A 72089-nucleotide genomic window follows, 5' to 3' on the forward strand; every position below is an offset into this window, starting at 1 on the left:
TGCCAAGCCATGTCTTCCCTGGACCGGAATCAAGGTTCCCAGGACCGGTTTCTGGCATTACAGCCGTCTTCAGCCGGGCTTGCTTGACTCCAGTGGCAAAGTGAGCAAGGGACTCACGTCTGAGCATACCCTGCCAACTTAGGGCGAACAAAGAAAAACCAAAGGTGGTGATGGACGGAGCGTTGACAATACAAACACTCACCCCCAGTCAACTGATCTGGGTGTAATCCATCACAGTTCTTTAACTCACTCCGCCACCCCAGTTCAGACATGGCCATATGCAAATCAGTCTGACCCTGTGCCTCATGGGAACAGTCCAGCCCGAACTGCCAAGCCATGTCTTCCCTGGACCGGAATCAAGCTTCCCAGGACCGGTTTCTGGCATTACAGCCGTCTTCAGCCGGGCTTGCTTGACTCCAGTGGCAAAGTGAGCAAGGGACTCACGTCTGAGCATACCCTGCCAACTTAGGGCGAACAAAGAAAAACCAAAGGTGGTGATGGACGGAGCGTTGACAATACAAACACTCACCCCCAGTCAACTGATCTGGGTTTAATCCATCACAGTTCTTTAGCTCACTCCGCCACGCCAGTTCAGACATGGCCATATGCAAATCAGTCTGACCCTGTGCCTCATGGGAACAGTCCAGCCCGAACTGCCAAGCCATGTCTTCCCTGGACCGGAATCAAGCTTCCCAGGACCGGTTTCTGGCATTACAGCCGTCTTCAGCCGGGCTTGCTTGACTCCAGTGGCAAAGTGAGCAAGGGACTCACGTCTGAGCATACCCTGCCAACTTAGGGCGAACAAAGAAAAACCAAAGGTGGTGATGGACGGAGCGTTGACAATACAAACACTCACCCCCAGTCAACTGATCTGGGTTTAATCCATCACAGTTCTTTAGCTCACTCCGCCACCCCAGTTCAGACATGGCCATATGCAAATCAGTCTGACCCTGTGCCTCATGGGAACAATCCAGCCCGAACTGCCAAGCCATGTCTTCCCTGGACCGGAATCAAGCTTCCCAGGACCGGTTTCTGGCATTACAGCCGTCTTCAGCCGGGCTTGCTTGACTCCAGTGGCAAAGTGAGCAAGGGACTCACGTCTGAGCATACCCTGCCAACTTAGGGCGAACAAAGAAAAACCAAAGGTGGTGATGGACGGAGCGTTGACAATACAAACACTCACCCCCAGTCAACTGATCTGGGTGTAATCCATCACAGTTCTTTAACTCACTCCGCCACCCCAGTTCAGACATGGCCATATGCAAATCAGTCTGACCCTGTGCCTCATGGGAACAGTCCAGCCCGAACTGCCAAGCCATGTCTTCCCTGGACCGGAATCAAGCTTCCCAGGACCGGTTTCTGGCATTACAGCCGTCTTCAGCCGGGCTTGCTTGACTCCAGTGGCAAAGTGAGCAAGGGACTCACGTCTGAGCATACCCTGCCAACTTAGGGCGAACAAAGAAAAACCAAAGGTGGTGATGGACGGAGCGTTGACAATACAAACACTCACCCCCAGTCAACTGATCTGGGTTTAATCCATCACAGTTCTTTAGCTCACTCCGCCACCCCAGTTCAGACATGGCCATATGCAAATCAGTCTGACCCTGTGCCTCATGGGAACAGTCCAGCCCGAACTGCCAAGCCATGTCTTCCCTGGACCGGAATCAAGCTTCCCAGGACCGGTTTCTGGCATTACAGCCGTCTTCAGCCGGGCTTGCTTGACTCCATAGGCAAAGTGAGCAAGGGACTCACGTCTGAGCATACCCTGCCAACTTAGGGCGAACAAAGAAAAACCAAAGGTGGTGATGGACGGAGCGTTGACAATACAAACACTCACCCCCAGTCAACTGATCTGGGTTTAGTCCATCACAGTTCCTTAGCTCACTCCGCCACCCCAGTTCAGACATGGCCATATGCAAATCAGTCTGACCCTGTGCCTCATGGGAACAGTCCAGCCCGAACTGACAAGCCATGTCTTCCCTGGACCGGAATCAAGCTTCCCAGGACCGGTTTCTGGCATTACAGCCGTCTTCAGCCGGGCTTGCTTGACTCCAGTGGCAAAGTGAGCAAGGGACTCACGTCTGAGCATACCCTGCCAACTTAGGGCGAACAAAGAAAAACCAAAGGTGGTGATGGACGGAGCGTTGACAATAAAAAAACTCACCACCAGTCAACTGATCTGGGTTTAATCCATCACAGTTCTTTAGCTCACTCCGCCACGCCAGTTCAGACATGGCCATATGCAAATCAGTCTGACCCTGTGCCTCATGGGAACAGTCCAGCCCGAACTGCCAAGCCATGTCTTCCCTGGACCGGAATCAAGCTTCCCAGGACCGGTTTCTGGCATTACAGCCGTCTTCAGCCGGGCTTGCTTGACTCCAGTGGCAAAGTGAGCAAGGGACTCACGTCTGAGCATACCCTGCCAACTTAGGGCGAACAAAGAAAAGCCAAAGGTGGTGATGGACGGAGCGTTGACAATACAAACACTCACCCCCAGTCAACTGATCTGGGTTTAATCCATCACAGTTCTTTAGCTCACTCCGCCACCCCAGTTCAGACATGGCCATATGCAAATCAGTCTGACCCTGTGCCTCATGGGAACAGTCCAGCCCGAACTGCCAAGCCATGTCTTCCCTGGACCGGAATCAAGCTTCCCAGGACCGGTTTCTGGCATTACAGCCGTCTTCAGCCGGGCGTGCTTGACTCCAGTGGCAAAGTGAGCAAGGGACTCACGTCTGAGCATACCCTGCCAACTTAGGGCGAACAAAGAAAAACCAAAGGTGGTGATGGACGGAGCGTTGACAATACAAACACTCACCCCCAGTCAACTGATCTGGGTTTAATCCATCACAGTTCTTTAGCTCACTCCGCCACCCCAGTTCAGACATGGCCATATGCAAATCAGTCTGACCCTGTGCCTCATGGGAACAGTCCAGCCCGAACTGCCAAGCCATGTCTTCCCTGGACCGGAATCAAGCTTCCCAGGACCGGTTTCTGGCAGTACAGCCGTCTTCAGCCGGGCTTGCTTGACTCCAGTGGCAAAGTGAGCAAGGGACTCACGTCTGAGCATACCCTGCCAACTTAGGGCGAACAAAGAAAAACCAAAGGTGGTGATGGACGGAGCGTTGACAATACAAACACTCACCCCCAGTCAACTGATCTGGGTTTAATCCATCACAGTTCTTTAGCTCACTACGCCACCCCAGTTCAGACATGGCCATATGCAAATCAGTCTGATCCTGTGCCTCATGGGAACAGTCCAGCCCGAACTGCCAAGCCATGTCTTCCCTGGACTGGAATCAAGCTTCCCAGGACCGGTTTCTGGCATTACAGCCGTCTTCAGCCGGGCTTGCTTGACTCCAGTGGCAAAGTGAGCAAGGGACTCACGTCTGAGCATACCCTGCCAACTTAGGGCGAACAAAGAAAAACCAAAGGTGGTGATGGACGGAGCGTTGACAATACAAACACTCACCCCCAGTCAACTGATCTGGGTTTAATCCATCACAGTTCTTTAGCTCACTCCGCCACCCCAGTTCAGACATGGCCATATGCAAATCAGTCTGACCCTGTGCCTCATGGGAACAGTCCAGCCCGAACTGCCAAGCCATGTCTTCCCTGGACCGGAATCAAGCTTCCCAGGACCGGTTTCTGGCATTACAGCTGCCTTCAGCCGGGCTTGCTTGACTCCAGTGGCAAAGTGAGCAAGGGACTCACGTCTGAGCATACCCTGCCAACTTAGGGCGAACAAAGAAAAACCAAAGGTGGTGATGGACGGAGGGTTGACAATACAAACACTCACCCCCAGTCAACTGATCTGGGTTTAATCCATCACAGTTCTTTAGCTCACTCCGCCACCCCAGTTCAGACATGGCCATATGCAAATCAGTCTGACCCTGTGCCTCATGGGAACAGTCCAGCCCGAACTGCCAAGCCATGTCTTCCCTGGACCGGAATCAAGCTTCCCAGGACCGGTTTCTGGCATTACAGCCGTCTTCAGCTGGGCTTGCTTGACTCCAGTGGCAAAGTGAGCAAGGGACTCACGTCTGAGCATACCCTGCCAACTTAGGGCGAACAAAGAAAAACCAAAGGTGGTGATGGACGGAGCGTTGACAATACAAACACTCACCCCCAGTCAACTGATCTGGGTTTAATCCATCACAGTTCTTTAGCTCACTCCGCCACCCCAGTTCAGACATGGCCATATGCAAATCAGTCTGATCCTGTGCCTCATGGGAACAGTCCAGCCCGAACTGCCAAGCCATGTCTTCCCTGGACTGGAATCAAGCTTCCCAGGACCGGTTTCTGGCATTACAGCCGTCTTCAGCCGGGCTTGCTTGACTCCAGTGGCAAAGTGAGCAAGGGACTCACGTCTGAGCATACCCTGCCAACTTAGGGCGAACAAAGAAAAACCAAAGGTGGTGATGGACGGAGCGTTGACAATACAAACACTCACCCCCAGTCAACTGATCTGGGTTTAATCCATCACAGTTCTTTAGCTCACTCCGCCACCCCAGTTCAGACATGGCCATATGCAAATCAGTCTGACCCTGTGCCTCATGGGAACAGTCCAGCCCGAACTGCCAAGCCATGTCTTCCCTGGACCGGAATCAAGCTTCCCAGGACCGGTTTCTGGCATTACAGCTGTCTTCAGCCGGGCTTGCTTGACTCCAGTGGCAAAGTGAGCAAGGGACTCACGTCTGAGCATACCCTGCCAACTTAGGGCGAACAAAGAAAAACCTAAGGTGGTGATGGACGGAGCGTTGACAATACAAACACTCACCCCCAGTCAACTGATCTGGGTTTAATCCATCACAGTTCTTTAGCTCACTCCGCCACCCCAGTTCAGACATGGCCATATGCAAATCAGTCTGACCCTGTGCCTTATGGGAACAGTCCAGCCCGAACTGCCAAGCCATGTCTTCCCTGGACCGGAATCAAGCTTCCCAGGACCGGTTTCTGGCATTACAGCCGTCTTCAGCCGGGCTTGCTTGACTCCAGTGGCAAAGTGAGCAAGGGACTCACGTCTGAGCATACCCTGCCAACTTAGGGCGAACAAAGAAAAACCAAAGGTGGTGATGGACGGAGCGTTGACAATACAAACACTCACCCCCAGTCAACTGATCTGGGTTTAATCCATCACAGTTCTTTAGCTCACTCCGCCACCCCAGTTCAGACATGGCCATATGCAAATCAGTCTGACCCTGTGCCTCATGGGAACAGTCCAGCCCGAACTGCCAAGCCATGTCTTCCCTGGACCGGAATCAAGCTTCCCAGGACCGGTTTCTGGCATTACAGCCGTCTTCAGCCGGGCTTGCTTGACTCCAGTGGCAAAGTGAGCAAGGGACTCACGTCTGAGCATACCCTGCCAACTTAGGGCGAACAAAGAAAAACCAAAGGTGGTGATGGACGGAGCGTTGACAATACAAACACTCACCCCCAGTCAACTGATCTGGGTTTAATCCATCACAGTTCTTTAGCTCACTCCGCCACCCCAGTTCAGAAATGGCCATATGCAAATCAGTCTGACCCTGTGCCTCATGGGAACAGTCCAGCCCGAACTGCCAAGCCATGTCTTCCCTGGACCGGAATCAAGCTTCCCAGGACCGGTTTCTGGCATTACAGCCGTCTTCAGCCGGGCTTGCTTGACTCCAGTGGCAAAGTGAGCAAGGGACTCACGTCTGAGCATACCCTGCCAACTTAGGGCGAACAAAGAAAAACCAAAGGTGGTGATGGACGGAGCGTTGACAATACAAACACTCACCCCCAGTCAACTGATCTGGGTTTAATCCATCACAGTTCTTTAGCTCACTCCGCCACCCCAGTTCAGACATGGCCATATGCAAATCAGTCTGACCCTGTGCCTCATGGGAACAGTCCAGCCTGAACTGCCAAGCCATGTCTTCCCTGGACCGGAATCAAGCTTCCCAGGACCGGTTTCTGGCATTACAGCCATCTTCAGCCGGGCTTGCTTGACTCCAGTGGCAAAGTGAGCAAGGGACTCACGTCTGAGCATACCCTGCCAACTTAGGGCGAACAAAGAAAAACCAAAGGTGGTGATGGACGGAGCGTTGACAATACAAACACTCACCCCCAGTCAACTGAGCAGGGTTTAATCCATCACAGTTCTTTAGCTCACTCCTCCACCCCAGTTCAGACATGGCCATATGCAAATCAGTCTGACCCTGTGCCTCATGGGAACTGTCCACCCCGAACTGCCAAGCCATGTCTTCCCTGGACCGGAATCAAGCTTCCCAGGACCGGTTTCTGGCATTACAGCCGTCTTCAGCCGGGCTTGCTTGACTCCAGTGGCAAAGTGAGCAAGGGACTCACGTCTGAGCATACCCTGCCAACTTAGGGCGAACAAAGAAAAACCAAAGGTGGTGATGGACGGAGCGTTGACAATACAAACACTCACCCCCAGTCAACTGATCTGGGTTTAATCCATCACAGTTCTTTAGCTCACTCCGCCACCCCAGTTCAGACATGGCCATATGCAAATCAGTCTGATCCTGTGCCTCATGGGAACAGTCCAGCCCGAACTGCCAAGCCATGTCTTCCCTGGACTAGAATCAAGCTTCCCAGGACCGGTTTCTGGCATTACAGCCGTCTTCAGCCGGGCTTGCTTGACTCCAGTGGCAAAGTGAGCAAGGGACTCACGTCTGAGCATACCCTGCCAACTTAGGGCGAACAAAGAAAAACCAAAGGTGGTGATGGACGGAGCGTTGACAATACAAACACTCACCCCCAGTCAACTGATCTGGGTTTAATCCATCACAGTTCTTTAGCTCACTCCGCCACCCCAGTTCAGACATGGCCATATGCAAATCAGTCTGACCCTGTGCCTCATGGGAACAGTCCAGCCCGAACTGCCAAGCCATGTCTTCCCTGGACCGGAATCAAGCTTCCTACCAGCATTGCCAACACCGATGCCAATGTACAACTTAATTAATGATACCCAAGTGGGTTATATGTGTTGACCGTGTGACTGTGTGCCATTCACCTTCTCTTTCATGATTATTTCAAAACTATTTACAATGGGGTAAGGAATCCCCAACTAAAGAACCACCAATTTAAATGCCATACAATTATAAAAGTGTGTAGAAAGCAAAGGGTGTACATATGAAAAATCGTGATATAAAAAAAACCCTCTATTTACAAATTAATTCAGGGTATAATTTCATAATTTCATAACTCCTGACCACCATGAAATAACCGTCACAACGAGCATGAGTGGAATTTGCAGTTAGAAACTCTCAAATTGTGACAAGTGTCCCAGCCTTAATATATCTAAGCACAGGAGTTCATTGGGAGGGAGACATTACAAGTGTGTATAAAAGTCAACACTTGTGTTGAGACCCATGGGGGACCTGGTATCTAGATCCAGAATGTATCTGGTCTCCAGGGCTCCTAACATTGCTTCCCTATTCCCACCCCTACGTAAGGGTGGAATTGCATCAATGGCAAAATATTTTAGAAAGTGACTCTGTTTGCCATGAGCTTCTTTAAAGTGACGCGCCACCGGGTAGGAGGCATCCTTGATGTTGATTGCCCTTATGTGCTGGAGAATCCTTTTGTGCACCTGCAACTTGGAACTACCCACATATCGCAGGGCACAGGGACACTCCAGCACATAGACTGTGTACTCCGACTTGCATGTAAGCTGTTTGGTAATTAGCCGGGGAACATCAGAAAACGGAGTCAGATTTTGTGTTTTGTTAACACCATGTTGGCAGGCTTTGCATGATGAGCACTTCTTGAAGCCTTTAATAGCCTTAAACCAAGGAGTCACAGTAGTTACTTCAGGGCTGGATTTAACATTCCACTGTTTCCGTTCACCTCCATGATTCGGTTTCCAGGAACAAATCTGCACCCATCACTCATACCTGATCTCTCTGAACCTGTGCTACAAAGTAACTCGCTCCCAGATACTTTCATTCATTTTTTGGGTATCGCTCTCGAGACCTATTGTTGTCAAAATGCCTCTCAAGGGAGACAGACCGGGGCACGCGCGGCGATTCGGGACCTTGGACGCGCACGTACAGACACACGCGCGCGCACATCTACTGTCCCGCAGGCAAACCAGCATTCAGTTTCACTGCTTACAGTGAGACAAGAGATGGCATGCTGTTCACACACACACACAGACGCGCGCGTGCACACAACCACACACAAATACACAACCACACAAACCACAACCACACATAGAACCACACACACAACCACACACACAACCACACACACAACACACACACAACCACACCATCAGTGCACACTTTCACCAGACACCATCAGTCGTCAGTTCACGTTTTCACCGGGTACAAACACCACCAGCCGTCAGTGCACGCTTCCTCCAGGCACACACCACCAGACGTCAGTGCACGCTTTCACCAACCACACACACACACCACCAGCAGTCAGTGCACGCTTTCGCCAGGCACACACACACACACCACCAGCCTTCAGTGCACGCTTTCACTAGGCACACACACACCACCATCCATCAGTGCATGCTGTCACCAGGTACACACACCACCAGCCGTCAGTGTACGCTTCCACCAGGCACACACACCCCAAGCCGGCAGTGCACACTTCCATTAGGCACACACACCACCAGCCACCAGTGCACAATTTCTACAGGCACACACACCACCAGCCATCAGTGCACACATCAATTGTTAATGTATCCACAGTTACCTATTGTAGCAATCGCAGTATGGCACACTTTACTTTTAAACATATTCCTCTAAAGCGCAGCATGCCACCATTACTACAAAATAAATACACAATTTTTTTGCCTACAATTTAAAGACTTTTGTTGCAATTGGTGTTGCAATATTTAGCAATGCCAATAGCTCAAACGTAATTAATGTGAGACCTATTGCATTGCAAATGCTTGTCATGATCTGTATTTAACCTGCTGATTGATGTACTATACCTCTCTGTAAAGCAATCCTCCTCCCTCCAGTCCAGTGTCCAGATTCTCGATGTGCTTTGTTAAAAAACAATATATATAAATAAATAAGTTGTGCTTCCTCTTTCTGCCAACAGTGCTGCACAGCTCAGTGCCTGCTCTCCCTAAAGCTAATGGACGTTTTCTTCCCTTCCAAGATTAGGGTGTGGTGCATTTTCCTCTTTCTATGTGTGCTCCAGAAGCACACAAAAAAAGACAAAGTAACAAGTAAGAAATAAAGATATGTCTCCTTGTTATGCCTCCCCTGGGAAGACGTAGCATTCTGATACACCCCCTGGTATAGCAGTACTGGTAAATCTGAAAATGCTGCAGAATCCAGGGGTGTATGCGTGCCAGCACCCACACCCGACCCATGGAACGCCCTCCCAGGGCAGAGTAATGCAAGGCATCAATTTTCGTTGGTTTGTGTAAGTCTGGATTTTTCAAGCCACTCAGGACCATGCAAGGTGGCCTTGCTCGGCTTGATAAATCAAAAGTAAGTGTTGCATTAGAGGCTAAAGTGAAGGGCCACAGGTGCAGGAGATGGATGGGGGCAGCTTGGTAAACAGGGGTGGATTCAGTGTTCCTGTGAGGTCTTTAAAGTCATATATGAGGGGCCAACTATGTAGGTAGGTGCAGCTTCCAGACTTAAAGCAGGCTCATGGGATGCACAAAAGAGTCTAGGTTCTTCATATGGGTGGGAGAAGGTGTCTTAGAATTGGCAATGACCGAAAGGGTTAAGAATGTGTTGCATTAGTAAATGAGCTGTTGCACAGACTGAAACTCTCCGTCTGCATTACAGCTCAGGCAGGGGCTAATGTACAGGATGGACAATTTAATTGGATCACATGATGGCTGGTTGAGAACGCAGAGGTGTGGAGGGTACACTTTAATCAAATGCAGCATGGAGCAATATATTTGTAGCGTAGGTGGTGTGTGTGAATCTGTGACAAGCACTTCTCTAACTTCACATCCAACAGCATATTTTTTTTTTTAAATGCCCTGCTCCATTAACTTCTAAAACTGGCAAACTCTGAATGCTTCATCCTTTCATTTTCTAAAGGATGTGGATCACGCTTTTCCAATCTCTCTCTCTCAATCAATAAATAAGTGATCACTATACAAAACAAGCATTTGCAATGCAATATGTCTCCAATTTACAGGAGACCTATTGCATTACAAATGGTTGGCAACTTGGCATTATGGACAATGGGAGGGAGGGAGGGAGGGTGGGAGAAGGCACGGACATCAGTAGGGAGAACGGGGGAAAAGGCACGGACAGCGGGAGGGTGGGCTGGGGGGGTGAGGGAGGTAAGGAGAATACACAGACAATGGGAGGGAGGGCGAGCAGGGGTAAAGAAGGCACGGACAACGGGAGCATTTACCTGGTCCATCTCCTGCAGCGGGCTCTGGCTCCAAAAGGAAATAGTACGCCCCAAGGAGCAACCAAGTAAAGGGGCCAGTAGGCATAGGATACAAATGACGACATGGCCGTACAAAGGAGGGACTAACAAGCCTCATAATGAATCAGAAGACCGCATTTACAAAGCACAAACACACAAGCCAATGAAAAATAAGAGTGCGGGAGTGGGCGAAGCTTCTCTCCATACTCAACTACCTCAGCTCTTCGCAGAGCAGCGCTTGTGCGCTGGCTCACGCTTGACCTAAAAAATGGAAGCTGTTCTTAATGGCTGAAGTAATTCACGTCAGATGTGCAGACCATCAAACCAGACACCTTGAGTTGCTGTCGCTGAAAGGAAATTGATATCACAATCCCAAGTTGTTTTTGGGACAGATCATGACCGTATGACCCTCTGGTCACAAATGAAATTTCAAATTCAGACAGATAGGGGTGATCCTTCACCTTGTACTTCAATGTTAGTCGAACAAACACTTTCTTGTGCTCAACATCAGTGAACTTTAATAGATAATTATTTTTGAAACAGTTGAAAGGAGTTTTGGCACACTATACAGCGTTCTTTGCAAAATATTTTTCATTTGAATACTAACTACTGTATGGGCCACGTGGAAGATTAAAAGGAAGCTTGACCACCTGAGGTTGGGTCACTTGTGCTATTAGGGGAAAGATTATTAGTTATATTACAGACTATATATTAATACTAAAATTGACCTGGCAGACAAAAACTTTCCAGTGATTTTTCATTATTATCCTTAATATCTATTTACCCCAGCCTGTGCTGCCCATGATTAGGTTCACTGGTTCTTAATAGAGTGATTGCATTTTCATTTGGCCGGCAAGACCTCAATGTTTTTGACGATGGACTGTAATTCTAACTTACTGGATCAATCTTTAGTTGTTCCTGACCTAGCTATCTGCACTGACTCCTTAATCATCCAACTGTAATTAGTAATACTGCCAAAGGTAATGACTGAGTGATTGATTGCCAAAAGTAACTTAAGGGATAGCTAATTATGGGGCAGTTTTCTGCTGCAGAATATAGAACTTTAAATGGTAGTCTTAAGGACAATCAGCCTGAACAAATTGCCCACTTCTCTATGATTGATCAGAATGCTACCTTACTCATTTCTCTAATTAAACTCATCATTGTGATTGTATGAAGCATTGGAAAGTCTGTCTTTGGTTAGTAGTGCTTACCTTTAAAAAATGATGTAGAGTCACTCTTCAATAGCAAAGGGCATAATAGTCCCAGGTCTTGCTACATTAGCAATGTAAATTGAAATTAACATAATAAAATCAACAATTGGGAAGAAGTACACATTCAGAGATTGGTGTCTAGCATTCTAAATAGATGACCCGTTAATCATAATTAGGGCTCCCGGTTTTCAGTTTTTACGGATTTTTACATATAAATACAGACGGAAAACAAGTTTTCCTTTATCTGTATTTATATATAAAAACGGGAAAATACTACTACATTGTGCTGTGCTGCCATCTGGTGTCTCCCCCTCCTTAGAGGGTTAAGAGGTGACAGCTTCCCGTGCGCACACACAGAGCTGCCAGCTGCACCCGAGTACTTCACAGGTCTTTGAAAGACCATTTACTTGTTACTGAGGCTTTATTGTTATTTCACACCTTTTAGAGCCCCTGACAGAGTCAGATTAGGAGCCTGTATTCACACCATTGTTGTGTGAGTTGTCTCTTGCACCATGTTGTGAGCACAATTACAGCAAGGGGATGTCACGCGCCTTGCAAATGTTTGTGTGATGAGCTCGTCGAGGATGCAGAAGTGCCACGGCAATTTTTTTGTTAGTGTAGGATTTCTACATTTTTATAGTGCTTGGAGATCGGAACGTCTTGCCCAAGAGCTTCTGCCAGGAAAAGACATTCCCAGCAAGCAGGTCGGATCAGACTGTAACATCCCACTCACTCTCTCATGTGCTACTCATGCACAGCAGCGATAAACCACAGAGATTGCATGAGAATCCAGAACTGCTCTGCATCACAGACTCGCTGTGAGACCATAGTCGCTAACCTCGTGCTCTTCAAGCTGATGACGAAAAGCTGCACTTCCTCCTGCGTTAACGACAATCAGAATTTGATTGTTGCAAACACCACTGAAGAGTGCTGCTCCTCAGACCTGTGCAACACCTACAGCATCGGCAACGACAACACCATCTTTGGCTTTACCTCCAGCGCTTCCAGTGCCAAAATCAGCTTTTTGGCGGAGGCTGCCTCGGCAGCGGCGTCCTGTTGAAGCTGGCGCTGTAATGTCTGACGAAAGAAGAACCTGGGCTGTACTGGCGCTGTGCAGTACAAAGAGCATGTTTTATGTGTCTGTAGTGCGTAAAGTCGATACATTTAACTAGTGCTTCATTTGTAAAAAGAAAATGAAGTGTCGGGCCCTTCTCAGAAGGACACCAAACCCTACCAGCGCTGCCAATGACAGCACCAACATAACTCCTGACCATCACACTTCTCCAATTGTGACAATTCACACTATTTTAGGCCCCACAAAGCTATAAATAATGTCATAAATGTCTAATATTATTCATTACAATAATATTGATTTAACCAACACAATTGTTGTGCTCATCTCGAAATTAAAAATACAGTACCCCTATAAAGTGGACTGTCACTAGAGCCGGTTCTGACAAGTGCCGGTCCTGAGTACCAGTAACCACAAGTACTAATTAAGCACTTCATTTAATCCCATATTTCTTAGAGTTAGAGCTTTATTTTCAGATAGCAGAGCTCGGGAATGGTGGATAAAAAAGAATATATAAAGATTGGAGCAGAGGAATACCCTTTATGCCCTGCAGTCAGTGCTTTAAATGGGAAAAAATAAGTGCAGGTACTCATTTAAATAAGTTAGAGGTGTGTCAAATGGGCGGGGCTAGGGGCGGGGCTAAGGGCAAGATATGATGATACATAATGACTTCTGTACCAGTTGCAGCACATATAAAAACGCATGAGAAATGCGTTCATGTAAATCAATCAGGTTAACACATTACACAAAATGAAAGCCAAACAGGATGATATGTTAACATTTCCTTGTTTTGTCATATTTGCCGCTTCTTAAGGCCATATGTTATTTGTTGTTGTTTGGCACCATACTATATATTCTCAAGCAGGCACGGTGTGGCGCCGCGGCCAGGGCGACTGACGCTGGAATCTGGCGATCACGGTTCGATCCCCCGCTCCGGCGGCAGGTTAACCCAGCACCATGTGACTCTGGGCAATAGCTCGCTTAATCTTCCCGACGGCCCCCCAGCGCCTAGAGACCCTTACGGGTGATTGTGCGCTTTACAAATGTGGACTTTACTTTACTTTTACTGAGAGCAAAACCAGCTGAGATGAACACAAAAGCATTCCGCCCATTCCCTTTAGAATATCTCCTGAGAGTATCCTGATTCCGATTACACAGCCACCTGGGCGGTCTTTCGTTCCCCTACCAATCCTCCTCACTCGACAGCTAAGAAGAATGTCGGGGCTTTTGATGTTTGATAGCCCCTGAACTTTCCCACCCATATTTAGACACTCATTCTTTAGATCCCCATGAGACCCGATCTGTCCATCTCTCAATGGTGGAACTCCTGCCATCACCAAATGAGGGCAGACTGCTGATGGTGAATGAATTATCAGAAGGTTTTTAGTTTCTTTTTTGTGGTGCCTCCCTCCCCGTTTTCTTGGACTCCTACGGTGGCTGAGATTCTCTGTGATGAGATTAGATTCATACTTGGCAGAATTTTTGTCTCCCGACCATTAATTTTCATTGGCAAATTGTAATATCGACCGAAGTTTTTACTGGTGGTACTGTTCCCCTGCCCCTTCTGTCCATCCTGCAAGGATGCCCAACCAGCTATGGGCTCCGGGGACGTGGCTGCTGAATTTGTAGACATCAAAGCCTTGCTGGGGCACTGTTTGGAGCTATTTTGATAAATGTATCGATCTTCTTCAGTTTGGCAGTTATAGGGGACAGCAGATAGTGATGAAAAAATACGGCTTTAACGAAGGTATTGTATTGTAATTGTATTGTAATTGCATTTATATAGCGCTTACTACCCCTGACGAGGCGTCAAAGCACTTTAGGACCCGTACCCTCCAGATCTGCCCCCGCCACCCTCAACCTGATACCAACATGCAGTACCCCACATTTATATTTTTAATAACCAAGAGATTTTGGTGGGGTAAAAAAGGCCATGTTTAATTCTCCACATTTGAATAAACATGACAAGCATACACAATGCATATTGATATTCATAAATTCATTTTTCCAACAACACCTGTACTTTTCCTGTTCCCCCCAGCCCTAAGGGAGGAGCACCATCTGGTTCACATCTCGCGCCGGGGTATCCTACGCCAGGTGCCGTGCACCTGCCCCTTGGAGTGGTAGGCCCGCCGTTCCTTGTCCGTCCTTACCAGGGCCCACCTCTCTACCACCCGGCTGCCCTGGGACGCCCGGGAGGCTCGAACTCTGTCGCCCTAGCCTCCCCAGCCGGTGGTGACTTCCTCCCCGCGGAGAGCTCCCCATATCCCCCCTCAGAGCTGGCCTATGGAGTCCGCCAGGCAGCCTCCCCTGAATCACTGTTTATTGCTCGCAGGTCTGTACTCCGCAACAACATTCCCTTAAACCACTAAACTCAGGGACGGGTGGGTGGGAGTTAAAAGGAAGCCTCGGCCTGGAGTCCGAGGGTCAGTAGCGGGGTCCACACAGTCCAGCAGTGGCGACGGGAACAGAGACCCCGGTCAGGGGATCTTGACCTTACATATGCCCGAGGTCTCCGCCCCTCGCCCAAACCGGATGTGCGTCACCCGGGACCCGGAGGTGATCAACCCATGGAGAGAGGGGGAGGCGGCCGTCTGCCATTGGCCGCCCGGCCGCCCCCCTGCTACCACTGGGGGCGGGGGCCGGAGGGGACGTGTCCTAAGGGCGCGCCTCGTGAAGCTCATCGCTTGGCATAGGACCCGTACCCTCCAGATCTGCCCCCGCCACCCTCAACCTGATACCAACATGCAGTACCCCACATTTATATTTTTAATAACCAAGAGATTTTGGTGGGGTAAAAAAGGCCATGTTTAATTCTCCACATTTGAATAAACATGACAAGCATACACAATGCATATTGATATTCATAAATTCATTTTTCCAACAACACCTGTACTTTTCCTGTTCCCCCCAGCCCTAAGGGAGGAGCACCATCTGGTTCGCATCTCGCGCCGGGGTATCCTACGCCAGGTGCCGTGCACCTGCCCCTTGGAGTGGTAGGCCCGCCGTTCCTTGTCCGTCCTTACCAGGGCCCACCTCTCTACCACCCGGCTGCCCTGGGACGCCCGGGAGGCTCGAAATCTGTCGCCCTAGCCTCCCCAGCCGGTGGTGACTTCCTCCCCGCGGAGAGCTCCCCATATCCCCCCTCAGAGCTGGCCTATGGAGTCCGCCAGGCGGCCTCCCCTGAATCACTGTTTATTGCTCGCAGGTCTATACTCCGCCACAAGGGTGGCCAAGGCCCTCAGGTCTGACACCCTCCCCACCTGCGTTCGCAATAAATGCCCAAAGTTCACTTATCAATGTGTCCGTTCCTAAGTCCGACAGGTGTACCCCATCATGGTGGTACATTGCTTCTCCAGAGATCAACCGGTGCTGAATGTAGCGCAAGCGGCCCTTTGCTGAGCACAACCTCGCCAGCTCACCATTCAGTTTTCTCACTGAAACGTTCAAAGATCTGACCCGGACTCCCGGTCCCCATGTCCTGCGTGAGAGCATGCCCGACCAAACAATTGTGGCTGCCGGGAACGTGTGTCCCAGCCAGGCGAATTCAGCCAGGAGGGCCTCCTTGACAGCCAAGCGTCCCCTGTCCACCATGTCGTTGCCCCCTACATGTATCACAATCCAAGTTGGGGACTTGTGCCGCCTCTGTGCTCTGAGTTCCTCCACCGTCCGCCTTAAGTGTCGGATCCGCATCCCCCCGATGCCATGCCACACGAATTCGACCTCGCCCAAGCTTGCTGGCTTCACCACCCGTCGTTGCTGCACACGTACTGCCGCCCGGCGCACGAACGAGTGCCCCACGACCCAGACCACCGACTCGGGCATACTAATCAGAAGGAGAAAGAGGACACCGTTAGACATCAACAAACTAGGGATGGCCAAGGCTGGTCATAACAAGTCCGGCCTCACGTATCTTTTGTAGCATCCCGATGCCCAGCGCCCAACACCTTTGACAGCGCTGGGAGAAAGGCCCGCCCCTGCCGCTAAGGTAGCGGCGCCTATCCTGAAGGAATGAGAAGAAAACCCGGCAGTCCCCAGACCCAGTACCCCCAGGGCAAGCCTGAAAACCGTTTTAAATTGGTACTGTGACAAACAGTGGCCATTCTCGTGTATGAACAGGGCCGTGCCCCCACCCTCGGGACGAAGGGGCAGGTAAGCTAGCATCCGGGCTACCGGGCATGCTGCCACCCCAGGGGCGGGCCGGAGATGCACGGAGGTTCCCTTCCCCCCCTGGTCTGTTTTGGAACGCCTGAGCAGTACTGCTAAACCCCCCGGGGAAAGAGCCAGGTCCCGGAACTGCAAGCCCCCCCCATGGTCAAATCTAGAGGACCCTACCAATTCGCTCAGGCGGAAGGCCCCATAGAAGGCTAAGCAGAAAGCTGCTGCCAGCAAGACCTCCTCGAACGGAGAATCGCACACAGACGGTAAGACCCTTAATATTTCCGACAAGGTAGGGAGATCCAGTGGCCTACGACAGTCCCGCCTTGGTCCCTCCAGTCTGGCCCACCCTGGCTGCGCCTGGCTGATGAGGAAGGAAGACCCAGGGTCCCGCACCCCTGCTACCTTGGCAAAGAAGGCGATGGCCGACAAATTTGCCCTTGCGTAGGCCACCGCCCTCCCCTGATCCCTTAGCCTTTGAAGGAAACCATGTACCGCCTCTGTAGAAAAAACGTTTGGAAAGCCTGACTGTTTGGCGAAACACAAGTACACATTAAATTGCTGTTGATACGACTGTTTTGTGCGTTCACTCAGGGAGGCACCTACCAGCCCCGCTAAAGCGGGGCTCCAATTGTCCACAGTGACGTAGGGAATATCGTCATTCGCTCCTCTGCATGTGGGTGGAACCTCCGGAAATCCTGCAACTTGGAACGAGACAAAGCATCAGCTGCATGGTTATCAATACCTGGTATATGTGCCGCCTTGAAGGTTAAGTTTAGTTTTAAGCACGCCAGGACTAACAATTTTAACAAGCGCAGCACGTGGGGGCAGGTAGCTCCCTGCCTATTGATGACCTCCACCACCGCCATGTTGTCTGACCAGAAGGTCACCGCCCTATCCCTGAAGTGATCAGCCCAGATGGTCACCGCCACCCAAATGGGGAAGAGCTCCAGGAAGGCAATGTTCCTTGTCAGGCCACTTTTGTGCCAGGCCGGAGGCCAGACCGCCCCGCACCAAGCGGCGCCCAAGATGGCGCCAAAGCCAATGCTACCTGCCGAGTCTGTAAAAAGGCCAAGCTCAGCACTGGTCACCGGAGGGGCGGGCCACACTACCCGCCCATTGAAGTCCGCCAGGAAACCACGCCAAACCCTCAGGTCCTCCTTCACACTAGCCCTTAACCGCACCCTGTGGTGTTTTTGGGTAAGACCCACCATGGTGCGGGCGATAGACCTGGAGAAAGGGCGTCCCATTGGGATGATACGAAGTGCAAAATTCAACTGCCCTACCAGGACTTGGAGCTGGTGTAGGGACACCTTTGGGCCTGCTAAGGCCGCCACAATTGCCCGGGAAAATGCCACCACCTTGTCCCTAGGTAATCTGCACTCCCCAGCTACAGTATCAATTTCAATCCCCAAGAAGGACATACAAGTCTCAGGGCCCACCGTCTTGCTGGGCGCCAAGGGGACCCCGAATTCCTGAAACATGTTCACCAGTTCGTCAAGCACTGCGCGCACTTACCAGACCCAGCAGGGCCCATCACCATGAAATCATCCAAGTAGTGAACCACATCAGTGCACCCCGACCTGTACGAAAAAACCCACTGCAGCATGGAGCTGAAGGTCTCAAAATATTTACAAGATACCGCGCATCCCATAGGCATGCATTTGTCATAATAGAACTGGTGCTGAACCTGAAAGCCTAGCAAATGGTAATCGTCCGGGTGCACCGGCAGCAGGCGGAAGGCCGATTCTATGTCCGTTTTAGCCAACAAGGCCCCTCGCCCTAGATCCCTGACCTTCTGAATAGCGGAATCAAATGAGGAGTATGTCACTGTACACAGTGCCGGGTCAATAGAGTCATTCACTGAAGAGCCCCTAGGAGCAGACAGGTTGTGGATCATCCTGAACTGCCCAGGCTCCTTTTTTGGCACTACTCCCAGTGGTGAACACACATAGTTTTCAAGGGGGGGTGAGGGGAAAGGTCCAGCTACCCGGCCCAGGGAACACTCTTTTTCTACCTTAGTAACTACTACTGACGGGAGAGTCCTGGCTGACAACAGATTGTTGCACCGACTAACGGGAGGGACATTCACCGCAGGGATCCGGAACCCAACTGAAAAACCCTGAAACAAAACCAAGGCCGCCCCCCTATCAGGGTACCGGTCGAGCCAATAAGTCAAACGTACAATGTCTACGGGGGTAGGCAGGTCAGGCCTGCGGGGGTTTAACATCTCTTGCCGCTGCCCCGCCTCCCCGCTCTCTCGCCTTTTTGTTGCACTTGAACTCGGGATGGGAGGGATGGCCGCAGAAGGAACATGCATGTTTAAACTTGCATTGTCCGGGAGGGTAGGTGCACGCTTTACTATTAAAGGTCCAACAAACTCCTCTCTTCTCCCCCGGGCCCCCCTGGGATGTCCGAAAGGGCTGCCTGGCAGGCTGCTCCCTGCAGCTGGTACTTTCCAACCAGGCATTCACCTCCACCTGGTCCCATCCAATACCTGGGTTTTGCTCCTTGGCCCAGCGGAAATCCCTGTCATAATTCAACCATACTAAGTTCCCTTGAGTAGCATGCGCTTTCACAATTTTATTCATATAAAACACCAGTGGGATAGCTAAATCCTGTCTCTTTTCCAACAGTACTGAAACAAAAACATGGAAACCAAAAAGCCAATTGGTCAGAGTCTCTTCCACCCGGGGCCTCCTCTCTTTAAAGGAACCCTCCTTGCCTTCTCTCTCCCTGAGGTCTATATCCCTCCTATTGGGCCTGATCAGGGAGAAGATGTCAATGTAAGCGCCCTTCCAAATTTTTTCCCGCATTTCTGGGGACACATGAGTGGCCAGCATTCCTGATTGGGACAGCACGTTCCCTTGTATTCCTCCCAGGGATCCCCCAACTTCGCTGGCCCCCCCAACCCCGTTACCTAGCTTACCTCCTAAGGGTCCAGCTGCCTGCGTGGCCGCCTGGGATAAGGATCCACTCGCTCCACTTGGGGTCGCTTTGCGCAATTCTGCCACCTGCGCGAGCTGCTTCTGAATGGTCTGCAGCGCCCCCTGATCTACTGCCTGCTGTGGGGCCCATGGCGCTGTCACCCCTGCACTTGCTCGTTCTCCCCCTTTACTTGAGGACGACAATTGCCCTACCAGGGTAGCCACTGATGCCAGCAGACTTTCCACGGGGTCTTGCACTCCTGCCCCTGCGGCCACCGGCTGCGGCGGAGGCGGAACCGGCGTGCCCCCACCCGGGGCTAGTGTATGCAGTGTCTCCCTGATTTCAGACAACAGCGCCCCCACTGGGTCTGGAGGGACAATGGACTGTGGTACCCCTGTTATTGGGGCGGGGGCCACCACTACCTCGGGAACCATAGGGGTGGGGCAGTGGACGGGACCTACTGATCCCACGTCCTGCTCCTCCACTACGTGCGTCTGACCACGCTTCTTGCCCTTCTCTGCCCTTTTATTCTTAGGTATTCCTCCCTTCTTCCGCAGCGGGGGGAATGCCGCTCTAGGCGCTACCCCTTCCCTACGTGGCCTCTCCACTACAGGCTCAGGCTGCTCGTCCTCGCTCCCCGTCTCGCTGTCCGGGGTGTCCTTGCTCAGTTTGCGCAACAATAATTTCATTATCTGCGCCAGCTCCGGGTCAGTGTCCTTCCTCTTATGCCCTCCTTTCTTGGGGGCCATCTCGCCTATCTTAATCTGCCCTCGTCGTCTGCGCTGCAGGCGTTCCCTGACTCTCCTCACCCCTACCAGCCACGCCGCTGAGCGACCTACACGCCTGGAGCCTCAACGCCTGCGCACCCCGCGCCCCAGAGCCACCGTCCACACCGCCCGGCTGGAGCCCGCACCCCGAGTGGAACCCCACGTGCAGCCGCAACCCCGAGAGAGGAGCTGGAAACCAAGCTAGCGATCACACCACACACCCCCCGCCCGTGAACCACGGCTGCCCGCGAGGCCCCCCGAGGCACCCGACTCCTTACCTGGCCACGTGCACGGCACCCTTCTCTCCACGCTCCGCGCCCGACACCGAATCCAGATGACCGCTGCACTCCCTCGATAGCCGGAGTCCTCCAACAAAAACCCCTCTCTCCGGTGCCGCTCTCCCTCGACAATCCAACGGGAGACGCGGGAGGAGTTAAAAGGAAGCCTCGGCCTGGAGTCCGAGGGTCAGCAGCGGGGTCCACACAGTCCAGCAGTGGCGACGGGAACAGAGACCCCGGTCAGGGGATCTTGACCTTACATAGGCCCGAGGTCTCCGCCCCTCGCCCAAACCGGATGTGCGTCACCCGGGACCCGGAGGTGATCAACCCATGGAGAGAGGGGGAGGCGGCCGTCTGCCATTGGCCGCCCGGCCGCCCCCCTGCTACCACTGGGGGCGGGGGCCGGAGGGGACGTGTCCTAAGGGCGCCCCTCGTGAAGCTCATCGCTTGGCATTTTGGCGAGTAGCACTCTACTCCGGGACCCATAGAGGATTAGTGTTGAATTAGTATAGTGAAAGATCCAAGTACATTTTAAGTGGTGGATAGTTTAGTCAGTTATTTGGATTTGGAATGATAGCAGAAGGATAGAGGAGCAAAAAAGGTTTGTCTTTATATAGCGCTTGTTACCCCTGATGGGGTGTTGAAGCACGCTACTCCAGAAGCCCATAAAGGATTAGGGGTGAAATAATATGGTGAAATGTGAAAGTAATTTCAGTGGTGGATATTAGTCAGTTATTTGGAGTGAGAAGGATAGCGGAGGGATAAAAGGGGAAGAGAGGTTTGCTTTCATATAGCACTTGTTATCCCTGATGGGTGTTGAAGCGCTTTTCTGGCGAGTAGCACGCCACTCCGGAACCCATAAATGATTAGTGTTGAAAATTAATAGAGTATAAATATGAAGTAATTTGAGTAGTGGATAGGTTATTCAGTTATTTGGGTAGAGAAGGGTAGGCGGCGGGATAGAAGAGGGAAAGAGGTTTGTATTTATATAGTGCTTGCTACCCCTGAAGGAGTTTTGTAGCGCAAGTAGCACGCTACTTTGGAACCCATAAGTATTAGTGTTGAATTAGTATGGTGAAACGTAAAAGTAATTTTAGTGGGGGATTTGTTAGTTATGTTTGCTCTACGTTAATCAGCAAAAATGCAATAGTACAGGTTATCACATAACAAGAGCTGATAGACAAAAACATATGCCAGCCTTTCAACCTGCAGGAAAGCATGTCAGTGTAGAAGGGTATTCTACAGCACCAGCTTCCGCTACCCACTGGAAGTGACAGATACGTAGCTTTATGCAAACTCCACTTGTTCCGCAGACTGCAACACTAAACTCTAAGATGAGGAGCATCTAAGCTCTCTAATGACCAATTCACAATGTTTGGGGGGGGGGGCAAGGTGAGTTTTTTGCTTTGTAATTTAATGTATTGGAAATTATAACACGGAATTAGGCATATTAAGCATGTGTGAAAGCACTGCAAGTTTGCTCAACACTTTCACCAAAGCATGGGAGTGCAAAAGGTACATGCCAATTCGGACTGAAATACCATGGTGACCTGCTAGACTTAAGGCTTGCCTGAAACAGCAGGTTTATATTTTACTGTCCTGAGTAAGGTGCTAAAGCTTCTGGTATCTGTCGGGAAAGGATCACCTCAACTTATCACATGCTGAGCAGTGTACTTCCAGGGACAGGTGCAAATACACTCCATAGCTAGCAGGTCGCTAGTTTATCTTTTCAGATTTATATTAAAGTTTATAGGAAGGAACTAATATAAACTTGCCTAAATCAGATTTGCCAGGTTATTAGTCCGACCAAGAATAACATGAATCAGGAAGCCACATTTCGAAAATAAACTAAATGAAACCGGCAGCAGCTTTCAATCACGGCTGTACCTTTAATCTGAAACATCTTTTTCGTGTTCAAAGGATATAAAACTGATCAAGCATTTGCCATTGAGTATCCATTGTTCCGCAGATATTACTGGTAGGGTGGGTGCTTGATCTGTGTGCTTCGATACAGAACATTTCTCATGCGAGGCGTGTGCTCTGCTTAGGAACAGTTTATGACTTTTAAAAGAGATGAAGATAGAGAATTGTTGGCAAACGGTTTTTGATGAGGAGAGACACATGGAGGGTAATTGGTACTCCGGCATTCCTGAGCAGATGGGCCAAGTCATTCTAATGAAATCTCTTCCTTTAGCCACTGCTTAATCATTTACCAAGTCAACTTTTCATCCAACACTTTTCTGCCCCTCCGCTCAAAATACACCCCAGCAGGATGCAACTCCCTTCTCTTATTGTGTTTAGATTCAGTCTTGAGTGGCGTATGGTGTATTTAAGTATCCAGTATGACATGGTCCCTCCATCCTCTCCTACACCCCCCCCCCCCTATTATGGCTCCTATTTAATGTTTCCCATTGCAGGGCACCAATGCTACCCTAGGCAAAAATGTGTGCTATATATGCAACCAACACGGAAAGAGGCATTCCCTTTGTCACCCTCCCATACAGTGCCCCTGCCCATCGCCCCCATTCTGTACCCCATTAAGCGGTTTGAAATGACCAGGGGTCAGCAAAAGTACTAAGCAAGCAACAAACCTAACGTTTTAAAATAAAGCTATTAGCAAATTTATATTACAAAGTAATGCAAAATCACGAGTAAAACCGTAATATAGCAAAGGAAAAATAGAAGATAGAAAAATATCTGAGATAGAAATCACCTTCGTACGCCTAGTGCATTTCCCTAAATGGGACAAGTTTACAGACTAGAAGCCCCAGCCCATTTCACACATTTGATAAAGGAAGGGCGCCCCCCCACCCCCCACCCGCCTTAACACTTTAAGTGTAATAGCCATTGTGCTATCACAGCATGACGCAAGGCGAGCCCTCTCAGACCCCTGCAGTCAGGGGCCATTCAAATGTGAGCTGCTGTAATCGCCAGCAGTGATTGTGCAAAAGGCTCAGTCAGATGCAGAGCGGCGTCTGCCCCGAGCAGGAGGAGATAAGTAACCTGAGCCTCAATCAGGGTACCGGTACTCTCCCTAACCTAAAAAAAAGTGCCGGTACTGAGGGCCAGAAATTTCGGAAGTGCCGGTACTCAGTACCGGTGAGTACCGGCCCATTTAAAGCACTGCCTGCAGTGCATTAAAGAAGTGCACAGCTCTGTGTTGCACCAGCAAAGGTCACTGTGATACACCCGGGACAGATAAAGGGCGGGGTCAGAGGGGGTAAGTGAAGAAAGAATCAGTTCAGCACTGATTGCTGGAAAATGATTCCACTGAATCATGCTATGTTAGTCTTGTTTACTACTGAGCCGAATTAAACAACGGGTTTTCTTTGAGGGTCGGTTATGAGAAACCCTGGTCTACTGCTTAAGTGAAATGTATAATAGCAGAAATTCACTACCTTCTCTGCTTCTTCATTTACCACTTGACCCTGGGCAAATCACACTCAAATAACCCCCGGAGGTCATTTAGAGATTGTGCAAAAATTACCGAGAGCAATTAACATTTTGGTTGCAGGTTTACCCAGTTTCGAGTTTTCTCAGTGGGGCAGTATGGTGTTCAGAGGGGGAGAGGATGTGGCACTCTGCCGATGACAGAAACTGCAAGGCTCTGAGACAAATGGCTTGTGATAGCACTTTTAAGCATATTTGGGACATTTTGCAAATGGTAAAGTTTTCAGATGAATGTGTAGTGTTGACCAATAACAACTGAGCGCATATGTGCATTGTCAATTTAAATAAACGTGGACAAATACTAGCTGTAGCGTCGTCTTTTGCTTGTGTCAAAAATAAATGTGAATAAATACAGAAAAAATGCCCAAAAAATAAATATGGATAAATACAGATGGAAATGGCAAAAAAATAAATACCATAAAACCGGGAGCCCTAATAATAATGTATTGACATCTTGATATACTTCGAGCAGAATAGTCTGTGAATTGTTTGGCTCATATCCAGCTCAAAAGATAGCCTGATTCTTAAGCCCAGATTTATTATGTGATCTTCAAAACAATCCTACTTCAAAACTACCACAGCTTAATGCTGAATGTAAAGAGATGTATGTTCAATTGCTACATACCTTGAGAGCTGACATCATGGCTCCTGGAAACTTGGGGGCATATTTACCAAAAATCCATGCAATACAGCACAGCAACTCACCTTGCTATGCTGCACTGTGTGAAAGGGAAAGGGCAGGAATGCGCTGTATTTACCATAATACGGCACATTCCTGTGTTTTCCCAGTTGTGGCGCTCAATGTGTTGCTTAGCGCCAACACAGGCAACTTTGCTTCATGGTGCAAGGTTGCCTGCTTTGTAAGCAGAATTGTTATCCTTCCTACAAAAAAACAATCCCCTGCGGCATTTTCCTCTTTCTATGTGTGCTCCAGAAGCACACAAAGAAAGACAAAGTAACAAGTAAGAAATAAAGATATGTCTCCTTGTTATGCCTCCCCATGGAAGACGTAGCATTCTGATGCACATCCTGGTATAGCAGTACTGGTAAATCTGAGAATGCTGCAGAATCCAGGGGTGTATGCGTGTCAGCACCCACGTCCCACCCATGGAACGCCTTCCCAGGGCAGAGTAATGCAAGGCATCAATTTTCGTTGGTTTGTGTAAGTCTGGATTTATCGAGCCACTCAGGACCATGCAAGGTGGCCTTGCGTGGCTTGATAAATCAAACGTAAGCGTTGCATTGCTTTTGCACCCCGTTTCATGGTACAAAAGTGACACAACCCTATGATAAATATGCCCCCTGATGTATTATCATATTTGAGCAAGGCTTATACTGAGTATAGGAAGTTGTTTAATAAGATAAATTGGAATAATCAACTGCAAGAGTGGCTATGGTTAATTTATTGGTTATGTGGAAACATAAGTGCAGTCGGACATTTTGGGGATTTAAGAGAAAAGTCCATGTGGTACACTCCAGTTAGCTCCACATAAACCTTTTAGAGAATTTTGTTTAAAATAAACAACTTTGAATTGTATGGTCTAGATAATATAAAGTTGGTGAATTTTACATGTTTCCCTGCCAAAGTATAGAAAGCCATCATGGTACCTAGATTCCTTTCAAGATTTTAGAACCTATCTAACCACAACATATCCGTTTTTAGATTCCACACTGCAGTTAGAAATCATTCTGGTCTCAATGCAATTAGTGCCAATGGTTAATAAAGGCAATGGATCCGAAAAGTTATCAGATTTTTGCTATTTGGCTTCTTAATGAAAAATATTTGATATATAGCGCATATTTTTAAAGGACATTATCACTCAATCATTTATATAGCTTTTCGGACCACCCATGAGGGCCTCGAGGCGCTGGAGTTGCTGGCTGCTGTGTGAACATCCAGGTGTTGAGTTCTTTCCTGAATTGCTGGATCCAAGGTGTGGTCCTGAGGTGTAGGAGTAGTTATAGACAAAAAAGGAATTATAGACAAAAAGGAATTCTTGCATTCTTTATTGGACTCAAAAAGGCTTTAAAGCAGGTCTTGATGCAAACATCAGTTAGGTAACTTGGTTGTTGCTAGATCAGTCAACTAGCTGTATTTTTATGGTCTTTGAGCAGTTAAGTCTCTAAGTCAAGTGTTGTTTAAATGTCTTTCTTATTAATTAATCAATATCAATACATAAGTATAGTTTATGTGCAATATGTCCTGAAAAACTGTTACATCATTACACCATGATTCGAGTGTGAATGTGACATGTATCCAAGAAAAGTATTTGTAAGAGAGAGGTCAGAGAGAATAATCACCAGCCATTTCTACGTTTTAGATTTACTTATTTGTAAGAGGCTGGTGTGTATGTGTGTAAAAAACAAAAAGTGAAAATGACCAGCTTTCTCATTTGGATAACAAAAGGGTTTCTCATTAGGTCTGGCTATCGACAGGTTTCGCTGTTTGTTGAATAATGGGTCCACTTATACATTCTTTAAAAAATAACGAAAATCATTATAGACAGGATGTGCCTGTTCATCCACTACCGTTCCTGTATTTTTCCTGATTTCCCATTGCTTGGATGGGCAGTCCATCAAGTCAATGGCAATAGGTTCATATTTATGTTGTTCAACTGAGTTTTCATTAAGATTTATCAATGGGGTAGTCTCAACACTATGTCCTCTTGCTGCTTCTCCACCATCTCTCTCTTACATGCTGGAGCCCTTTCTCGCCTCCAATGATTTTAATACCACTGAGCAGGTTCCATGCACTGATGGGATTGTTAGGGACAGCAAAAGGTTGTTCCTGTAATGGAAATTAACCGCCACTTTTAGTAAAATGATCCTTTGGCATGCCTAGCAACCACATGAAGCCTTTCAGGTGGCTCCCTGCAGCTGCTGCTGATTGCTTTTGACTTTCAGTGCACCCACCAGCACTCCCTCAGCTAATGATAGTGCTTTGCTGAAATAGAAATTCAGACAATTTGGTGGTTTCTGTGGTGCTGCTGGTGGACCACTGCTGACATGCAGAGTGCCCAGCAGCTCTGGCATAACTGGTTGGTGCAGATTAAATCTGAAAATGCAAATCTGACCTGTTGGATTTACCAGTGCTTGTTTTTAGGCTACTTAATGTATTTCTGTTCATATTGTTTATGAGGCATTTCAGTATTGTTAGGATGATATAAGCAATTAAATCTGGTCCCTTCTCAAATATTTATATTGTTTACCTATATAAGTGTTGACTAACATACTTTGTTAAATTGAATACTTTCGATCCTCTCAACAATTGTGTTTTAACTTGGAGATATTCTTCATATTCACAAATATGTTTTTTATTAATAATAGTAGATTGTACCAATTGCAGATACAAATGGATGGGGACAGCTGATCAACTGAGGGCAGGTTTGCTTACATTGCAGCAAGAGTTTAATCTTATATCTAAACCTGGCTCTAGGAAGAGTTGATGTTCTTTCGTGTAGTAATCATACATTGCCAAAATTTGGCTAAAGCCCAAAAAATACTATGGCTTCTGTAGGAAGGTGGATATCTGACTATGGTTACCCCAGATTTTTTGCCTAGTGTTTAGCTGGTTTTCGACTTAGTTGGCCTGGGATCCTGCTAATCAGGGCCCCGGCTATCTGCTCTCACTGTAAAATGGACCCCATGTACTTTAGGTACATCGCCAATTGAATATTGGGTCACCTTATGAGCCCCTGTATAGTGTACCATAGGTACCCAGGGCATAGGTGCATCCAAGGCCTACCAGGGGCTGCAACATGAATTATGCCACCTCTGGCTGGCCATGCAAATTGACACAACTGGCTGATCACTCAGCTGGGGCAAGATGGTCGCCACACTTCCAAATCGTTACAGGAGGTGCAGGATGCCGGGAAGGAGGAAGCCTGACCCGGTTCCATAGGTAAGAAGGGTGGATGCGTCTGCCCTCTTACCCAATTCTTGTGGAGAGGTCAGATCTGAGTCCACCAGGTGCTGGTGTAGAAGCTGGTTTTGACAATTACTAAGGATCTGCTCCCTCATAATCAAATTATACAATCCTGTATAGTCATGTACTTTGCTGCCCAATAACCAGCCCTCCAGAGCCTTAGTAGCACAATCTACAAAATGAGTCCAGTCCTGAGTTGGTGTCTTCTGGGTATCCCTGAACAACAACCTATATTGCTCAGTGGTTAAGCCAAACCCATCAATTAGAGCACTCTTCAGGGCTGAGTAGTTTTTAGCATCCTCATCACTAACTGTGAGGAGCTTATCTCTACCTTTTTCTGAAAAGGAGAGCCACAAGATTGCTGCCCACTGACTTTGGGGTACCTGCTGTTCTTTGCAGGCCCTCTCCAAAGCAGTTATCCATTTGTGGATGTCATCCCCATCTTTGTAGGGGGGCACAATCTTACTTAGGTTTCTATTATCATAGGACCTATCTTTATCCTTAGGGATATTGCTGCCACCAGTGGAATCTGATCCACTTACCTTTTGCTCCCTTGCAAGAGCAAGTTTCTCTTTAGCTAGGGCTAGTTCTTCTCTCTCAATCCTTAGATTGACTTCCCTCATCCTAGCCTGGTGCTCACTTCTCCGAGGAGAAGTCATTCCCCTCTGAGAACCCCTTGAGGCATTGGAGTGGAGAGATTCCCTAGAGTGGGATATTTCCCTCCTATACATCTGGTTAAGTCCACTTGTAGGCCTGAATGGGGCTGTCCCAATCTCAGCCCCAAATAGGCTTAGGTTAGCCTGGCTAAGACTCCTAACTTGGGCCCGGCTGTCTACCTCTTCCTCAGAATCTTCCTCAACCTCCTCCTCATCATCTTCTATGACAGCAGGGTCAGGGGCATCGTCTGTGGAGGGTATGCCCTCATCTGCATTACCTGAAGGGCCTGTGCTAGAGGCCTTAAGAACATCAAATCCTTCTAGGAGTTCTATCAGGTGCTAAAGGATAGGGTTAGAACCATGTTTCAACCTCTTTGTGGTACACAAGTGTCTCAGCTCTTGGAAGTTGAGTGCATCATATCTAGAAGCTGCCCTTGGAGGGTCAGTTCCCACAGGGAAAGGCACAGTAGTCTCTCCTGTGGTAGACATGATCTAGTGAGGTGTGGTGTGTGCACCTACCTACACTAAGTGTTTCCTACTAAACCTCTCTAGGAGTTGAAGTCAGGGTGTGCTAGGCCCTTTGGTCTACAACAACTAAGTTCAGTAGAACTTAAGTATTATAAGTCTTGTTATATGTACCTATAGGGGATGTATGACATTACAACGCATGCTTTTACATCGCATGCCTTTACAACGCGGTTTTTACATCGCAAACCTTTACAACGCATAGCGCTTTGGGGTGCTGGATAGTGAATAGTTTAATTTACTATTCCAACTCCAGTCCCCGTGGACACTAGGGAAGGTGTTGAATAGTAAATTAAACGTATTCCCTATCCTAGAGCGCCCCCCAGCGCAATGCGTTGTAATGGTTTGCGTTGTAAAAGTTGCGTCGTAAAGGCACTGCGTGGTAAAAGTTGCGTTGTAAAGGATATTTCACACCTATAGGTACCTAATGTGATCTTTCAAATGATATCTCCAAGATTACAATTGGTAAAACAACAGCAAGCTCTTATCCCAACCGCTGCACACCAATGTGAGAAGTTGGCCTGATATGTGATGTCCACTATTCTAGTGTGGTATAGAAAGAGTGGTCCCAGACCAATTGGGAGTAGCTTAGACTAAACATTCATTGACAATTATATTTGTGGAACACTATTGTTTATTCAAATAGTGTTGATACGTTTTTCACTGTATTTTTTCATTTTTGGGTGTATGTACATATAATTAAATAATTCACATCTTAACAGTGCCCCCTGTACAGGGAAAGGGGAGGGTAGTGCAGTGTTGAGGAATGGTGTGGGTAGGTAAAGTGACAATTCAATCGTAAATTATTTTAAACAATTAAAGATGGCTTCTCAAGGGAGCCTTGCCGGAATGAATCCAAAAATCAAGTATGAACATTAGTGTAACATCATCAATAACAGGTGTACAAGGTCACACTCCGATTAAGTGTTACAGTTGGTAGTCAACGTTTCGACCCTCGTTGTAGGGATACTACCCCTTACATGGCGGGTCTTCTTCAGGACAGCGAGGGGGGGGGGCAGTTCCTATAGGGGAAAGGCATTTAAAAGAGATTACTAGATGATCACTAAATGGAGACTATTTACACAGGGGTACATTAATTGACATCATACTATGCTTAGGTCCAGATGGACCATAGGGCGGAATGCCAGGCTAATTTCTGTCTGTAGGGGGTTCTCGAACAGCGATTAGTGGCAGTTTTACTAAAGGTTCCCACATGTGTCTGGGAAACCGTCAGCTGATCACAGGCGTTAATACATGGCTCATACGGGTAATTCTCTACAGCAATTATTCCGACATGTAACTGGAAGGAGTCTTAACCACTGAAAAAAGGGGTGGGGAAGTACATTGCTTGTTGTTTCAATTGAGTAGGTCTCAGCATTATTTTAAGATATGGGGTGTGGGTTGGTAGGTCACACCAGTGTGGTGACCCAGAATTGCCTTGGAGATGCTGGATCTAACCAGCGCCTGTTGTTGCGCGAACACAAGGCAGGTTATATGAAATTACCTTGTATGTAAGTTCCTCTAATGCTCTGCAATTAGACGTGTTACTTCATAGGCAGACACATACCTAAAGGGTGGATAAACGGAACATTTCAAATTTGGATGATTTAAAATTAACTGCTGTGTGGATAGTTCCGCCGGAACGGCTAAAACGGCTCTCTAGATTTACCTTCTTGATGGGCAGGGTGTCTTCAGTTAAATGGTTTCAGGTTCGCAGTGGTGCGGATAATCCAGTTATATTACCGAGATTGGCACTCTGGATTTAACTTGTCATTTGACAGAGGACCCTCAATTAATTGGCACTCTAGAGAAGGGTAAGACATAATATAGCTCGTAAAGGAGATAAAATATTATGGTATTAACAGAAAAATTTAAAGCAAAATTTGTAGGGGGCCCCAGCTTATATCTGTGTCGTAGCGTACCGATCTAGGCACGGGTCCTAGTACATTATTGACTCGGTCGCTGTGAATAAAGAGAAGAAAGTGCTGTAAGACTCGATCCGGCACAAGGCTTACTGGTGGGCTCGGTCAATGAGTGACCACCCTGTGCAAACAGGCACCATCCAGCGATCTGCGATTTGCTTTGTCGATGCTCCCGCCGGAGCCCGACCACAGAGCCTGACAAGAACCAGACTTCCAGACTTCCCTGAGCCCGATCCACAGTTGCTACAGCGCGGCTCCAAAAATCATTTCTAATCAATATTCACCATTTCCCTGAAACCTTCAAAACACACAAATCATGCATCAGTGGGGCCGTTAACAATGCACATTTTCTCTGCTCACTTACACTTGGCTTCAAGGCTTTTGGTGAATCGTAATGGAGAAATGCTGTAACATTTGGTGGAGTGTCTAAACCTATTTACCTATTTATTATTTACACCTACAAATTATTATATTTTACCATGGTTCTATAAACATTTAATTATTCAGACACACCACCATAGTGGCAATGGATCTGCTAGAAAGAAAATTAGGCGTAGGAAAATCACAGACCAGCTTTTAAAATTCCATTTTCCCAATTTCATTAACAGCAAAACTTTATTAAGTCTGACATTTAATGCATTAGTAAAATCTATATTCAGGAAAACTTAGACTTTATTTCAAAATGATCATTTATTTAGAGCTCGGAAAAGAATCGCTTAATTTTAGAAATCAGTTAAAGTTTAGTAAAGAACAGATAGTTCCAAATTCATTGTCTCCTAACATCCCTACCTAACACCCTCATCTTATCCTTCAGTCCTGCAACGCAAACAAGTAAAAATCATTAAAGTCTTACATCCAGGAATCGGTCAGCAATCGGGCAGCATCTCCAGTAGAAATCAGAAAAGCGACCCCTTCTAGTCAAATCCAGGAGTTTTTATACCCTAATTCCCTAACTTAATCTATCTAAAAAGTAACTGTCATTTCTTATTCAAAATTTCATTGGCCATTTTCGGGCTGGGTGAGCATCATCTCACCATTACAACATCATATTCTCGATGGTTCAGCAGAAAAATAAAGGGTCTTTGTTTTAAGATAGTCCATAGCGTTACTATTTCTTCTAGTAGATACATCGGCACCCTTTCCCATGATCACAACATCCAAGCGTTCATGTTTGGCACTCATCCTAGGTTCCGGGCTAAGGCAGCCTTGAACCTCCTCGAGCACAGGCAGTTCACTCTGACTTGCAGGTTTTGGCGTGCCTGCGCTGTCCAGATCGTGCTCACTGTTTAGTCAAACGTCCATTTTAACTAGGCCTGGCCTCAGAAGCCACTTTTGGAACTATCGTAGAAACAAACACAAATTCATGTTAATTATTGAATTTAAACCTGTTCTGTTTACCTACCACCTTACTAATGTTTCCCCATTAGTTGTTACCTAGCTATATAAGCTACACAAATGCGTTTTATACTTACATTTTCGACCTCTCCACAGCACAAACGAAAACAATCAGCACATTTAAATTGCATTTTGTTTATATTTAAGCTGTGCATTAATTCACACCACAATAACAAGACATATTAGCTAGTTTTTATTGCAACATGCAAGCAAAGTTAGTATTCCCGTGTATAATAATAAAATAATGTATGCATCTTACTCTATGGTTGGTTAATTTCACAAAACATACAATTTAGTAAATATTAACGTTATGGGACATTAATTTCGAGAGGGGTACACAAAATTTTGCGTTTGCCACATCGCTCCATCAAACCCTCATCTGGTGATTCCATCACCAAATAACTCAAAATTATGAACAATTTAGCAGAACATGTTTCAAATTCTTTTGTTTAGTATCATCTATACTTTTGTTTCTTTTTCTTTAGAGTCTTTGAAAATCTTTTCTCTTATTTCTTCCATTTCTATCTCATTCTTTTCTCTCATTCTTGCCTGCTGTTCCTCATTCCTTTTCCTTATTGACTTTCTAAAATCTCTCCTACCTTTGTATATACAACATATTCTTATCATGAAAACTACTATTACTAGAATCGTTATTGGAATTAGTATTTTACCTATAATTGAACTACCTATTTCTTGAAACCAATGCTTGATTGCTGAGAAACTTTTACCCAGCCTTTCAAGGACACCTTCAACCTCCAGTGGTTCAATTTCTCTATGCGAATCTGTAATATTTATAATATACTTTTCAATATTCTGACTTTTATCTGGAATATAAGTACAACAATGTTGAACTTTCAAAATTCTACAGACTCCTCCCTCTTTTGCTAAAATGATATCAAGGGCAAGTCGATTTTGCATAACCATAGCTCTCATGGCAACCATTTCAGTATTGACCATCAGGAATCTGAGGAAAATTGAATTTTGCCCTGTCGTGTGTCCCTACGTGTTCCCCATTATATGTTATATGTGTGCATGATTAATATGCATATATCTCCCTTGACCGAATAAAGACGCAATTATAGTTGTGTCCAATGTTATTATGCCAGTTATCTAGTCCTTCTGAAAGCAACGAGTACTAGGCCTATGTTGCCAACGTTTTACATTGTGCACGTAAATTCATCGAGTTATCCCCGTTTTCTAGGCCTCAAAGGGTCCGGACGTCAGATTCAAGCTCCAGTCTCCTGAACCTGCTCCGAGGAGCGATGCAGCCCCTCCCGCATCCCTGACCCTTCGCTTACTTTCTGCCAAGCGGTGCCCGGCCCGGCACTGCCTGCCTGTCGGCCAAGAGAATGTTATGCCTCTAGTTATCAGTTCAGCTCTCCGTCTTCACATTCCTAGCTAACGAGCTGCATAAACATCTTCAGCTATAGTCTAGTCTTCCTGTCTCCATGCAAGAGAATTACTGAATTAATATCCATAGAAGATTCATAGCACACGCAATACATCAAGTAGTATATGCATGCACCAGCCTTAGTGTCAAGTAGCCTTTGCTCTGATGACTTTTAGATTCTATCAACATGTTCTCCAAAACACAAGATATCAGATATGCTATAGGTACATGTCGTCCTGACATCCCAGACTTTAGTCTCTTCTTCTAGTGTAAGAGTCAGAGCCCCTAGTTCCCCCCAGTTACACGTCATGGCCCGTTTGCGCGCACCACTAGGTTAAAGGTTCCAGCTGCCCAGGTAGCCCCCTCCATGTATCCACCCATTCATGACACCTCTGTGACGTTCTCATCACATGTCTTTCGTGCACGCCCTGTGCACGCCTTCTTTTCACGCCCATATGCTCTTATCTTTCGCCTGTCACTTGTTACGCCTACTGTATTCAATGCAATTGTACTGTTTTACTATATATACAATGTAATGTTGATGAGACGTTGCAGCTGCCATTCCATTCCAGTCCATGTCATCCTTTTCCTGAGGCTCGAGCCATCTGATTAAAGCCTTTCTGACTCAGACTCCTCAGATCCTGCCTCTTATTTATTGAGCTATCTGTTTTATTTAATGCATAGAAAAATAGTACCGGTAATTATTTATTTATTTACCACATAAATGGCGCCCGAACAGGGACCTACCTCTTCCCCACGCGCCGGCGATGTAACGCAGGCCCCCTGACCCTTCTACAGCCGTGACGGAACTCTACCGTGCACGTGCAGATATTTCTGCTTCAAGTCTCCCTCAGGCCCACGGAGGAGACGGAGACTGCGGTCCGGCATCCAGACGAGGCGGTGAGGAAGGCGGTTCGTCCCGACCAGAGCCCAAGCCGAGAGAGCAAGGTCCGAGGTATCCGGAGGCCCACCTGTAACTGAAGCCCGAAGTTCGAAGCGCATGCGTAGTAACCAGACGTCGTAGCAGTCCAGTCCAGTCCGAGGCCTTCAGTTTCTGCTTCCCGGTGAGTACCGTTGCGGGGGAAGTATCTAGACGGGGTCATTAGTTTGTCTCCGGTCCGATGGGTTTGGGTACACAGATCCAGTCCGACGTATCCATCTAGGTGGATACGGTATGACGTGTCTCTTTATGAGACCGGTATGTTCTGTACTGTTTTAGCAGTGCATCCAGTATTTCTATTAAGTCTGTTCTCGAGAAATTAAAGTATTATGTTTTCAATGTATCAGGTAGTATCTGTTCGAACTGTTATTAATGTGTTTTTCATGTCGTGGTATGAGTGATTGTTTTGCTATTTTCATTACTGTGTTTATCGTGTATTGTGTTTAAGTTCAAGTACAAGTTCAAGATGCCGCTGTTTTCTAAGTTACGTCAGATCAAAACCAGAAAAGGGTTACTCGAAGAATCAGTTCCTGTCCCTCCCAGGGACAGTCCAGGACACTTTATGTATCATAAGCATGGCTTAGATGCCATACTGTATCTAGATTTATGGGTGGATTATACAAAGAATCTTGAAGAGAAATATAGATGGCCTGTATCAGGTACATGGGATGCCGAGTGCATCATGCGAGTAGAAGAAGCATTATGGAAAAAGAAAGCCCGACAGTCCCAGAAAGATGCCATAGAATTATGGCGTAAAGAATCTCATAAAAGATCCGAAAAAGAATTCAGAAAAGTAGAATTAAGTAGGGAATCCTCAGAAAAAGCCCAAGAAAGGGAACTCCTAGAAGAAGGTGAACGAGTTAGAGCAGAACAGTCAGACAGACAGAGAAATGCCCTTATTAAAGGTATGTATCCTCTTCTTGCCGAGGGCTTGCCGAAGGCAACCCCGCAAGTACCCTGTAATTTACCGCCACCATTGATTCCGACTAAGCTACGTCATAAACCGACTGCAGCTGAAATTTTTCTTTCGTCCTATTTAGACGATACAGTCCCAGAATATGCAAATCCTATCCCGCCTGCTCAACCTCAGCACCCTGTTAATAATGTAATTCCTGTTCCTCCAGTCACTGGTCCCGGGAACCCTGTCCATGTGCCAGTACCCCCGGACCAGTCCACACCACGTGTTTTACCAGTCACTTTACCAGCACATTCAGTATTAATTGACGATTCTAGCTTAGGAGGAGCGGGGGGAGGTGCTCCTACCACCCCGCCTCAAGTAAAACGACTGACGCTGAGAGACGCAGCGTTACAGCACACGCCAAAGGTAACTACATACGCAGACCTCAAGCGACACCTCACTGATTGCATATATGATTCAGTACCAGGCGAAGATCACATGATAATATATTCCATACGTTTACGACGAGTTGCCAACTATTTGGCCACCCTGCCCGATATGAAGGAACATTTAGACAGAATATATCGTTTTATCCGTACAGGGGAAAATCCAGGAAGTATTCACGAAGCTATGGCACATAGAAAAGTCGAGAATCAAAGTATGATTTTACAGTTCTTGATCAACTGTTTAATAAGAGAACAAGATCAACCTGGTAAAGACAAAGACGAGATGAAAGCCTTGACAAAGTGGAGTGATAATATAGCCGAGGGAAAACATAAGACACAGAACAGTATAGAAAGTATGTACAGGAAAATTCGTAAAGAAATTCTAACTATACACGAGAAAGAGAAAGCAATAAGAGCAACCGAGAAAGAGAATGATTCTTCAGATGAAGATATAGACAGCGAGAACCCAACGAGAATAGCGTATGTAGGTAGAACTAGATTGTCCGACCGACACTCACGCCTAGATTACAAGAAAGCTTTTCCTCATCCCGTACCAGAACAGTGTTCTCTGGAACAAATATTCCAGGCTACTGATAAAGCTCTGAAACTACGAATAGGTTATAGTGAGCTTAGTACCATGCAGGAACAAGAACTAGCCCGATCAGCAGTCCAATGGACTAGTGATTCCGCCACATTTCCAGATGAAATAGTGGCCCAAACGTTTCTGAAACTGCCCCCCAGCCGAGCAGCGACTGGTGGGTATGTACATGATCCAACACCTCATCACACTGTATGAGAATCAGCATTCTGATCCAGGTCCTTTATATGACGTACTAAATGAGTTACTCCTAAACAGATGGAAAGGTCTAGGTACCGATTTAATTAGTGTCATTTTGGAACAACGCCATAAATACAGAACGTTCCTGAATCCACATTTTGTTCCTGTTCCACCCCCAGTAAGGAAATCATTCTACATAGATAGACAGAATCCGTTGAGAGAAGTACATCCAGTTAAGGGAGCGGGGGGTGATTTAGAACGAGTATTTGTTTACACCCCTATCACGAAAATAGAACTTCTAGAAATGAAAAAGTTAATACCCTGTCACGATAAAGATCCAGCAGGGTTCCACCGTGAATTAAAGGACATGCTCCGCATGGGAGAATACACGTATCCTGATATCATTAAAATGTTAAAGGTCCTGTTGCCTGCGGGCATATATGAAAAACTCAAAGAAAAAGAATGGGAGGTGGGAGAGAAAAAGATTGATTGGACCGCGTTAGAGAACGAAGATAAAACACGAGTTCCAGGTACCGGTCTTGGGGAAAAAGCCAAAGCATTGCCCGAGTTATTAATACAAGTCTTGCCAAGATTACTAGCCACGAAAAAGGAAGACTGGGATGCCATCTCAGCCTGTAAACAGAAACAAGACGAAGACACTAGTGATTTTTATTCCAGATTTGAGAAATGTTTCATTATAAATAGCGGTTTGAAAACAAGTAGTGAGTCGTATCCACATCTTTTTGTTACTAAACTAGTTGAGAATTCTTTGCCACAAGATAAAAATCGAGTACTGAAAGTCGAGAGTACCTGGCAAGCTAATACCCCGTCTCAAATGCTCCAGATGTTACAGTACCACCAGAACAGAATCAGGGAAGAGCAAGAACACGAAAGGAGACGTATGAAAGACACGAAAATGAAAGTATTAGTTGCACAGTCTGTTCCAGCAGAGAGTCAGAAGAGGGGTACGAATCAAACTAGCCATTCTGCAGCTCCTGTTAAAGGGACATGCAATTATTGTAAACAGCCAGGTCACTACATAAACGAATGTGCAGTTCTGAAACACAACATAGCTACTGGTAAGACGAAAGAGAGACCGCGTCCGCTTAGACCAGAACATGTTCCACAGAATTCCCAACCACCGCAGAACGCACAACAGACAGTTACAGTACCGCAGCCTATACCTGCCACACAACACGTTACACAGCAAATGTACCAGTATGCACAGTCAGATTATCCAGAATATCAGCAGTATTCATGAAACAGCCTAGAGAGGGAGGTTGGCTTGCCTCTCATCGAAATTCCTGTAGATCAAGAGGGTCCCTATGTACGCAGTCAAGTATTAGGGAAAGACAGAAAGTTTCTGATTGATACAGGGGCAAGTAGGACTACCATCAGTCATGACGAGGTTCCAGGGGCTCCACTCTCAGGCTCAAGAAATGTTTCCCTTGGATTTTCAGGAAAGCCTATTGTTAATGAAATATCGAAACCAGTTTCCCTAGAAGTTGGTCCATTGTCCCGAACTACAGACTTGTTACTTACGAAAACTTGTCCAGAAAATTTACTAGGCATCAAGACATTGAAAGAATTAGGTGCAGTTATTTGCTGCTCCCCGGAAGGAGTGAGATTGTTTTTACGTGATTTTAAAGGTCATTATGTATTACGTGATTTTGATCCAAGATTATTGGATGTACCACAGCATTTGTGGGCGCAAGGTCCAACTGATGTAGGTTGTATGCACATTACACCCTATCGTGTCACTCTGAAACAAGGTGTTGTATTACCCCGAATCCGACAATATAAGTTACCACCTGAGGCTGTAGCAGCCTTATCCAAGAATATTGACGAGCTCATTGCTCAAGGAGTAGTTGTAGAAACTGACTCCAATGTATGTAATTCTCCCATCATTCCGATTCTTAAACGTACTGATCCAAATGCACCTCCAGTTTATCGATTAGTGATTGACCTTCGAGAACTCAATAAATGTATCATACCCCAGTACCCGGTGGTTCCAGATATCTCTTCCCTATTGACTGCTATTGATTCCAAAGCAGAGTTCTTTACTAATATTGATCTCAAGAACGCATTCTTCAGTGTCCCCATCCATCCAGACAGCCAGTTCCTTTTCGGTTTCTGTTTAAATGGGAAAAGCTATAAATTCACACGAGCACCTCAAGGTTTCACAGAAAGTCCTAGTATTTACAGTCAAGCACTTAAGAGACAACTAGACAGTATTCACATGCCAACTGACACTGCCCTGCTCCAGTATGTCGATGATCTATTAATTACAGCCCGTACAGAACGTGACTGCGAACGTGCATCACTGACAGTCTTGTATTTCCTGGCAGACATGGGGCACAAGGTGTCCCCTTCAAAACTACAATTCTGTGTCCAACAAGTGGTATACCTTGGACACTTGTTGTCCAAGAGGGGTAGACAGTTGACACCAGACCGTATCCAGTTAATAGCACATCTTCCACAGCCCAAGACACAGAAGGAGGTACGAGCTTTTATCGGCCTCACTTCTTACTGCAGGCAATGGATTCCTCAGTACGCATATCTAGCCAAGCCACTGATACAGTTAACAACACAGGAGGCAGCCACATCGACTGTCCTCCCTTGGACCCAAGAACATACACTTGTTTTCAATGAGTTAAAGAAAGCCTTATGCCAAGCATCTGTTCTAGCAACACCGCACTACAGTAAGCCTTTTACACTTTTTGTTACTGAACGCGATGGTACAGCATTATCTGTTCTCACACAAGATCAAGCAGGACAGCACAAGCCTTGTGCTTATTTTTCTAGCACATTAGATCCGGTGGCCCAGGCTCTGCCTGCGTGCCTCAAGTCAGTTGCAGCCACAGCTCTAGCTATCAGACAAAGTGATTCCATAGTGTTAGGACACTCCCTGACAGTACAAGTTCCACACTCCGTGGAAGTTCTTTTAAACCGAACCCAGACTCAGCACTTGACAATTGCACGTTTAACAGGATATGAACTGACATTGTTCCAGCCACACATAGAAATCAGACGCTGCAACATTTTAAATCCCGCTACACTGTTACCCTCGACTGTTCCAGATCCTGCCACACATGATTGTGTGGAAGTTGTTAACACCATGACAAAGCCAAGACAAGACTTGACGGACATTGCATTACCTGATCCAGACCTGACACTTTACGTGGATGGTTCATGTATGAGAACAAGTACAGGAGAGTTAGTAGCCGCGTATGCAGTGACTACTGAAACTGAAGTTATAGAAACACATCGTATTGATACCCTGTCTGCTCAAGCAGCAGAGCTCGTAGCTCTGACCCAAGCCTGCATACGAGCCAAAAACCTGAAAGTAAACATATATACAGATTCACGTTATGCATTGGGAGTCGTTCACGACTTTGGAGTACTCTGGCAAGAGAGAGGTTTCATGACTTCTCATGGAACCAAGATTCAGCATGGCCCCCTCATTCAAGCTCTGTTAGATGCAATACATTTACCGACAGCTATCGCTATCATGAAGTGCAAAGCACATACGAAAGCCACTGATGTCATTTCCCAAGGTAACGATCTAGCAGATCGAACAGCCAAGCTTACAGCTCAGACTCCGGACATTCCAGTTAACACGACACAGACAGACGTTCCAGTTCAGACTACTTGTATGACAGTTAAGGACCCTACACAAGACGTACTAGATATCCAGTCACATGCTACCCCCGAGGAAATCAAGAAATGGTCTGAACAAGGAGGGGTCCAGACAGATCAGGGATGGTTGACGAAGGGAAAAGCCACATGGTTTCTCCCCGACTCAATGGTTCAAGTCATTATTAATACAGCACATAGTCCAGCACATTTAGGAGAAAAAGCCATGTTAGACAGTATTCAGAACCTTTGGTTTAACAAGCATTTACGAGCAGCAGCCAAACAGAAAGTGCGTACCTGCATGATCTGTTGTCAGTTCAATCCGGGTAAAGGTGTCCCGGTGGAACAAGGCGGATTCCATCCTCCTGACCACCCTTTTGAAGTCCTCCAGATGGATTATATTCAGATGCAGCGATGTCGAGGTTTCAAGTATGTTCTCGTAGTTGTATGCGCTTTGTCCAGATGGACAGAAGCATACCCAGTCCCAGATTACACTGCCGCGACCACTGCCAGGCAGTTGGTTCGTGAGTATTTCCTCCGCTATGGATTACCGAGGGTCGTGTATTCAGACAACGGCCAGCCATTCTCATCCGAACTCATGAAACAAGTATCTCTTCTGTTAGGGTACCAGTGGAAGTTCCACTGTGTACGACATCCCGAGGCAGCTGGCCTCGTCGAGAGACATAATCAGACTTTAAAAATCCGCATTGCCAAAGTTTGCACAGAGAAAGGCGTAGATTGGTTGGTAGCACTGCCAGTCGCCCTTTTTTACATGAGAATGGTCGCTCACTCCCGTTCAGGTCTGTCCCCTTTTGAGGTAGTTTTCGGTCGTCCCCCAAACATGTGGGGTACACCTAGGCCCCGTAAAATAACTGACGTTGACAGTAATATGCTGACAGATTACCTGGCTTCCTTGATGTCTGCACTACTCTCTTGTCGTTCACAGGTTGCCGCCGCTTTTCCAGACAACACTCAAGTGAAACCCCACGAGGTCGTTCCAGGTGACTTCGTCCTCGTGAGAAATTTTGATCGTTCAAGTCCGCTGGAGCCCCGCTGGAAGGAGCCAAAGCTCGTCTTGATGACCACAAGGACCGCCGTGAAGATCGAGGGCAGAAAAGGGTGGCTACATTCCAGTCACGTGAAGCGATTTCATGGACTCCGTCCAAAGATTTTTTTCAAAGACTGCCCCGTTCTCAAGGACTGCCCTGATACTTACTCTAAACTTCCCCTGATAGAGAAAACTCCGCAGCAGGAGTATAAAGAAAAATTAAGGTCTAGTAAGTCAGCCAGTTTAATTGTTTAAGTCCCTCTCGGGTGAAGCGGTTAGACAGGTTCCTGATATGTATGAGATAGACCCACATAGTGAGAGAGTTAGTCGAAACTCTAAGAAAATACGTTATCACAAAGCTCTCCGAAGCCGATGCATTGTTACTCTTTTAATTTTATTATTTCTGAGTTTTACGATTACAGGCATAAGTTATGTTTTATATGTATGTTTTCCTCCTATTGGTTCACATGTACATCTCTCCTCTAATGATACAGTAGAGCACACTTTTAGTGAACTACCTCCTCACGAGTTATCCTACCGATTTGCCATGCGCAACAATTCTTTCATTCGTATGTTACATTATTCACACCAGACCAGCAATGCCACTAATTGTTGGGTGTGTGGTCGACTCCCCCCTTTCCAGACACAGAAGGGAGTTCTGCCACTCTTTCCCTATCCATTTTCACACAATGGTTTGTGTGGAGCATGGTTTATGTTAACATCATCCTCAAATGATCAGTCCCTTCTGAATAGAACATGTTTCCCAGACAAGGAGGGTTTTTTCCCATAGAACAGGGTAGGATCTAGAAAATGAAGTATATGATCTAGGTAATTATTCCTCGAATTTCATGGTTTTGAATGTTCAGTCCGAGACTACTCCAGATTTGCCTGCTATTACAGTTCTACCAGTAAAAGGCGAATTATGTGTCAGCAAGAATGGTTCAGTACATCTAGGACACAGTGATTGTACTACTGTGGTCGAGTATAGTGACAGTGGGAAATCCAATTTCAAAGCCTCACGTCATTCATATTTTGTATGTGGTCAGACCGCATATGTACGTCTGCCCCTAGATTGGGATGGAACATGTTACATTGCCTTCCTACTGCCACCTGTTTTCCTAGCTCCATCTGATTATCATAGAAACACACATCTAGTACACGTTAGACATAGAAGGGAGATTGAGTCCCCAATTGTCGATCAAACTGAAACTGCCTTAGAACAGTATACAGATTTCAATAAAGGTTTCTTTTTCTTCATAGGTCCTGTTCAAAATAGTAAGCTAATACGTAGGTTAACCAGAACCCTTGAAGCAGTAGTGAATGAGACTACTTCCGCTCTAGGTAACTTAACTGAAGAGCAATCTGCTATGAGATTTGTCGTGCTTCAAAACCGCCTTGTCCTTGACGTCATACTGGCCGATAGGGGCGGAGCTTGTAGAGTCATCGGATCTAGTTGTTGCATTTTCATTCCTAATAACGCACCGTCTGTATATTCAGCTATAACAAGACTTCATAAAATTGCCCATCAGTTGCACCAGAATCCAGGCACCTGGACATGGTCCGGTTGGCTCTGGAGTATAATATCTGCCTGGGGATGGAAAGTATTGTCATTCCTGGGTATAGCAGTAATGATCGTATTCAGTTGCTGTCTCTGTTTACAATGTGGCCCTGCGATTTGCGGCTTGTGCGCTACCTCTTGTATTCCAAGCCCAAAGTCCCGTTCCCAGAAGATTAGAGACGAGCAAATGATGCTATATGAAATGATAGATGGTATCATGAATATTGATGTTTCCTGATGGAAACGTAGGGCACAAGGAGGGAAGGAGGAAAATTGAATTTTGCCCTGTCGTGTGTCCCTACGTGTTCCCCATTATATGTTATATGTGTGCATGATTAATATGCATATATCTCCCTTGACCGAATAAAGACGCAATTATAGTTGTGTCCAATGTTATTATGCCAGTTATCTAGTCCTTCTGAAAGCAACGAGTACTAGGCCTATGTTGCCAACGTTTTACATTGTGCACGTAAATTCATAGAGTTATCCCCGTTTTCTAGGCCTCAAAGGGCCCGGACGTCAGATTCAAGCTCCAGTCTCCTGAACCTGCTCCGAGGAGCGATGCAGCCCCTCCCGCATCCCTGACCCTTCGCTTACTTTCTGCCAAGCGGTGCCCAGCCCGGCGCTGCCTGCCTGTCTGCCAAGAGAATGTTATGCCTCTAGTTATCAGTTCAGCTCTCCGTCTTCACATTCCTAGCTAACGAGCTGCATAAACATCTTCAGCTATAGTCTAGTCTTCCTGTCTCCATGCAAGAGAATTACTGAATTAATATCCATAGAAGATTCATAGCACACGCAATACATCAAGTAGTATATGCATGCACCAGCCTTAGTGTCAAGTAGCCTTTGCTCTGATGACTTTTAGATTCTATCAACATGTTCTCCAAAACACAAGATATCAGATATGCTATAGGTACATGTCGTCCTGACATCCCAGACTTTAGTCTCTTCTTCTAGTGTAAGAGTCAGAGCCCCCAGTTCCCCCCAGTTCCACGTCATGGCCCGTTTGCGCGCACCACTAGGTTAAAGGTTCCAGCTGCCCAGGTAGCCCCCTCCATGTATCCACCCATTCATGACACCTCTGTGACGTTCTCATCACATGTCTTTCGTGCACGCCCTGTGCACGCCTTCTTTTCACGCCCATATGCTCTTATCTTTCGCCTGTCACTTGTTACGCCTACTGTATTCAATGCAATTGTACTGTTTTACTATATATACAATGTAATGTTGATGAGACGTTGCAGCTGCCATTCCATTCCAGTTCATGTCATCCTTTTCCTGAGGCTCGAGCCATCTGATTAAAGCCTTTCTGACTCAGACTCCTCGGATCCTGCCTCTTATTTATTGAGCTATCTGTTTTATTTAATGCATAGAAAAATAGTACCGGTAATTATTTATTTATTTACCACAAATCCTCCTGCTGTGTCTGTTGATAATCGATCAAGAATTGTGGACAATTTTCTGATTCTATTTGCAGTGAATGAAATTCCCACTGCTGGTACCAGTGCACCAAATACATCACCTATTATTTCTAACACACTTTCTCTTCTTTTTCGACTTAGAACTTTACCTATCTCATGCTTTCCATTAATACCTCTATCTACATGGAACATTTTAGGAAAGACCAAACCCACATAACATGTCCCATACCAATGGTCTGGTAGTCTATAATAGGCTCTATTCCCACAAATGAAATAAATTCCAGGAAAAACAGGATCATTTCCTCCTTTAAATCCCCAACCCCCTATAATTCTATAGGTATCTTCACATTGAATTGCACCCACAAAATAACTGTCATACATTGAGTTGTCTCTTCTAATACAAAATGTTCCCAACATTGGTGCATCTATATTGATTGCTACATTCACATTCTTTTCCTCAATGTTCTCATCATCAAATGTGTAATATTTTGACTTTGCATGTTTCATTTTCTCATTTTGTTTGTAAGCAATTCTTCTTTCCTCAACCATGTTTAAGAATGTTTTCTCCTAAACTCTCATTTTACATGTCAAATTATGATTAAAAGCGTACTCGTACGTTAACTCATCTACTTCTAAAAAATATTCTCCCATTACCTCTGCATGTTTTCTTTTATTTAATGTATTGTCAATCTTTAATTTTACAAATATTTAATCTACATTGGAATAATGATATTCCAATTTCCCAGTCTTGTAAAACAAACTTGCAATTACACTACAAGTTACTCCATATGTAAGAGGAAGGTGGTGATAGGTCACCCCTTCTGACACTGATGCTGGCAGTTCTACACAAACATAACAGTCATCAATATTCATTGTTTTGATGTACTCAAGCAGTAACTTTGAAAAAGTGTTCTTGGTATAATCACTGATGGACCTATCTTGATGCAATTCTGGCTCATACACATAAGTCTCATGCACCTTTTCTTTCTCACTTTGTTTACTTGAACTCACATTTGGTTTTAATTTTGTTAAATTACTTTGGAAAGGAATCACAATAGCTAAAATTACCCACAATATCATCAACAGCCCCATACATATTGTAAAGCATCTACACCATTTTCTAAAAATAGAACATTTCGTTTTATGATTATTCATTGCCATCTTTCCTAACACCGTTTCTTCGACCTTATGTCACTTACAAGTTACACACCACTCACCACACTAACAAGTTTTCTTCGACCTTGTGTCACTTACTATTCTAAATTATACTATAATTAGATTTTTCTAACAAGTTTTCTTCAACCTTTTGTCAACTCCGACCTCTCCTATATTTACAATATCCGTCTCACAGGACTTTAGACTTTTTATTTAATATCATCTACTTTAAGCACCTAACTTTTCATTTCTTAATTGACTTCTTTACTCACTTTTCCCAATTGGCTTTGGGTTGTACAGATTTCATAACAAGACCGGAGGCTACATTATGCAAAGTCTTTTATTGCAGGCCTCAAGCAGCCGCATACATCACAATAGACTAAGCTCTAAAACAGAACAATGGAAACAGATAAAGCCCATGAGACAGCAATAATATGCCTCTTTTAAATGCGGCTCCAAGCAGATAAGTTGACAACTTTCTTTCTTACTTTATTAGAAATTCTTTCCTTGGATTACAATATATATTGTTATACTTTTAAGCTGTGATATCTTTAATGTTTACCTAAAATAGATAGTGATATCTCTGATGTTTATTTATAATAAGATAACATCTTTTTTTTAGAGTGTGTTCTTTTGTTGAAGCGTGGTTACTCCCCACCCTTTCTAACACTCTTCCCTACCGATCTCCAATTTATGGAGATCCTTTCCTCCGATTCCCTTCACCCTTGAGCCATGTGTCCCATTCGCCTTACTCGGCCTTTCCCCGACCCTTCTTTGCGTGATGAGCGCTCCTCTTTGTCGAAACCGCTCGCCTCTCGTTTACCGGAGCTGAGGCGAGCGGAAGGAAGGCTTCACTGGCTTTCGTCTCCTTCGTTAGACACCCCCCCCCGGCGCGACAAACGATAAAACACCTACGCGTGTTTATCCCTACGCGTCTTACCGTTTATTTTTGCATCGGAGTCTTGTAAACACGCTCTCCTTAGCACAGCGCGTGGAGACATTCCCCTCTGCCGAAACTCCCCGACAGCCATTTTTCGGTTTCTCTTACCCCCTCAACACTGTTTGCTACGTTAGAGGAAAGGCCGCAGGCAACACACGCGCTGCGTGTTATTGTTGCACAGGGCCTTTCCTCGACCGCACTACACTCGCTCTGAGCATTGCCATGGCAACGGCCGATTAGGCTCGCGCTCGAGCGGTATATCGACGAGATCAGCTGTATTTCACCTGCCTCACGCGTTTACCCCTTAACAAACCTTAATTTAAATAATTTTATAAACAATAGATTAAAGAAAAGAGGGGAAATCACCCTTATATCTAAGGAGTGCTAACACTCTGTTCTTTTCTGACGCTTATCTTCTAACCCTTACTACTAAAGAGGTTATTTAACTTACCTACCTGTTTCCTCACCCTACTCTGCCATGTCAGAATCAGACTCTGATGGAGCGTCGGCCCCTACTCCGGGCCTGGATAAAGGATCAGTCAAAGCTATGCTCCACATGGAGGTTAAATCCTGCATGATGGAAAGTTTGTCTGAGCTAATGGGTCCCAAACGTCCACTCCCTTTGGAGGACGTCACTCATCCCCACCCTCATTTCAGTGGGAACCAAGGAGGTAAAAGACTTAAAAAAACTAATCACACTAACACCAACACTTCGGGAGGTCTTGGCACCTCGACAAACAGTGGAGGTCTTGGCACCTCATCTAACAGTGGAGGCCTTTGCGCCTTTAACACCCAGGGTGTCCTTGGCGGCACAACCTTTGATATGGACGATGACATATCAGTTAATTCCTCCGAGTTCATTGATGAATATGTCTTCGATCTTAATGATGGTCAAGAGGCTCTTGATGAATTTACGGATGAACTCCCTTCTCCCTCCAAAAGCACGATCCTCGACCCCTTGGGAGAGGAAATGCTCTCGCCTCAAAACCTTAAACATCCCAGGAGTTCTGACTGGGTACCTCAAGACCATGTGTCAAAATTTATTAAAAAATGGCTCAGAAATCGCCTTGACAGGGGGACTTGGAACGTTCTCAGAGCTGAATGCTCAAGGCCTTCTCTCAAAGATAAGGTTTGTTATACACCTAATTTGGACCCAGAGCTTATAACATTTTTGTTCAAACTTGGGCGTGACCCAAGAAAAGGGGTTGAAAAATCCTTTAAGGGATGCCAAGATCGTCTCTTGGACGTTCTAGGACCTCTGACTAGAATCTTGGACTCGGCAGAGGACTCTCACATCAATGGTACTCCTTTGGACACCGAAATGATTAGAGGTTGGAGCCAGAGGGCTATTATCCTCCTGGGGAATGCTAACGCTTCCATTAATTCTGAGAGACGTAGAGTTGTCCTTACTAAAATAAATCCAAAATTGGGAAATCTGGCCGACAAGGAACCCTCAAAAAACCCTAAAGGGCTTCTCTTCGGGGAAGACCTAATTAAATCTCTTGGAAAATACGTTTCCACATTTACCGCTCTTGATAAGGCGCAACAGAATATGCGCAAGGTTTTTATTAACAATAACCTTTTTGGTCGGGCCGGAAGATGAGGCCAATCTTCCGGCCGTTACAATCAAAGGCCCTTCTTAAGAGGTCGTGGCTTTGGAAGAGGATACCAACAACAACAGTTTAATACCCCGCAATTCTACCCACAAAGGGGTAGAGGCCAAGGCAGAGGCAGAGGCTACAGATCCCGCGAATTGACCAATTCTAACACACCCTCAGGTGAGCGTTACCTTTCTTCCTTCTCCTTCTTTTCCACTAAAAGTAGGCGGAAGGCTCAAAATTTTTCAATGAATTGGCACCTGATTACTCAAGACTCTTGGGTTTTAATACAGTAAAAGGTTTTATGATAGACTTCACTCATCCTCCGGTTCTAACTTCCTTTCCCAGGAAGATTCACATATCCTTGGAACAAGAAAAAATCGTAGAAGAAGAGATCTCTTCTATGATTCAGAAAGGCGCAATCTTGGAAGTCCCATCCGATCAGCTGGGATTTATAAGCAACCTTTTTTTGGTGGAAAAAAAGGACAAAGGTTGGAGACCTGTGATCAATTTACGGGATCTAAACAAGTTCCTGACTTACAGGCATTTCAAGATGGAGGGCATCCACCTTCTCAGGGACCTCCTCTTGGAGAAAGATTGGTTGGTCAAACTGGACCTCAAAGATGCCTATTTCACCATCCCCATGGCCGAGGCTCACTAACGTTTTCTTCAATTCCTTTGGAAGGACCGCTTGTATCCGTTCCAAGCTCTTCCTTTCGGACTCTCTTCCGCACCTTGGTGTTTCACCGAAGTCATGAGAACGGTTATGTCTCATATAAGGTCAAGAGGGATTCGTCTGATTATTTACCTCGACGACATCCTTATTATGTCTCAAGATCCCCTCCAACTGGTTCGGGATTTGAATTTCACTATGAATCTTCTGGAGAACCTGGGATTTATTATAAACAAAGAGAAATCGTCCTTGACTCCAACAATGTCCATCGAGTTCCTAGGTTTCACCGTGGACACGATACACTGTCTTCTTCTTCTTCCCTCGAAGAAAGTTTCCAAAATAAAAAAGGAGATAAGATATGTGCTGAGACATCAAGATTTATCTCTGAGGGAACTTGCGAGACTTTTGAGTCTCCTTTCATCCTCCATTCAGGCTATTTTCCCTGGACCACTCAATTATCGAGCCCTTCAAAGGATAAAAGCGAGGGCTCTGAGGTCCGGACTTTGGTACGAAGACCGGATTTCTTTGGACCTGGAAGCCCGCTCAGAACTAGATTGGTGGTTAGACAATCTAGAGGCTTGGAATGGCAAAGCAATCTTTGGCACCAAGCCAGAATTTGTCTTGGAATCAGACGCCAGCCTTCACGGCTGGGGAGTCTGTTTTCTCAATCAAAACACGGGTGGCCTTTGGTCTCAAGAAGAATCTTGTCATCACATAAACTTCCTAGAGCTGACTGCCGGTTTCTATGCCCTTATGAGCTTCAGGCACTCCCTTCAGGGGAGGTCCGTCCTTCTGAAGATGGACAATATATCGGCTGTAGCTTATATCAATCGTTTAGGCGGAACAAAGTCCTTGGACTTGTCAAACCTAGCCAAGAAACTCTGGATGTTTTGTCTGGAACACAAGATATCCCTCAAAGCAGAATATTTTCCAGGAGAAGCAAATTTCTCAGCAGATTGGAACTCGAGATTCCTTATCGATTACAGCGATTGGAAGCTGAATCCTTCTGTTTTCAGCGCCCTGAACAAGATTTGGGGTCCTCTGGATGTAGATTTATTCGCAAGCAGATTAACCTCTCAGACTCCAAAGTACTTCAGCTGGATGCCCGACCCGGGTGCTCTGGCAGTCAATGCCTTCCTACAATCTTGGAAGGACGTCCAGGGTTACGCCTTTCCCCCCTTTGCAATGATTCAGAGGGTCCTTCAGAAAGTGAGACGAGAACAATCTTGCCTTGTGTTGATAACTCCTTTCTGGACCTCTCAAGCGTGGTTCCCAACCGTTCTGGAACTGACTTGCAGTGTCCCTTCCTTGATTCCTTCTCTGGAAGATCTTCTCTCCGACATAGACGGTCAAATTCATCCCCTTATTCTGAACGAGAGTTTATCCCTTCTTGCCTGGAAGGTGTCAGGAGATCTAATGCAATCTCAGGACTTTCGGAGTCGGCTTCAGCCCTCCTCAAGGAATCTTGGGCTCCTGGCACACACTACAGATACAATAGTATCTGGAGAATATGGGTACGTTGGTGCCTGGAAAGGGACTTGGATCCCTTGGAGGCCCCTATCGTTGACATAGTCAACTTCCTGGTCAAACAGTTTGATAGGGGGCTGAGTTATAGATCTATTAATTGTTATAGATCTGCTATATCTGCTGGTCAATCAATCAATCAATCAATCACAGCATTTATATAGCGCACTACTCACCCGGACGGTCTCAAGGCGCTAGGGGGGGGGTCCGCTACTGCTCGAACAGCCAGGTCTTGAGCTGCTTCCTGAAGGCGAGGTGGTCCTGGGTCAGGTGGAGGTGGGTTGGGAGGGAGTTCCAAGTCTTGGCGGCCAGGTAGGAGAAGGACCTTCCCCCTCTGGTGGCTCTTCGGACTCGGGGACGGCGGCGAGGGCGTGGCCGGTCGATCGAAGCTGGCGTGTGGGAGCGTAGAAGTTGAGGCGGCTGTTGAGGTATCCGGGGCCTTGGTTGTGTAGGGCTTTGTGTGCGTGGGTGAGGAGACGAAGGTGATTCTCTTGTTGACCGGGAGCCAGTGCAGGTCTCTCAGGTGTCCGGACATGTGGCTGCGACGGGGGATGTCCAGGATGAGTCGTGCTGAGGCGTTCTGGATCCGCTGGAGTCTCTTCTGGAGTTTGGCAGTGGTACCGGCGTAGAGGGAGTTGCCGTAGTCCAGACAGCTAGTGACGAGGGCCTGGGTGACCGTCTTCCTGGTCTCGGTGGGGATCCACCGGAAGATCTTACGTAGCGTGCGCAGGATGTTGAAGCATGACGAGGAGACGGCGTTGATTTGTCTGGTCATGGAGAGGGAGGAGTCCATGATGAAGCCCAGGTTGCGTGCGTGGTCTGTTGGTTTGGGTGCCCTGCCCAGGGCGGGGGGCCACCAGGAGTCGTCCCAGGTGGAGGGTGAAGATCCCAGGATGAGGACTTCCGTCTTGTCCGAGTTCAGTTTCAGGCGACTGTTCATCATCCACTTGGCTACGTCTGTCATCCCTTCGTGAAGGTTGGCTCTGGCGGCGGTGGGGTCATTGGTGAGGGAGAGGATCAGCTGGGTGTCGTCGGCGTAGGAGAGGATGTTGAGGTTGTGTTGGCGTGCGATGGCTGCGAGGGGGCTCATGTAGACGTTGAAGAGGGTTGGGCTGAGCGAGGAGCCTTGAGGAACGCCGCAGATGACTTCGGTGGCTTCTGACCTGAACGGGGGGAGGCGAACTCTCTGTGTCCTTCCGGCGAGGAAGGAGATGATCCATTCCAGTGCCTTCTCCTGGATTCCGACGTTGCTGAGGCGCTGCACTAGGGTGCGGTGGCAGACAGTGTCGAAAGCCGCGGAGAGGTCTAGGAGGATGAGGGCCGCTGTTTCTCCGTTGTCGAGCAGGGCTCGGATGTCATCGGTGGCTGCGATCAGGGCAGTCTCGGTGCTGTGGTTGGCCCGGAATCCAGACTGCGAGAGGTCGAGGGATCCGTTCGTCTCGAGGAAGGCGGCCAGCTGCTTGTTGACGGTTTTCTCGATGACTTTTGCAGGAAATGGGAGTAGCGAGATAGGGCGGTAGTTCTTGAGGTCGGTGGGGTCGGCTGATGGTTTCTTCAGTAGAGCGCTGAGTTCGGCGTGCTTCCAGCTCTCCGGGAAGGTAGCGGTGTCGAAGGAGGTGTTGATGATGTCCCGCAGGTGGGGTGCGATGACAGCGTCGGCCTTGTTGAAGACGTGGTGAGGGCAGGGGTCGGTCGGAGATCCGGAGTGGATGGAGTTCATCGTGCGGATGGTGTCTTCGGTGCTGATCGGGGTCCAGGCCCGGAGGGTGGTGGTCGGGGGCGGTGGTTCGTTCGTGGTGTGCGTCGGTTGAGTGCTGAAGCTGTTGTGTATGTCCGCGATCTTGTTGTAAAAGTAGGAGGCCAGGGAGTTGCAGAGGTCTTTTGAAGGGGTGATGTCGTTGTTTCCGGCGTTGGGGTTGGAGAGCTTTTTAACGATGTTGAAGAGTTCCTTGCTGTTGTGTGCGTTGTTGTCCAGTCGTTCTTTGAATGCAGTTTTCTTGGTGGCGTGGATCAGTTGGTGGTGTTTTCGGGTGGCGAGCTTGAGGGCAGTCATGTTGTCCGGTGTTGGGTCTCTGCGCCAGGCTTTCTCGAGGGCTCGGCAGTTCCTCTTGGAGCTCTTCAGTTCGTCGGTGAACCATGGGGCTTTCTTGCTGCCGGGTCTGCTAGGCGGGGTCTTCAGAGGGGCGAGGTCGTCTGCGCAGTTGCTGATCCACTTTGTGAGGTTGGTGGCCGCCTGGCTGGGGTTCGTTGCGCCGGTGGGAGGGTTCTTGCTCAGGGAAGTCGCGAGCTGGTCGGCTGTGATCTTGTTCCAGCTTCTGCGTGCAACCTGTTGCTGATGGTGGTGGATCGTGGTCCTTCTGAAGCTGAAGTGGACGCAGCTGTGGTCCGTCCAGTGGAGTCCGGTGGCGTCGCTGAAGGTGATGTCCTTGCTGGATGAGAACACGTTCCTATTAATGGTAAGACAATTGGTAAGAATGTTATTGTCTGTAGAGTTATGAAAAGTATCCGTTTGAAGAGACCCCCTAAAGCCAAATATGAGACCCTTTGGGATGTCAATTTGGTTCTTGATCTCTTCAACAATTGGCCTCCTAACTCTTTTCTGAACAGAAAAAATCTTTCTATTAAATTGGATACCTTATTGTGCCTGATTTCTTGCAGAAGAGCTTCTGACGTCAAAGCTCTTGAAATTTCAAGACGTTCTTACAATGTCTTTGGTGTCAAATTTGATATTTTCAGGAGAACTAAGACTATGTCTGATTCTATTTTTTACCCTCGTTTTGACCTTTGCCCTAAACTCTGCGTTGTTGAATGCACGAAGGAATATGATCGAAGGATGGCTCGTCTCCGTCCTCAGGGTGTCTCTCAATTGCTAATTTCTTTCGTTAGACCCCATAAAGGTATTTCCTCCACTTCTATTGCTAGGTGGATTAAAATTGCCATGAGTCTCGCTGGTGTTGACTTACATAAATTTCAAGCTCATTCCTTAAGGGGCGCTATGGCCAGTAAGTCTCTCTGGTCTGGAGGTAAGTTAGATGACATCCTTAAGGCTGCGGATTGGTCTAACGCAAGTACATTTGCTCGTCATTATTGTAAACCTATTGAGCACATGTCTAATGTTGTTTTAGAAAGCTACCAACATGCATAATGTAGCCTCCGGTCTTGTTATGAAATTGCGATTCTCATATTTACATGTTTAGAGAATCTGGATTTCATTAAAGACACGGAGGCTGACATTATCCCTCCCTCCCACCCTCTGGTGGTGGTGAGTGCTATAATTGATATTATTGTTTGTAATATTTTCTCAATTGCAATATTTTTTTATTATACTGCCTTGTTTATTACATTCGATTGTAATGTACCATTGATATATTGCCTTTCTGCAATCTTCTTCTCTGGAGCTTATTTTCTGATTTCCTTTTCAGAAAATCCTTGATTCCTGTTTCCCTTCATTACCTTCGTTGGAATTCCTTCCATCGTCCTCATTATCTTCATTGGATTTTCCTCCACCATCCATTTATTCATCATTTTCACTCTTCGTTCCCGTTGGACCTGGATTTTACAGTTCTTCATGAAAAGTTCTTTCTTTCTTGGACTTTTCATTTAAACGAGGCAGATTATTGCTGTCTCATGGGCTTTATCTGTTGCCATTGTTCTGTTTTAGAGCTTAGTCTATTGTGATGTATGCGGCTGCTTCGGGCCTGCAATAAAAGACTTTGCATAATGTCAGCCTCCGTGTCTTTAATGAAATCCAGATTCTCTAAACATGTAAATATGAGAATCGCAATTTTCTTGACTGCTATTAACTTCAACAATTGGTGGCAGGACAATATATGTCCACTCAGGTGATTTATACCTCTGATTTGGACGTCTTACTCTTTTTGGCCTTTGAATAGTCTCTATTTTCTTTCCCAGTGCTTCTTTCTGACTGGTAATTTCGTTCACTTGATCTTCTTGCTCTTTTGTTTTATTTACTATTTTGAATCTTAATCCTCCAGCTCCTTTAGGCCAATTGTCTCCTTTGCAGACTTTCTTAGTCTTCGGCTCTATTGTGTTATGCTCGACTCTCCAAGCTCTTTTCCTTGTGCTTTTTCTTAATGAAGTTTCATCTGCACTATCATCAGTTTCACTTTCAGTGTCTTCTACTGTATCATTAATTATGATCTTCACAATGTCTTTGTCTTCATCAGTTTCAGTTTTCTCTACTGTTACTCTGTTAGGAACACCTTCACAACTGGTACTTGGAATCTCATCCTTGTCGTGATTACTTCCTCTTCCCCAGTTTCAGGATTTCCGTTCCTGCTTTCAGAGTCTTCAGATTGTTTTTCAGTTTTCTTCCTTTTATCAACTTTCTCTTCACTTTCTTTTGCATCTTTACTGGTGCTTGTCTTTACCGATTCTCGATCTTCAGGTTGATCTTCTGAATCTGGTATTTCAACAATCTCCCTTTCACCTTCACCTTCAGACGCAGAACTGGCTTCTGATACTTCCAGATGTCGACGTTCCTGTCGATCTTCAATATCTGGATCCTTCTCTGGTTCACCTTCAGAATCAGAGTCAGTTGTACTTTCACCGTCGTATGGGTATTCAGGTTCAGGCACACGGATGGTGTGACTAGCATGAACCCACCTTTTCAGTCCAGCACACTTAACTGCAGTATTACTGACCAAGATAACTTGACGTAGTCTTTGCCACCTTGGTACCAAACAATTCCTTCTGCGATGAACTTTCACTCGTACCCAGTCCTCAGGGACTAGATCATGAGCTGGATTTTTCTCTTTGGAATTTGATTCAGTTCCCACCTGGTGGAGCACAGAAGTTACCACAACAGATAGATTCTTGCAGTAATCCAGTATGATGTCATCATTAATTGTTAACAACTTATCAACTGGTACATAGGCCTGTCTCATCACCTTGCCCATCAAGATCTCATGTGGACTTAATCCAGTTTTTCTGTCAGGTATGCTTCTCAGTGTCATTAAAACAAGTGGCAAAGCATCAGGCACTTCATTCCTGTTGCCAAACAGATTTTTGCAATTCTGTTTTTAATCGTTCCATTCACCTGTTCAACTACTCCTGAAGCCTCAGGTCTATATGCACAATGTAGCTTCTGGCGAATGTCCAGAGCTTCACAGATCATCTGCATTAACTCATTTTGGAAATGCGGGCCTCAGTCCGATTCAATCGTCATCGGAAACGGGAAATGTGGTATTATCTCACGCAAAAACAGTTTAGCAACAGTCAATCCATCATTCCTCCACGTGGGGAAAGCTTCTACCCATCGAGGGAATAAGCAAATTATCACAAAAACATATCTGATTCTGTTGCATGGAGGTAACTCAACAAAATCCATCTGAACTCCTGTGAATGGGCCACCCTCTTGTCCTATGGTTCCCAAACTTACAACAGTTTTTCTGTTTGGATTAAATTGCTGACAGACCAGGCATCTTTGACACAAGCTTTCAGCAATCATTCTGAATTTAGGATTATACCAAGTCTGTCTGAAGAGACGAATCATAGCATCTCTACCAATGTGGGCCTGACCATGGTACATTCGGGCCATATCTGAAATCATGCTATCGGGCATTACTGGTCTTTCATCTTTGTAAACCCAGATTTCATCTTCCTCCCTTTGTCTACATCCTGATTTTATCCAAATATCTTTTTCCTCTGCTCCTGCCTCTTCCTGCATCTGTTTCACTTCCTGCCAAGTTTCAACTACAGTGGTTAGCATTAAAGGACTTGGAACATGTTCTTCAGTTTTCTCCCGATTGATTGAAATTTGATTCTTTGCACAGTGTTTTGCAATTGCACCAGCGTAACTGTTTCCTCTGGTGATATAATCCTCACCCTTTTTATGAGTAGAACATTTTACCACAGCCAATTTCTCAGGTAACTGTATCACGTCTATCAGTGTCTTTACAAACTCTGCATTCCGAATGGGTGTTCCTGCAGAGGTCAAATAGCCTCTTTGGGACCAAAGCTGGCCATAATCATGAACAACTCCATAACCATATTGACTATCAGTCACTATAGTTACTTTCACCTCTTTTCCCAACTCACATGCTCGTATCAAAGCAATCAACTCCGCTATCTGAGCAGAATGAATTCCTTTCAGACAAAATGCTCCCAACACTTCTGCCACTGTACAAACAGCATACGCAGCACTTAGAACACCACTCTCTGTTCTCAAGCATGATCCATCCACAAACATTACAAAATCTGATTCGAGCAAAGGTCATCTTTGATGTCTGGACGAGGCTTTGTACAGTACTCCAAAACATCCAAACACTTGTGATCAAGCTCACCTTTCACTTCTGCTTCAATTGTATCAGGTAACAATGTTGATGGGTTGACATTCACACATCTTGCAATTGTCACATTCTCAGCTCCCAAAATTATTTTCTCATAGCGTGTCATTCTGCTGTTAGTCATGCACTGGGTCTTTGCTCTTGTGAGGAGAATCTCCACTGAATGAGGTACATATACCCTCACAGGAAATCCCATCACAATTCCTTCACTTTGCTCCAAACTTACACTGGTTGCTGCTACTGCTTTCAAACAACCTGGTAAAGCCTTTGCAACCGGGTCCAAAACAGCTGAGAAATACGCAATTGGTTTTCTCATTCTTCCATGCCTCTGAATTAATACTGACAAAGCACATTCTTCTCGCTCACTGCAGTACAGTTCAAATTCTTTTTCGTAATCAGGCATTCCCAAAGCTGGTGCTTCGCACTATTTAGTTTTTAGCTGTTCAAATGCTTCCATCTCTGTTTTGGTCGGAACAGTAGGGTCTCTGATGTCTGCCTTTGTCAGTCTCTGCAATGTTTTTGCAATCAATGAAAATCCACTTATCCACTGTCTACAATAACCTACCATTCCTAAGAACATTCTTACCTGTCTTTGAGTTTTAGGTGGCTGCATTCCCTGCATCATTTTATTTCTCTCAATTGTGACTTGTCTGATTCCTTTAGCAATCTTGTGACTTAAATACTGTACTTCTTTTTGAAAAAACTGTAATTTTGATGGAGACACTTTATGTCCCTCCTCAGCCAAATGATTGAACAATGCTACTGTATCAGTTATACAGGCATCCTTTGTTTTTGATGCAACCAAAAGATCATCAATATACTGAACTAATACAGATTCTCCAGGCGGATCTATGACAGAATATCGACAGACAAAATATCAACCTACAAAACATCGATGCTGGAATATCGAAGGCAAATATATCGACATCCTATCTACAACATGGTAAGTACAAAAATATCGAAACAAAAATATCGATGTTAAAAATATTGTAATTAAAACTATCGTTTTAAATCTGTTAACATATAATGTGTAAAATAAAGTAAATAATACTTAGGAATAAAATAAACATAGTTACAAATATTTACTAAATGAATAAATAATAGATATATAATAATATAACATTAATTAAACACATATGTAAAATATATATAATATATTTACTTAATATTACATTTTAATAATTACTTTAATTACTTATAAATTATTTAAAAATACTATAAATTACAAATACATCTCCACACATAAAATAATTACATAAAAAAGTAAATATTTCTTTTTAAATAATTAAAAAAATTAAATATACTTTAAATATTTTTAAAATTAGTAACATAATACATTATCTAAATTCATTCTAAATAATAAATAAAACTACTATTTAAAGTCCAAAAAAACTACAGTATTAAAAACATTGGATAGTGTAAAACTTAAAATTACTATTCCCACTCCAGAAAATGCTAAATTAGGGAAAATATTGTATAGCATTGAAATAAAAATTACTATTACCACTCCAGAGAGTGAAACAGTAAAGAAAACATTGGATAGCGTAGAAGTAAAAATTACTATTCCAACTCTAGAGAGTGAAACAGTAGGGAAAGCGCTGGATAGCGTAGGGGTAAAAATTACTATTCCAACTCCAGTGAGTACAACAGTAGGGAAAGCGCTGGATAGCGTAGGGGTAAAAATGACTATTCCAACTCCATAGAGTGAAACAGTAGGGAAAGCGCTGTATCGCGTAGGGGTACAAATTACTATTCCAACTCCAGTGAGTGCAACAGTAGGTAAAGCGCTGGATAGCGTAGGGGTAAAAATTACTATTCCAACTCCAGAGAGTGAAACAGTAGGGAAAGCGCTGAATAGCGCATGGGTAAAAATTACTATTCCAACTCCAGAGACTGAAACAGTAGGGAAAGCGTTGGATAGCGTAGGGGTAAAAATTACTATTCCAACTCCAGAGACTGAAACAGTAGGGAAAGCGTTGGATAGCGTAGGGGTAAAAATTACTATTCCAACTCCAGAGAGTGCAACTGTAGTGAAAGCCTTGGATAGCGCAGGGGTAAAAACTACTATTCCCACTCCAGAGAGTACAAGAGTAGGGAAAGCATTGGATAGCGTAGGGGTAAAAATTGCTATTCCAACTCCAGAGAGTGCAACAGTAGGGAAAGTGTTGGATAGCGGGGTGGTAAAAATTACAATTCCCACTCCAGAGAGTGCAAGAGTAGGGAAAGCATTGGATAGCGTAGGGGTAAAAATTACTATTCCAACTCCAAAGAGTGCAACAGTAGGGAAAGCGTTGGATAGCGGGTGGGTAAAAATTACTATTCCCACTCCAGAGAGTGCAACAGTAGGGAAAGCGTTGGATAGCGTAGGGGTAAAAATAACTACTCCCACTCCATAGAGTGCAACAGTAGGGAACATGTTGGATAGCGTAGGGGTAAAAATTACTATTCCAACTCCAGAGAGTTAAACAGTAGGGAAAGCGCTGGATAGCGTAGGGGTAAAAATTACCCAATAATATAAAAAAAATAGATTTTAATAAATCATTAACAATACATTTACAATAAATATCAATTAATAAATAATAGTTACCAAATAATAAATGTTAAGCAATAAAATACTGTAAAAACACAAAATATATTATTAATAATTTATTAGCAATTAAAATACATTCAACAATAAAATTATTTGTATTCCAAAAAATACTTTTTATAACACATTAATTACGAATTATTTACAAATAATTTCACATAAATATTTTTTTAATTACCAATTAAATACACTAATTACCAATTACAAACATTAATTACCAAATAAATACATTAATTACCAATTACTAATATTAATTACCAATTAAAACAATTAATTACCAATTAAATTTATTAATTGCCAATTAATAATAATTAAAAATACATTAATTGTCAATTACAAATATTAATTACCAATTAAAACAATTCCCAATTAAATGTATTAATTGCCAATTAATAATTAATTTAAATACATTAATTATCATTATCAATAAATAAAAATAATTCATAACTTAATTACAAATAAAATACTTCCCACCCAATTCTCCTATAAACCAACTACCCGCTACAGAACTTAAACGCAAAAATGAATTAACATTAATTTATATTTCCTAGAAAGTAATAAATATTTTAATATAATTAAATTACTTCCCACCCTATTCCCCTATAAACCCACAACCCGCTCCGGTACTAAAACATAAAATTGACTTAAAAATAACATTATAAATATATGAAAATAGTTCAGATATAACTTAAAACAAGTAAAATACTTAACAAAAAACATATAACACATACATATTAAATACATACTAAAATACATAACAATAGTAAAAATATCGATATTAGTAACATCGAAATTACTAACATCGATCTGTTTGATATCGATATTACTGACTTCGATATTACTTACATCGATATAAAAAAAAATCGATATTACTTACCTTAGTGTCGATATTCTGTCCAACGATATTCTTGACATCGATATTCTTTACCTTCGATATTTCTGACTCGATATTTGTGTAGGTCGATATTTACAACTCAATATTTTGACTGTGTACCTCTCCAGGCATGTTCACATTTTCTAATGATTTCTTTAGTAGCTGATTAAAAATCGATGGACTCCCAGTGTACCCTTGTGGAATTCTACACCATGCTAGGATACGATTTTGGAAATGGAACGCAAAAATTGGTTGGCTTTCTGGATGCAATGGAACAGTAAAGAACGCATTGCACAAATCAATCACTGTGTACCATTCTGCATCATGAGGTATTTGGTACAGAATCACTGCTGGATTCGGAACAATTGGACAACATGGGACAACAATTTTATTAACCTTTCTCAAATCCTGCATAATTCTAAATGTTCCATTTGGCTTTTTCAATCCCATAATTGGTGAATTACAAGGACTCCTCTCGATTTCTCTTAGAATTCCCTGCTTAATCATTTTGTCAATTACTGGAGTAATCCCTTCATTTACCTCTGCAGTCATTTTGTATTGAGGTATATTTGGGTAGCTTGCACCTTCTTTTATAGACACTTTCACAGGATCAACCCCTTTCATTAACCCTATATCCTTTCCAGTGAAATCCCACACGCTTTCTTTCACTGCCTCTTTCAGTTCTACAGGAATTTTCTCTTTATCAAAAACAGGAAACAGTTTATCCTGTTCTGCCTCAATCATGAGCATTGTCAATTTATACAAACTATCTTCATCTGGAGTTTGCAATTCTATGCCATCTGGGGAACAATATATGGCACAATTCATCTTACACAATATATCTCTGCCTAGCAAATTAACAGGACTGCTGTCGCACACCACAAACCGATGCATATCTTTGTATGTTCCAATCTCTATTTCAACTGGTTTTGTCAAAGGAGTATTTATTTATCTATTAGCTACACCTACAACCTGGATTGTCTCACCCGAGAGAGTAAGATTTTGAATTTCCACTGATCTAACTGTAGAACCAGTGTCCACATCATTCACATTTCCGCTCACAAATGGACCTGACTGATCTACCTCAAGAGTGGCTCCAAGCATACACTCTTCTTCCTCCCTCAGGCACCGTCAGAAACTTTCATCCGGCTCACTGCCATTCTCTTCTTGCAACCAATATTGAGGACACGCATTTGCTCTTTGCGGTCTTTTTACCTGCTCACCTCCGCTGAATCCTGTCTCTGCACTGTATCTCTGCTGATTCCCACTGTATGGCAGTGGCGGTTGCGGCACCTGACTTTGCTGATTTGCTATCTGCTGTTGCTGTGGTTGCTGCTGATTTACCTCAAACTGCACCTGCGGATTCAATGATGTCTGTTCCCAATTAACTCTAGGCAGACATTTACACTCTAATTTCCAATGCCCTAATTTGCCGCAATTGAAACATGGCATCTTCTTTTTCAATTCATCAAGATTCCCTACCAATTTAGATTTGCCTTTAAACCCATCTTGATCCCCTACATTCTTGTTTTCCATCTGTGCTACTTGTTGTTCTGCTACTTTTACTTGTGCCCACATGGCTTTCTCTTTTAGTTTCTTTTGCTTTGCATCAATCTCCTCACTACAATATTTTGTTTGTCTCAATATTTTATCTACTGAACTCGATTGCCAATCCATCATGCTATGTCTAATCATATCTGAAATTTCTGGTCTTAATCTATATACAAATCTATATACAAAATGGCTCATATCCTTTTCATTTAATTCCTCATAACCACTACTATACTGTTTGAAAACCAATAACAACCTTTCATAAAATGAATGCATAGTTTCTTTCGGCTCCTGGGTAGTTCTGTCTATCTTTACCCAATCAGTTTCTTTTGGAGGTATTTTGTTTTTCAACCACACTATCACTTGTTCGTACTTCCTCATCACATCAGTTGATGGAGCTCCTGTTTTCTCATCTCTTGGATAATCCTCCCTTGGCCAATCCACAGATATTTTAGGTTCTGTCCATAAATATGTTGGCACCACTATGTCAAATAATCCATCTAGATCAATCCACAATACCTTGGACACCTTTACAAATGTATGTATGTATGTATTGCAGTCTTATATAGCACAACACTATCACCCAAAGGGTATCCTGGCGCTTTAACAGTACATAACTGGCACACGCTCACAAGGATCACACTACTCTTGGAAATAAGTACGTTTTCAGATTTCTCTTAAAGGATAGAAGTTCGCTTTGGCTCCTCAGTGGAAGCGGAAGAGAATTCCAGAGACTAGCAGCGGAAAAGCTGAAAGAACGACCTCCCATTCTTAACCTCTGAAACCTGGGAACCGTTACCAGGCATGCAGAGGAAGAACGCAAGGTTCGAGGGGCAGTATACCAGGAGAAAAGATTCTGCAACAGAACAGGTCCCTGTCCATGCAACGCCTTAAAAACCAAACACGAAGCCTTAAAAAGAATCCGTTGCTGGACAGGCAGCCAATGGAGATCAAGCAGCGCTGAAGTGGAGGAGGCAGAGCGCGGACGAGAGAGGGCCAACTTGGCTGCCATGTTTTGTATTCGCTGGAGCTTACCAACCAAGGTTTTGGGTGCTCCCCAGGAGCAATGCGTTGCAATAGTCCAACCTGCTTAAAATAATCCCCCGCACAACTTCAGGTCTAGCCTGAGCTGGCAGCATAGGCAGGACTTTGCGTAGCATACGAAGCAACGACATGCATGTGGCAATGGTCTTATTGACGAAGGCGTCCAGTTGTAAATTTGGGCCAAACATAACCCCCAAATTGCGGACAGATTCTGCTGCCGTTACTGCCCCCGAAAATGAAGAGGGCCAGAAATCCTCTGGCAAGGAGCGTGGAACACGATCGTTGGAGCAATACAACACCTCCGTTTTGGACCTGTTGAACTGGAGTGAGTTGGAGCACAACGAGTCCGCTGTAGCTGTCATACAGCGGTGGAAGGTCTCTAAAGAAATGGCATCTATACCTTCCAGAGAAAAAATTAATTGAGTATCGTCGGCATAATTAAATACCGAGATACCAAAGTAGCTAATCAGTTGAATTAGGGGGCGAAGATACAGGTTGAATAGTATTGGGCAGATGGCTGAGCCCTGGGGCACCCCCTGCCCTACCTTCCGCACACCTGATCTAAAAGGCGGCAATGCCACCACCTGCTGCCTATTGTGAAGGTACGAGACTAACCAGTCCCGTGCCAGCCCCGTTACACCAGCCTCCTCCAGTCTCCTGATGAGAGTCGAGTGGCTGACCGTGTCGAACGCGGCCGACATGTCGAGCAGCACAAGAAAGGCTGCTCGACCAGTGTCGACTCGCGAACGAAGTTTGTCCAACACGACCACCAGTGCCGACTCTGTGCCATGCGCTGGGCGGAACCTAAACTGGGCCACGTCCAGACAGATGTTATCTTCCAGGTATCTGGACAGAGACTGGGTAACCAACTTCTCCATGATTTTAACCGGAAAAGGGAGCAGAGAGATAGGCCTATAGTTCGCCGAGCAGGTGGGGTCTAGTGTGGGCTTCTTCAGAAGGGGGGACACCACTGCAAGCTTCCAGCAGTCGGGAACCATAGCGGTTTCGAAGGACTGGAGACAGATGGAATACAGAGGGCGAAAGAGTTCCCTATGGAAGAGTTTCCAGAACTTATGAGGGAGGGGGTCGAAATCTGTCACTTGTCTATACCACTCTACTGGTTTCTCTCTTAGTCTGGGGAAGTCATTCGTAAATGACAATATATCTTGTCTACTCCAGGGCACATGTACATATCCTCCTACAGGAATTTCTCTCATAGGGAATTTTGTTGCCACTTTTCCCTTTTCTCTAATGGGGAAAGCCAAGGTAGATTTACCACTATTTTCTTCTTTCTTCTTTGCCCACTTGACTCTCCATTTACTTACATCACCCCATTCGCGCAACAACACAATCAAATCTTTTATCTGAGCTTGTCTTCCTGCAGTGTTCATATTTTCTATGTGTCTTTCTGCAAAATCTACTCAATAGATTTTCTGTAATGACTTTATTTTAGAAAAATCTATTCCACATTCACTTGCCACTTCTTCTAGTTGGTCATACATTGTCTTAGCTCTCCATGTTATACTTTTACATAAAAACATGAGCTCATCATCCTGGTAAGTTTTTAATCTGTCTGTCCCAATTGTTCCAATTATTAATTCTTCCATATCTATTTTTAATTTAGCTACATCCAATACTTTTAATTCCTGCTCTTTTAATTTTAACGTTTTTATCCACTCACTCAACTCTCATTCTGATGGTCCCATAGGTGTTTGCATCAAATCTATTTTGTCTGCACTCCTCTCTGGAGTGGCAGAGTCAGATTCTGCTCCTGTCGGGAATTCACATGACAAATTTTGATTAAAAGTTAATTCTGGTGGATATACACTTATATTCTGCCTCATTTCTGATAAATCAGCATAAGTACTCTCTTTTGGTCTCTGTAGACTTTGCTGTAATGGAATGGTTAATCTCGGCTCTTTTATTTTCTGATCTTCAAATACTGGTATCACAGGTCCTATTGTTACAGGGTCAGTGAAAATGATTCCCTTTGGACAGATTAACACTAAGGCGTTCACTCACACATATAAATATAAAAAAACAAGCAATATCACATTTAGAAAAGATAACAATAAAAACAAGCAACAAAAGTCAATGCAAAAACATATGTATATAGAAAAGTTATACTTCACAGTTTATTATAGCACATACAATTAAAACAATCATAACCAATGTGGTTTGATCTCACTAAATCATTCCAAAATAGGAAACATTAAAATAATTACATAACAAATAATGGGATAGATACAAGTAAAAAGGAAAAATTAATTCCCATTTGTAAAAACGGAGATAGAGAATAGAGATCAATTTCGCTTTTCATCAAAATTCTTGTCTCAGTGCTTAAAGTATTTCTCCTTATATTAGAGCATCAACGCGTTTCGGTGTGCGCTTGTGAAGAAGCCAGCACCTTCATCAGGAAAACAATACAACCATCCCATAAAATCTTCAAACAAGCTGTAATATTGTCATTCGATTGCAGCCACAAACAGCTTCAAAGCTTCGTCACATAGAGTATATTTCGAGAACTTCAGAGAAACGAGCCTTACGTTTCTTATACACGAGGACAAACACTTATTCAGTGGGGCACCTCCAACCAAAAAATTCCTTGTCTAAATGTCACTCAAAGTATGTCAGGTCATATAAAATCACTACGAAGGATCGAGTAACACATTAAAATAGTTTAAGAATATGTAGTATAATCGCTAGGGGCAAACACCTCCGAGTCAGTTCCAAAATTGCGCAGGCGCCGAAAAAGGTCACCCCTCGCTAGTTCGGCATGTATAAAGCGAGCGGCGTCCAAAGTGCCCCAACCAAGTGTTTTTGTTACAGGTACAGTTACAGCTCTCATGTTTTTAGTAAAGGTTTGGATCAATTCTTGTGCAGAACGCTCATGATCGGACATACTTGGCTGTTCATTACTTCGTCTTTCCGCACTTAGCACAATTCTATGTGAATCATTACTTTGTACAGGAGTTCCTGTAATTCTAGCTTCTCCTATCGGTGTACTCGGGACATATCTTGTTTCTACTCTTTCAGCAAAATCTCTGAAATGTGATCGTTGTCTTGGCGTTTCATTTATTCTTTCTTCTGTCATCGGGGCATTTGGTGTAGTCCAAAAGAACTTGGTTGATACGGGGGTGATCTCCTATTTAATATTTCTTCTAAAACAGCATCCTCTGATTCACTTTCACCATAGCTTTGATTTCCTAATTCAGTATTCTTTTTCATTTCTGTACTTTTTCGTCCCTCATGTTCTTCTACCAATCTGACAGGATACATGCCAGGGCACATACTTCCATCCCTCCATCTTCGCATTCTAGTTTCATATGTTTCTTTCCACAAATCTCTACCTCTACTTCTCGGTCTAAGATGCATACTTAACCTCTCACTCTCCATCTCATGCATCTCATCTTCCCACTCAACCAATGCTCCAAATTGAGTTGGTCTGGGTCTCGGTTCAAGTTTCATCATTTTGTCTCTCAAATTCCTCAAAATAGCCAAATCAAATGATCCTCCTTCAGGAAAGGCTAACACACCACCATCCTCAGTATAGTGTACCCAATTCTCCAACCAAACACACGTATGGTAACCATATTTCGTCAACATATAGGAAGCAGGTGTTTCCGGTGAAGGAAGTATTTTTCCCTCTCTCGTACCTACCTCTTTGTCTTTTACGAACACGCTTTTCAACCTTTTAAACCATGAAGATTTCTTCTTGTCATAATCATAATAGTAGTATGAAATTTTCGGTAACTTTTCCCTGCTTTCAAAAGATCGCATACTACTCTGTTGCTGATTCCGTAACACCAACCTATCACAGCACGGTTCGCACTAATGCACCAGTTAGAACATGATACGTCACTATAGTGCTTAACCAATAGCTTCTGCTGCTTTCTGTGATGAACCATATTATTTACAACAAGGGGTGGTGATGGACCGAGTCTCTGAATTAAGCAGAGTACTCTCACCCAGTCAAGAGATCAGGGCTAGATCCAACACCGTTTTTTAGCTCATTGCACCATCCCAGTTTCAGAACCTGGCTGTATGCAAATTAGTCTGTCCCTGGCCCAGTGCATCATGGGAACAGGGCAGACCAGACTACAAAAGCCAATTCTTACACTGGGAAGGAAACAAGCTTCCGGGGACCGGTTTCTGGCATTACAGCCGTCTTCCGCTCGGCTTGCTTGAATCCTGATGGTGCAATGAGCAAGGGACTCACATCTGAGTATACCCTTCCACGCTTAGGGTGGACAAAATTATTTACAACAAGGGGTGGTGATGGACAGAGTCTCTGAATTAAGCAGAGTACTCTCACCCAGTCAAGAGATCAGGGCTAGATCCAACACCGTTTTTTAGCTCATTGCACCATCCCAGTTTCAGAACCTGGCTGTATGCAAATTAGTCTGTCCCTGGCCCAGTGCATCATGGGAACAGGACAGACCAGACTACAAAAGCCAATTCTTACACTGGGAAGGAAACAAGCTTCCGGGGACCGGTTTCTGGCATTACAGCCGTCTTCGGCTCGGCTTGCTTGAATCCTGATGGTGCAATGAGCAAGGGACTCACATCTGAGTATACCCTTCCACGCTTAGGGTGGACAAAATTATTTACAACAAGGGGTGGTGATGGACAGAGTCTCTGAATTAAGCAGAGTACTCTCACCCAGTCAAGAGATCAGGGCTAGATCCAACACCGTTTTTTAGCTCATTGCACCATCCCAGTTTCAGAACCTGGCTGTATGCAAATTAGTCTGTCCCTGGCCCAGTGCATCATGGGAACAGGGCAGACCAGACTACAAAAGCCAATTCTTACACTGGGAAGGAAACAAGCTTCCGGGGACTGGTTTCTGGCATTACAGCCGTCTTCGGCTCGGCTTGCTTGAATCCTGATGGTGCAATGAGCAAGGGACTCACATCTGAGTATACCCTTCCACGCTTAGGGTGGACAAAATTATTTACAACAAGGGGTGGTGATGGACAGAGTCTCTGAATTAAGCAGAGTACTCTCACCCAGTCAAGAGATCAGGGCTAGATCCAACACCGTTTTTTAGCTCATTGCACCATCCCAGTTTCAGAACCTGGCTGTATGCAAATTAGTCTGTCCCTGGCCCAGTGCATCATGGGAACAGGGCAGACCAGACTACAAAAGCCAATTCTTACACTGGGAAGGAAACAAGCTTCCGGGGACCGGTTTCTGGCATTACAGCCGTCTTCGGCTCGGCTTGCTTGAATCCTGATGGTGCAATGAGCAAGGGACTCACATCTGAGTATACCCTTCCACGCTTAGGGTGGACAAAATTATTTACAACAAGGGGTGGTGATGGACAGAGTCTCTGAATTAAGCAGAGTACTCTCACCCAGTCAAGAGATCAGGGCTAGATCCAACACCGTTTTTTAGCTCATTGCACCATCCCAGTTTCAGAACCTGGCTGTATGCAAATTAGTCTGTCCCTGGCCCAGTGCATCATGGGAACAGGGCAGACCAGACTACAAAAGCCAATTCTTACACTGGGAAGGAAACAAGCTTCCGGGGACCGGTTTCTGGCATTACAGCCGTCTTCGGCTCGGCTTGCTTGAATCCTGATGGTGCAATGAGCAAGGGACTCACATCTGAGTATACCCTTCCACGCTTAGGGTGGACAAAATTATTTACAACAAGGGGTGGTGATGGACAGAGTCTCTGAATTAAGCAGAGTACTCTCACCCAGTCAAGAGATCAGGGCTAGATCCAACACCGTTTTTTAGCTCATTGCACCATCCCAGTTTCAGAACCTGGCTGTATGCAAATTAGTCTGTCCCTGGCCCAGTGCATCATGGGAACAGGGCAGACCAGACTACAAAAGCCAATTCTTACACTGGGAAGGAAACAAGCTTCCGGGGACCCGGTAGCTTGTCTCCTTTCTGGTGAAGAATTGGCTTGGTAGTTTGGTCTGCCCTGTTCCCATGATGCACTGGGCCAGGGACAGACTAATTTGCATATAGCCAGGTTCTGAGCTGGGATGGGGCAGTGAGATAAATAACGGTGATGGATCAAGCCCTGATCTTTGGACTGGAAAAGAGTGGTCTGCTTAATTCAGACACTCTGTTCATCACCACCCCCTTTTCTGTATCATTTTTGGCCACTATAGGTGTGGCAGGGTATACTCAGACATGAGTCCCTTTCTCACTGCTCCATCAGGATTCAAGCAAGCCGGGCCGAAGAGGCTGAAATGCCAGAAACCGGTCCCCGGTAGCTTGTCTCCTTTCTGGTGAAGAATTGGCTTGGTAGTTTGGTCTGCCCTGTTCCCATGATGCACTGGGCCAGGGACAGACTAATTTGCATATAGCCAGGTTCTGAGCTGGGATGGGGCAGTGAGATAAATAACGGTGATGGATCAAGCCCTGATCTTTGGACTGGGTAAGAGTGGTCTGCTTAATTCAGACACTCTGTTCATCACCACCCCCTTTTCTGTATCATTTTTGGCCACTATAGGTGTGGCAGGGTATACTCAGACATGAGTCCCTTTCTCACTGCTCCATCAGGATTCAAGCAAGCCGGGCCGAAGAGGCTGAAATGCCAGAAACCGGTCCCCGGTAGCTTGTCTCCTTTCTGGTGAAGAATTGGCTTGGTAGTTTGGTCTGCCCTGTTCCCATGATGCACTGGGCCAGGGACAGACTAATTTGCATATAGCCAGGTTCTGAGCTGGGATGGGGCAGTGAGATAAATAACGGTGATGGATCAAGCCCTGATCTTTGGACTGGGTAAGAGTGGTCTGCTTAATTCAGACACTCTGTTCATCACCACCCCCTTTTCTGTATCATTTTTGGCCACTATAGGTGTGGCAGGGTATACTCAGACATGAGTCCCTTTCTCACTGCTCCATCAGGATTCAAGCAAGCCGGGCCGAAGAGGCTGAAATGCCAGAAACCGGTCCCCGGTAGCTTGTCTCCTTTCTGGTGAAGAATTGGCTTGGTAGTTTGGTCTGCCCTGTTCCCATGATGCACTGGGCCAGGGACAGACTAATTTGCATATAGCCAGGTTCTGAGCTGGGATGGGGCAGTGAGATAAATAACGGTGATGGATCAAGCCCTGATCTTTGGACTGGGTAAGAGTGGTCTGCTTAATTCAGACACTCTGTTCATCACCACCCCCTTTTCTGTATCATTTTTGGCCACTATAGGTGTGGCAGGGTATACTCAGACATGAGTCCCTTTCTCACTGCTCCATCAGGATTCAAGCAAGCCGGGCCGAAGAGGCTGAAATGCCAGAAACCGGTCCCCGGTAGCTTGTCTCCTTTCTGGTGAAGAATTGGCTTGGTAGTTTGGTCTGCCCTGTTCCCATGATGCACTGGGCCAGGGACAGACTAATTTGCATATAGCCAGGTTCTGAGCTGGGATGGGGCAGTGAGATAAATAACGGTGATGGATCAAGCCCTGATCTTTGGACTGGGTAAGAGTGGTCTGCTTAATTCAGACACTCTGTTCATCACCACCCCCTTTTCTGTATCATTTTTGGCCACTACAGGTGTGGCAGGGTATACTCAGACATGAGTCCCTTTCTCACTGCTCCATCAGGATTCAAGCAAGCCGGGCCGAAGAGGCTGAAATGCCAGAAACCGGTCCCCGGTAGCTTGTCTCCTTTCTGGTGAAGAATTGGCTTGGTAGTTTGGTCTGCCCTGTTCCCATGATGCACTGGGCCAGGGACAGACTAATTTGCATATAGCCAGGTTCTGAGCTGGGATGGGGCAGTGAGATAAATAACGGTGATGGATCAAGCCCTGATCTTTGGACTGGGTAAGAGTGGTCTGCTTAATTCAGACACTCTGTTCATCACCACCCCCTTTTCTGTATCATTTTTGGCCACTATAGGTGTGGCAGGGTATACTCAGACATGAGTCCCTTTCTCACTGCTCCATCAGGATTCAAGCAAGCCGGGCCGAAGAGGCTGAAATGCCAGAAACCGGTCCCCGGTAGCTTGTCTCCTTTCTGGTGAAGAATTGGCTTGGTAGTTTGGTCTGCCCTGTTCCCATGATGCACTGGGCCAGGGACAGACTAATTTGCATATAGCCAGGTTCTGAGCTGGGATGGGGCAGTGAGATAAATAACGGTGATGGATCAAGCCCTGATCTTTGGACTGGGTAAGAGTGGTCTGCTTAATTCAGACACTCTGTTCATCACCACCCCCTTTTCTGTATCATTTTTGGCCACTATAGGTGTGGCAGGGTATACTCAGACATGAGTCCCTTTCTCACTGCTCCATCAGGATTCAAGCAAGCCGGGCCGAAGAGGCTGAAATGCCAGAAACCGGTCCCTGGTAGCTTGTCTCCTTTCTGGTGAAGAATCGCTTGGTAGTTTGGTCTGCCCTGTTCCCATGATGCACTGGGCCAGGGACAGACTAATTTGCATATAGCCAGGTTCTGAGCTGGGATGGGGCAGTGAGATAAATAACGGTGATGGATCAAGCCCTGATCTTTGGACTGGGTAAGAGTGGTCTGCTTAATTCAGACACTCTGTTCATCACCACCCCCTTTTCTGTATCATTTTTGGCCACTATAGGTGTGGCAGGGTATACTCAGACATGAGTCCCTTTCTCACTGCTCCATCAGGATTCAAGCAAGCCGGGCCGAAGAGGCTGAAATGCCAGAAACCGGTCCCCGGTAGCTTGTCTCCTTTCTGGTGAAGAATTGGCTTGGTAGTTTGGTCTGCCCTGTTCCCATGATGCACTGGGCCAGGGACAGACTAATTTGCATATAGCCAGGTTCTGAGCTGGGATGGGGCAGTGAGATAAATAACGGTGATGGATCAAGCCCTGATCTTTGAACTGGGTAAGAGTGGTCTGCTTAATTCAGACACTCTGTTCATCACCACCCCCTTTTCTGTATCATTTTTGGCCACTATAGGTGTGGCAGTGTATACTCAGACATGAGTCCCTTTCTCACTGCTCCATCAGGATTCAAGCAAGCCGGGCCGAAGAGGCTGAAATGCCAGAAACCGGTCCCCGGTAGCTTGTCTCCTTTCTGGTGAAGAATTGGCTTGGTAGTTTGGTCTGCCCTGTTCCCATGATGCACTGGGCCAGGGACAGACTAATTTGCATATAGC

Source organism: Lissotriton helveticus, chromosome 11 (assembly GCF_964261635.1).
Source record: "Lissotriton helveticus chromosome 11, aLisHel1.1, whole genome shotgun sequence".
Classification (NCBI taxonomy): Eukaryota; Metazoa; Chordata; class Amphibia; order Caudata; family Salamandridae; genus Lissotriton; species Lissotriton helveticus.